General features: G+C 42.6%; 2 protein-coding genes across 4 annotated transcripts; one reads left to right on the forward strand and one right to left on the reverse strand.

Annotated features, from left to right (window-relative positions):
• Positions 1 to 6,471: 6,471 nt before the first annotated feature.
• Positions 6,472 to 8,946, reverse strand: TPRKB (TP53RK binding protein). 2 transcript variants are annotated; one of them, XM_086473880.1, is made up of 4 exons: positions 8,848 to 8,946; positions 7,881 to 8,003; positions 7,438 to 7,614; positions 6,472 to 6,609 (listed from the first exon to the last, which is right to left on the reverse strand). In XM_086473880.1, exons 1-4 carry the CDS (start codon positions 8,887 to 8,889, stop codon positions 6,523 to 6,525), a joined length of 429 nt encoding a protein of 142 aa, XP_086330006.1. In that variant the 5' UTR covers positions 8,890 to 8,946; the 3' UTR covers positions 6,472 to 6,522. The 2 variants fall into 2 exon arrangements, with proteins under 2 accessions (XP_086330006.1, XP_009950231.1); XM_009951929.2 differs by having other exon boundaries at positions 8,749 to 8,946.
• Positions 8,947 to 9,313: 367 nt separating this feature from the next.
• Positions 9,314 to 13,742, forward strand: ALG10 (ALG10 alpha-1,2-glucosyltransferase). 2 transcript variants are annotated; one of them, XM_086473888.1, is made up of 3 exons: positions 9,314 to 9,498; positions 9,812 to 10,010; positions 12,667 to 13,742. In XM_086473888.1, exons 1-3 carry the CDS (start codon positions 9,314 to 9,316, stop codon positions 13,720 to 13,722), a joined length of 1,440 nt encoding a protein of 479 aa, XP_086330014.1. In that variant the 3' UTR covers positions 13,723 to 13,742. The 2 variants fall into 2 exon arrangements, with proteins under 2 accessions (XP_086330014.1, XP_009956696.2); XM_009958394.2 differs by having other exon boundaries at positions 9,314 to 9,478; positions 9,813 to 10,010.
• Positions 13,743 to 71,622: the final 57,880 nt, after the last annotated feature.

Raw genomic sequence — 71,622 nt, forward strand, 5'->3', positions numbered from 1 at the left:
AGAGAGGGATCTAGACATTCTGACAGTGGTAAAAAAAACCCTAGGTGACTGGGGTTGTGTGACAGGCAATGGCCTCAGAATGCTGGAAGCATACTGTCACCAAGGCTTTTGCAGGAGAGAGGGAGTTTTGACAGTGGGTCAAAGAGTGGTACTAAATAATCATTTATTTTGAAAATCATGAAGCAAGATTCCCCTAACTGAAGCAGGCACAGGAGGCCCGAAGCTGCTGCTTTGAAAACACCACAAGGCAAGAGGGTAAGCTTAGGCTGTAGGAGACTGATGTGAACTGTGAAGGACATTGGAAGTAAAAGCAGACAGATAAAAGCTTCTCAGGATGACAGCAGAGAGGAAGTCAGTGAACAGAGCTGGGGAGGGGGGCACACTTAATGGGGAGGGGAATTCACTCCTGGAACCAGTCACTGACAGCTGAAGTGGATTCTTCCTTTGCTTAAGATTTTGTAAATCAGATTGGCTTTTTGTTCTAACATACATAACTTTTAGAAACATGCATTTTACTCATACCAAACACACAGTTCAGAGATACACAGGCTGCAGCTCATAAATTGAGCTGCCAAATCAATGAATCAGCATGGCTTCTGCTGCCATGTTCATCACAGTGGCCTGCAGATGTGGCCACAGAGCACTCAGGAGAAGTCATCTTGATGTGAGGCTGCGTACCCTCTGCTTCTCTCTTTCTTTGCAGAACCTCTGACTGTCACTTTCACATCACTGTGAGATTTGCCATGTGCCAAAATACACACTCCCCCAGCGATGAGACAGGCACACATCTGATCCTCCACACATGCATCAGCCCGCAGGTGAAGGCTGCTGGCAAATCCTGGTGTGCTACTGGACATGAAACCTGGTGGGATGAATCCCATGACTCGAGTGCAGCTATTGATGGCTACAGGCTGCTCAGAAGGGATGGGTGAGGAAAGAGGGGCAGAGGCGTTGCCCTCTACATCAAGAAATGGATAGAGCATGAAGACCTGTCTCTGAAGAATAGCCATGAGCAGATTGAAAGGTTATGGGTAAGGATCAGAGACCGAGGCAACAAAGGGAACCTCATGGTTGGTATCTACTACAGGTGGCCTGATCAAGGGAAGCCTATGGATGAACCCTTCCTACTCCAGCTACAAGAGGCTTCGCCCTCGCAGGCGCTTGTCCTGCTGGCGGTCTTTAACCACCCCAACATCTGCTGGAAAAGTAGCACGGCGAGCTGTAGGCAATCCAGGAGACTCCTGGAGTGCATGGAGGATAACTTCTTAAACCAGGTGACAGACAGCCCTACAAGAGCGGGTGCCATACTGGACCTGATGGTCACCAATGCAAGTGAGTTGATCGGTGACATCAATATTGGAGGCACCCTGGTCTGCAGTGATCATGCACTGGTGGAGTTCACAGTTCTGAGGGATATGGTTCAGGCAAAGAGTAAAGTCAGGACCCTGAATTCTAGGAAAGCAAACTTCCCGCTCTTCAAGGAGTTAGTCAATAGGACCCCCTGAGAAACTGCCCTTGGGGACAAGGGCGCAGAACAGAGCTGGTAGACCTCTAAGGACGCTTTCCATAGAGCACCAGAGCTCTTGATGCCCAGGTGTAAGAAATCGGGAAAGCAAGGCAAGGGACCAGTATGGCTGAGTCAAGACCTGCTGGTCAAACTAAAAGGCAAGAAGGAAATGCACAGGCAGTGGAAGCAGGCACAGGTATCCTAGGAGGTGTATAGGGATGCTGTCTGGTTGTATAGGGATGGAGTCAGGAAGGCCAAGGTGTGGCTGGAGCTGAACTTGTCAAGGGATGCAAAGAATAATGAGAAGAGCTTCTCCAGGTATGTCAGCCAGAAAAGGGAGGTTAAAGAAAGTGTACCACACTGATGAGCAGGTCTAGCAAGCTGTCAACAATGGACAAGGTGAAGGCTGAGGTATTCAACAATTTTTGCCTCGATCTTCACTGGTAACCTTTCTTCCCACACCTCTCATGAGGGTGGGCTGCAAAATGAGGACTAGGGGAGCAAAGTCCCTCCTACCATAAGAGAAGATCGAGTTCTGATGAGGAACTTTAACATACATAAGTCTGTGGGACCTGACAAGATGCATCCCAGAGACCTGAGGGAATGAGCTGATGTAGTTGCCAAGCCACTCTCCATGATACTTGAAAAGTCCTGGCAGTCAGGGGAAGTCCCTGGTGACTGGAAAAACGGAAACATTACACCCATTTTTAAAAAGGGTAGAAAGGAGGACCCTGGGAACTACCAAGCTGTCAGCCTCACCTGTGCCTGGGAAGATCATGGAACAGATTCTCCTAGAAGCTGTGCTAAGGCACATGGAGGACAGGGAGGTGATTCGAGACAGCCAGCATGGCTTCACCAAGGGCAAGTCCTGCCTGAACAACCTAGTGGCCTTCTATGATGAAGTGACTACATCAATGGGAAGACTACGGATATCATCTATCTGGACTTAGAAGGCCTTTGACACAGTCTCCAACAACATCCTTCTCTCTAAATTGGAGAGATATGGATTTGATGGGTGGGCTGTTTGGTGGGTGAGGAATTGGTTGGATGGTCGTGTCCAGAGGGTAGTGGTCAATGGCTTGATGTCCATCAGGGGACCAGTGCTATTTAATATCTTCATCAATAACATAGACAGTGGGATCGAGTGCACCCTCAGCAAATTTGCAGGTAACACCAAGCTGAGTGGTGCGGTTGACACTCCTGAGGGATAGGATGCCATCCAGAGGGACCTGGACAAGCTTTAAAAGTAGGCTGGTTTGAACCTCATGAGGTTCAACAAGGCCAAGGCCAAGGCCCTGCACCTGGGTCAGGGCAAACCCGTTTCAATACAGGCTGGGAGATGAAGGGATTGAGAGCAGCCCTGAAGAGAAGGACTTGGGGGTACTGGTGGACGAAAAGCTGGACATGACCTGGCAATGTGTGCTTACAGCCCAGAAAGCCAATTGTATCCTGGGCTGCACCAAAAGAAGTGTGGCCAGCAGGTCGAGGGAGGGGATTCTGTCCCTCTGCTCTGCTCTCGTGAGACCCCACCTGCAGTGCTGTGTCCAGCTCTGGGGCCCTCAGCCCAAGAAAGACGTGGAGCTGTTGGAGCAGGTCCAGAGGAAGGCCACAAAAATGATCGAGGGGCTGGAGCACCTCCCCTGTGAGGACAGGCTGGGAGAGTTGGGGTTGTTCAGCCTGGAGAAGAGAAGGCTCCGGGGAGACCTTCTAGAGGCCTTTCAGTACTTAAAGGGGGCCTGTAAGAAAGATGGAGGCAATCTTTTTAGCAGGGCCTGTTGCGACAGGACAAGGAGTAATGGTTTTAAACTAAAAGAGGGCATATTTAGACTAGATATAAGAAGTAAATTCCTTGCAATAAGGGTAGTGCAACACTGGCACAGGCTGCCCAGAGAGGTGGTAGAAGCTCCATCCCTGGAAACATTCAAGGTCAGGTTGGACGGGGCTCTTAGCAACCTGATCTAAAGATGTCCCTGCTCACTGCAGGGGGGTTGGACGAGATGACCTTTAAAGCCTGCTGCATGCCCAGAGGTACACCTGTTATGTGATGGACAGGCCAGCAGTTCGACATCGATCAGACTTACCTAGGCTGAAAGCTTGGGAACCATCTTCAACTCAAACAGCAACAGCCTGCTGGCTTTACCTCATATTACAGTCATTGTAAAAGATAGCTTTGTACAGTCTGTTTCTTGCTTGCCCTATCTCCTCTTTTTTTTTGTTGGTTTTTTTTTTTTTTTTTTTGCTTTCTCCCTAGGAAACTCATGTATTGCAAATCATTCAAGCAGGAAAGTGAGTTCTGTGGTGGATGAGGTTTTAGTCATCACCTTTCAGAAGCACAGGCTGCTGGTTTCACTCAATTTTTGTCATATACACAATGTCAAAAAGGCAGCACAGGCAAAAAAGAATCCCAAAACAACAACCACCCCACCTAAAAAAAAAAAAAAAGGGAAAACTAGTACAACTCATAATTTTTGATTTAGCTGTTCATTTTATAAATCCTACAGGTATAATCCTAACTCTGAAGCACTGGAGATCCAAAAAAGGTGTTGAAAATGCTTCAGCATCTTTTTCGCCTTGTGATAGAGGATATGAAGTGTGAAAGTTCAGAGGAGAACAGCAGCAGAACATTGAACATTTTGACAAACCTGTCTTTTTTCCTTAAAATTTTGCTTTGCTGGAAAACAGCCATGGTTGATTTAATAGTAACATTATAGATACAAATTTACTAATTTTTAGTGTGTTCAGAAAAACAAGCATAACTTGCAGGGTCAACAAAATCTACAGTTATTACCAGCTTTTTAAACTAATTTAACTTAGATAATGCAACTAGGACTAGGGGAAAACTGTGGCCTTGCAGGGCAATGGCATAGTCTTCACTGCCAACAGACCCAAATCATCTGCCTGACTGAAAGATACTACGGAGGCTTCAGCTCACAAAAGCATTTCCAGTAAATCCACCCATGAAAATAGCTCAATCAGGTCTTCACAGTAAACCACAATTTCATAATTTAACTCATGTCAACAGTAACAAACTATTTACTGTTTCTACACCAATGAAACAGACTGACAAGAATTAGAAACTGGGAACCCAGGTTTGGAACTTGTGTATCAATTGTTATCTAGTGATCTTTTTATTAATATTTCTCCTATGTTAAACAGACCAGACTGATGTTTTATACATGTTCAAAAAAGGCTGTGGTTTAAGCATACCTGTCTGCTGTTAGTTTAAGCTACGAAAAACAATGTCAGCAGTTCAGCCAGCAAATCTGATGATATATTCCATGTACCAACTGGACTGTCAGGAAAGGAAAACAAGTCTTTTGTTTTCCATGGTCATTCTCACATACTGCTTTTACGCACATTTTATTTCAAAATAATCAAGCCCTTCCAAGCTCCATTTTTGACTACTGCCTCACATTTCCCTTTAGAGAGGATGACACATTCTGTAAAACCAACTTTAAATCAAGAAATCAGCACAGATATTTCTTCTGAATAATTTTTGGATAAACCTTGTAATTCCCTTGGTAAATATTTTGCCACTGATTTGGTTGGTAAGAAAAGGACAGTGTTGTACTACTGTGTTGAGGGAAAAATCTACCAAAATCAAAATGCAAACCAGAAGCTAGGGATTTCCTTCTTAAATACAGAAACACAGACAATACTAAGTCTGTATGTCAGTTTGTTGGTCTGTTTACTGTAGTGGGTAACATTTCAACTCAACACAGCATTGCCTCTCCCCCAAAATATATTTTGTTTTCCCAAACACTATGTGTAAGAATCTGGGGCATACTCTTCCAAACATCTTGTAAGTACACAAATCATAATACCTCAGAGAACATTAGGGAAAAAAAAACTAACCAAAACTGCATACAGCTATACAGTTTTATGCACATCCCAGACAAACCATACAGCGTAACAATAACAAACAGTATGGATTTCTACCTAATTAGGACAGTAATTTTTCTTAAATAGGATGCCTGCATGTGATTAAATGATACTGACAGGGCTGTTGGACCTGATGACTATTGGAAATCAATATTGGTTTTGGTTCCCTTTGATAGCCTTTCCTAACACTGGTTCTACAAAACGAGTTCAATGGTCCTTTCAGAATGCTGCTTTGTAAGTTGTATCGACAATTTAAGTGAATAAATCTATGGTGCAAATTTCTCTGTGAAGTCTGCACCTGGAACGAGGCCCGAGGAAGTCAGCATCATTGTGCATAAAATTCAGCGTTATAAAGTAAAAGCACCTCTCACTATCCTTTAACACTAACACTCACGTACCACAGCAACAGACCACGACCTCAGCAGTATGCTGCAGCTGGTGACATCAGACTGCCAGGTGCTACCACCACCATAGCATCATCTGCACTCTTTCTACACATCCCTGATGCCCCTGCTCCACAGTGCCCCCACCACTGGCCACCATTCTGCCCCTCCCACACCCTCCCGTTCCCAAAGGGTGGGCAGTGCCTCTACCCCATCAGCAGGAGGGAGGCGCTGCTGACAGTTTATGGGAACTCCTTTCTCTAGTCCATCGGCAATACTTTGTGCCATAGAGATGCCTTTTCCGACAGTAGTATCATTAAAAGGGTATCACCCCTCAGGGGTGCCAAAACAAATCAGGGGAGGGTTAATAAAAACTATTTACAATGTTTGAATCCTATCTGGGACTAGCAAAACATTGAATGAAAGAGAAAACTAAGTACAGATTTCCAAGCCTTCTGTTCATGATCAATGCAAGGTACTGGCAAAAGTGGGGTTTTTTCTTGTTAAGAAAATGGACAGAAATGTCAATGGCAAATTCCGCTTTGCACGGCAGAATTGCTCCCTGTGCTTAGAACACAGCTCAGGTTACCCCCATTATCCAAGCTTGCTCACTAATGGTTCAGCCTCAGATGTCATCAAACTACTCGGTAGTACGCCACTTTCTCTGGAACGTAGGATGAATTGCAATGAAGTGTTTTTACATCTTAAAAAGCCCTCTTTTAACTTCTAAAAAAATTTATTTCCACATTTTCATAAAACATCTTTTGTTGACATTCTGCAAACAATACTATCCAATAAGGAGCCGACTTTTTCTTCCTGTGGAGTAACTTTGTACATCTGCAGAAAAAAAAAAGAACAAGAAAAACATAAAAGCTCTATGAAGAAAAAAATTGATCATGTATCTTCTAAACACATGTACACAAGACAAGATTTCCCCCCTCTCCCCCACCTTTTAAACTGGAAATTCCTATCTTGTCGTGACTGCAAGAGAAACTTGGGACTGAGGAACCAAGCAAATTCTGAAACTGCAAGACAAAGAAACTGAAGGAGAGCAGCACTTTTAGCTCCACGTTATGTGCTATGATTTGTCCAATTCTATTTATACGTCTCCCATCATTACTTTGATGGACATGATCAAGACGATTTAAGTGACTTGATTTTCATCCACTGAAACACATATGCTTCAAGATACCTATCTAGCATATGGTACTCTGTTAAGAGCACACATGCCCTAACACAGCTCCTAGCAGCTAATCAACACATTTTTATTTTAGCCGCCCATGCTGCGACTATTTATGTGCTTAAGATTATGAAACTGTTCAGGACTGAAAATGTATTTTTAATTAAATGGGTATTTGCCTGAGAAAACAGGAAGCAAAAGTGCCTGAATGGTGGGCAGCAGTCTGGAATTTATTTTTATGTTCCAACTTCCTGACAATGTTAAGAATCTGAAGACTTAAAATCTGTGATGTCAGGATGTGACAACTAGAATTTTTTCAAGTAAAAAAATTGTAAGAAAGAAATAATGAAGATTCACTTAAAACAAGTTTCCAGTTGTGCTAAAGAAACAGAGACCCTAAGTTCATTATGTGCATTGAAATTTAATCAGACAACTAAATAAACTATCCCTTTTCTCTATGCCACTCATCTCTTTCAGCTACTTACCTTTTTAACTTTGGCAGCGTCTGTTAGTTGGGGGAGTTCATCTAGAGAAACCTGTTGGCCTTCCACCTGAGATGCTATAGCTTCCAGATTTACAGTTTTTTCTGTATCCACAACCAGAACAATGAGTACTGCCGTGTCACTGTCTGAAATGCCAAACTTTTTAAACGCATCTGAAATCTAAGAAAAAAAAATCAAATTATGAGTAATTTTCTCACTACATACAAGCAACCCTTTCAGTTACTGTTTCAAATAAACCAGGAGTATGAATTGACATGTTTTACATTAATGGAATTCTGAGAAGCTACAAGAGATAACAACTTACTAGTGTTGTTAAAAATAACAGTAACTACTATTAGTAGCCAGGTAAACAGTTAAGTGAATATGTAGCTGCATGGATTGTAGCAAAGTTCTCTGGCAAAATGCATTTGTTCAGTAAATCTTACATTGTTGTTTGGTGAAAGGCTGAAAATAATTTCTGCATAGAGAGTTCTGGTCTTCATTTTACCTATCTTGTGTAGATGAACTGCTTTGTTGGCCGCCACAAGAATCTGAAAAGGATCTACAATCTGTAAAACACAACAGACGAAGTTAAACAGAAATTTAACATCCTATTTTGAACTCTGACAAAATCCTGACCACTGAATTTTGATAGCCTAAGTCTGCAATCACAGAAATGAGCAAAACAGTATTCTGCTAGTTATTTTAGCAATCCTCACTGCTCCAAAGTCAACGTGCTTATTTCCTGCACGGGGTGATACTTTACATAAAAATTAAAATTACTTTCTCTCAATCAGGTTACTGAAATCTTCTGTGACAAAAAAAAAAAAAAAATCACATTAATAAATCTTCTGTCAGTCAACTGCCAGATTAAATTTTTATTCCCTCCCTTAACTCCTGCTTTGCTAATTCTAAAAAAAAAATAATTACTAGATTCATAAACTAGTTATGGGTTTAAATGAGAACAAGGGCTCCAAATAGTAGATTTGTGACGGCATTAAGCAGTCAGTACTACATTTTCCAGATGGAGGCAGATTTAAATAGCTCCACCAAGCAGGACGTGAAGTGAACCAAGACGACAACCGTTTTGGCCAACCCTGCCAACGCTCTGCCGTTTACACAGACCAGCCCTGGCACCGTGCGGCGCTGTACGGAAATCGGAGGAGGGGCGGGCATCTGCGCAGGGAAAGCCAAGGGCGAGTACAGCGGCAGCTCGCCTGACAGCGGTTACGAGCGCAGGTCGCTCGGCGGAGCTCCCACGGAGGAGGGCTGCCGCGCTGCCTTCAGAGCAGGGCGACACACGCACGCACTCACCATTGCAGGGTTTATTAATGCTCCTTCAATGGACCCCTCCATGGCTTTTTTTCTCAGAGCAGCGGCGTTTCTCACGTGGTTGAAGAGGAGGAGGGTCACGCTGCAGCCGGGGAACAGCTCCAGCGGACGCGTTACCTCCATCTCGCACCCACGGCGCGGAGCGGCCCCGCCACCGCCCGCCGGAGTTACACAGGCACGCACCGGCGCTCGCCTCCTGTAAAACACACCTTGAACAACACGCAACCATCCGCAGACGGTCTGCGACGCTTCCTAGAGGGAAACCCGGCGCGGGGGCGCTCCACGGCCGGCGGCAGGCCGCCCCGCCCGCCCCGCCGCTCTCCTCACCCTTTCCCGCCCGGCAGCGGCCGCGCCGCCCGGAGCCGCCGCCCGCGCCTGTCCCTGCCGGCCGCCCTCCCGGCCCGGCCCGGCCGCCGCCGTACCTTCCCGGCCCTCACCGCCCAGCGGCTCCGCCGCGGCCCCGCGCCGCCGGGCCCCTCCTCCCCGCGCCCGGCCCTCCCCGGAAGGGCGGCCCCTTCCCGGCCAGCGCGGCGGCGGCGGCGGCGGCATGGAGCGGGCCGAGGCCTACGGCTTCTCCGCCGCCATGAGCGGCGCCTTCCTGCTGTCGTGCCTGCTCTTCGCGGCGATCGGCCGCCGCCAGCGCGGGCCCTACATGGACGAGGCCTTCCACGTCCCCCAGGCGCAGGCCTACTGCCACGGCCGCTTCCTCCAGGTGCTGCGCAGCAGCCGCCCCGGCTCGTGTTTTCCATTCAGGAGGGATGGTTTCTATGAACGTACCGCAGGCGCGTTGAAAAGGGAGTCATCTGTGGTCATTGTTATCCAAAACGCTGGTTTCTGCTTTCTGTTGCTTGGTGGTGCCGTAGCATGCTGGGCAGGATAAAAAGTGTTCAAAAATTTGAGTCTAATAATGCCAGAAATTTGCTAAATGTCCAAGCTAACAAAACGGGGCGTGGGTGGGGATGGTATATCGTAACCGGTCACGCACCTGTGGTCCCTTTTTGGTTTGGCGGCAGCTCCATAACCCTGTTTCTCTCTCCGCTTTCCAGTGGGACCCCATGATCACCACACTGCCAGGCTTGTACCTGTTCTCAGTGGGAGTAGTGAAGCCCGCAGCATGGCTCTTCGGGTGGACAGGAAGCGTGGTGTGCTCTGTGGGAATGCTCAGGTTTATTAACCTCCTTTTCAGTGCTGGGAACTTCTACTTGCTGTATTTACTTCTGTTCAAGATCCATCAAAAGAATAAGGTACAGTCAAAGTAGGATCATTTTATGCGCTTGTACAAGCAGTATTGATGTCTCAGTGTATGTTTGCTTCATTACATGTGTGACCTGTTCTCAAGTGTTACAGAACTGCAAGTACTACTACCGGTTTGGCCAAGGAGGTGCATTCCTTTTCTCAACATTTTTGTAATATCTTTTTCTGTCAGGGTGCAATCTGCTAAAAATTTGCTCTTGTGCACAACTGTAAGTAGTCCCAGTGAAATAAGAGTTAAAGTCAGAACACATACAGACTTACTGTCCAAAGACCTGAATGCTCATCTAGTTGGAGTTGCTGAAGACTCTCTACAAAACTTCAGCCTGTGAATCCTGAGTGAAACCTTGTGAGCTGCATTTAAACTAAAATGTGTTCTTTAGAAAGATACCAGGTTTGGTGACAATATTTGGAACTGAAGAATAATTCAAGTTGGAAAGAATTGGAGAATGATTCAGGTTGGAAGAGACCTTAGGTGGTCCACCCTCCAGCTCAGAGCAGGCTAGCCCTGAGATCAGAGCATGTTGCTCAGGTCGAGGCCTGGAAAACTCTCAAAGGATGCAGAGTGAGTGCACAACCTCTCTGGGCAACCTGCTCCATGCTGGACTGGTCTTACAGTGAAGAAGGGGTTTTATTATATCCAGTCTGAACCTCTCATTTCAGTTTATGACTGTTGTCTCTTGCCCTCCCACCATGTACCACTTTGAGGAGCCTGGCTCCCTTTACCTGTTGACATCCTCACAGGTGTTGGTAGGCTGCTGTTCAGTCCCCGAATGGCCGTCTGTTTTCGAGGCTGAACAGGGCCAGCTCCCTCAGCCCATCCTGTCAGGGCAAGTATTTCAGACCCCAGCTGTCGTGGTGGCCCTCTGCCATTGCTCCAGTTTACTAGCACCTTTTTTGTATCACAGGGCACAAAATCGGACGTGGTATTCTAGGTGTAGCCTAACAAGTAAAGAGGGATAATCATTTTCCTTGATCTGCTGCTGTGCTCTTGTTACTGCAGCCCAGGAGGCTGTTGCTGTTCCTTAGTGCCAGGGCATGCTGCTGGCTCATGTTCACCTTGCTGTCTACCACAACCCCCAGGTCCCTTTCCACAAAGCAGTGGCTCCTTAACTGCTCTGTGCCCAGCCTGTGTCAGTGTGGGGACTTCTTCCTTTCCAGGTGCAAGCATTTGCATTTGTCCTTGTTGAATTTCGTAGTCTCTCTGTTGCCCTGTTCTTCCAGCCTGCCTAGGTCGCTCTGGATGACAGCTCTGCTCTTTAGCGTATTCCCTGGTCCCCCCGGTTTAGTGTCATCTGCAGATTTGGTGAAGAGTGTACTCTAGCTGCCTTCAGGTCATCGATAAAGATGTTGAACAAGTCAGGTCCCAGTACAGATCCCTGTGATACTCTGGTTGTTACGCTCACCTTTGGGTGGAGTGTGACCAGTTAACCAGCCAGCCAGTTTCTACCTCTGTAGCTGTCCACCCATCCAGACTGTAACAGTTTAACTTGGATACAAGAATATTGTATGTTTAAAGTGGTGGAGCGTCCACCACTGGAGTAGGTAAATTGTTCCAGTGGTTAATGGTCTATTCAAAATCTTTCGCCTTAGTGAAGTTCTTTAGTTTCATTTTTAACCACAAGAACCTTTTTTCCTGTTCCCTGATAACCAAAGGATTCCTTTACTATAAATAAAACGTCTTCTGATGTATTTTCTTGCAGGAGACTCTTCCTGCTTAAGCACGTGATGATAAGACTGTACAGAATTTGGTCAAATTCAATAAATTGTTTCCACTTTCGGAGCACTTTTAATTTTATGCTTGGAGGTGGAGATAGAAATGTAAGAACACAAAAGGTTTCATGGCAGTAGTCTAAGCATTAGAAAATGTTGTATTGTTGGCACTTCTTTGAACTCAGCATTTTCTCTGTTCCTTTTTTCTGTAAGGCGGTGACTGGCTGTTACACCGCACGCTACATCATTCAGAAACATCATGCAACATTTTTTAATGTTGTGAATTGCATTGCATCGTATTGTGAGTGGGATAATTGGGAGGAGTTTTTAACTGCATGGTCTCCTACCTGCTTTAAAGTTGCTATTCTAATTCATGAATTATGATGAAGATAAACAATAAAAGCTGCACTAAAGATTAGAAACGTGGAACTGGCCACTCTGCAGACTGGCTTCAAAAGATATGATAGGATAAGTATAGACTGAGCTGTTCTGCTCAATCACAAATAAACAGAATGTGGTGATGAGATTGCAGGGGGATAAAACATGGACTTTTTTTTTTTTTTTCCTTTTGCCCGTTAGTACGTCTCTTTTATCCTAGGTCTGGGAGCTATTATACTCCCACAATGATTTTAATGCCACAAATGTGTGAACACGTGACATGTGAAAGAAGTTAGTGTATTTTCATTGCCGTATTTTTAACTCACGTGCAATAATGTTCCGTAATTTTATTTGTCTTTTAACATTGTATAGTCCAACACTGTGTTAGCATAGCAGGAGGTAACAAAAGTATAGCATGCGTGCTTGTGCAGTGAGGGAACTGACAAGCATAAGAGATGGTATGTTGTGTTAATGGAATTCTCAAGAATGATACTCTTTGTTTTATGTATTTTATTTTCATTGGACATTGCTAACCACATATTTCTGCTTCTTTTCTAGGATGTGTCCCGTTTCCAGAGAGTCTTGTCTACGTTAACTCTTGCAATATTTCCTACCCTTTATTTTTTTACGTTCCTTTATTACACGGACCCAGGATCAGTATTTTTTACTCTCTTTGCCTATTTAATGTGCCTTTATGGTAACCATAAAACTTCAGCTTTCTTTGGATTTTGTGGCTTCATGTTTCGTCAGACAAATATTGTGTGGACAGTTTTTTGTGCTGGAAATGTTGTTGCGGAGAAGCTAAATGAAGCCTGGAAGACAGAGTTACAGAAAAAGAAAGATGAAAAGGTTTCTTCCAGGAAAGGATCGTTTTCAGATTTGATCAGAATATTGCAGTTTCTCGTTCAATATCTCTTATCTCCTAAAAACTTAGTTACACTTATCGCTTTAACTTGGCCATATGTCATATTAGTAATTGCGTTCTTTGGTTTTGTCTTCATCAATGGTGGAATAGTTGTTGGTGACAGAAGTAGCCATGAAGCCTGTTTGCACTTCCCTCAGCTGTTCTATTTTTTGTCCTTTACTACCTTTTTTTCATTCCCTCATTTATTGACCCCTACTAAAATCAAGAAATTCCTTCTGTCATTACAAAAGCACCCTGTGCAGTACAGCTTAATCACTGTCATCTGTTTATTCCTGATCTGGAAGTTTACCTATGTTCATAAGTATTTACTAGCAGATAACAGACATTATACATTTTATGTCTGGAGAAAAGTCTTCCAAAGACATGAGCTGGTAAAATATGTATTAGTTCCAGTCTATATATTTGCTGGCTGGAGTTTTGCTGATACACTCAAATCAAAATCAATATTCTGGATCTTAATGTATTTTCTGTGCTTACTAGCAGTCACGGTTCCTCAAAAATTGCTAGAATTTCGTTACTTTATTTTGCCATTCTTAATATATAGGCTCAATATTCCATTCCCATCTCTATATAGACAACTTTTGGAGTTGGCTTTTTATATTGTTGTGAATGCTGTAACTTTTTATCTTTTTCTAAACAGAACATTCCAATGGCCAAATAGTGATGAAATCCAGAGGTTTATGTGGTGACTTTTTTTTTTTTTTTTTTTTTTTTTGGTATTTTCATACTCCAAGGAAAACCCAGTTCTGTTTCAGGACTGTGGACTCTGGAATGAAGCAGTGTGTTGTGCATTATGTAAGGACGTTTTTCCCCAGTTGGAACTGGGGGAGTAAGCTGTTTGCTTATTTCTTGGAACTGAATGTGAGATCTGATCTGTTGTGATGTGAAGATATTCCATATATTGAATGTATGAGCTCCTGGAATTAACAAATTCAGTATGAGGGGGAATTTGAGAACACTTTTCTGTAATTAATGTGAAATAAGGGAAATGTTTACCATCCTTTTTCATTATAATAAAATATTATATAATATGCCCTTGAATGTCTGACAGTTTATGTTTCAGAAGTTTCTCTTTAAAACAAAGTATTTGTTTAACCTTTTTGTTACCTCTGGGTGCATATTAACTCCTTGGATCAGGCCACTTCCATCTAGGTTTGCTAGTAGTCAAGGTGTGAACCACTGCTGAAGTAGAATGTTTTCAGAACCTCCTACGTCCCACTGAATTTTCATCATTTTTTTTGTCAATAAATGCTTACATTAGTTTTGCAAACAGAATATAGGCTCTTAAATCATTAGAGCATGTTGAAAATTTTATTTCAAACTGATATTTATAAAATACCGGGGAGGCTATGTGCATGTACCTTCTTTTAGGGGAATAAATGTTATTGTATAACAAAAGATAAACTACAGTTGATAATGTGACCTATTAGAAGGGCAGTAATTTATGCATGTCAGACTGAAACGTGTCATTGCACAGTGGAATGCAGTCTAATGAATACCCTTTTAAATAATCAGGCTTTTATGTCCTGAGGTGCTGTGCTCACAGGTTTGTATTGAAGTAGCATATGAGTGCATTCCCAGGTTGAACTGAGTGTTTCTAAGGTCTTTGACATGTAATCTTAAAGAAACGCTAATGGCATTACTGAATTGTTCTTTTAAATGTTTTTCTCATATATGCAAGTGTAATGGAACTAAGGAGTATGAATTTTGTTTTACAAAGGTAAAATACAATGTGTGTGTATGTATATGTATTTTTAAAAGCATCTAGTGCATTATCATCAGAATGAAAGAAGGTGGTAATGGTTCCTGTCAGTAAATGACGTGAATTAGACTCAAAAATACTTGATTGCTTAAAGTTAACTGTTAAGCAGTTTTATAAATATAACTAAATTATGTGGCAGGGGGGATCTGAAACTTCACATACTGTGTAGCATCTTTAAGTTTTTTCTTATTCTGTAGTGAAAATACTGTAGCAAAATCTGTGCAAACGTATCATATTATTGCCACTCCAGTCACTCTGAAATGAAATTGTTTCTCTAAAGGTCAGTTCTGTGGAGTTATTACTCACATTGGTACTGTTTGGTTTTTTTTCTTTTACAGTATGCAGATCAGTGTCCTGGCTCTGATCCCTTCCCTGTCCTAGCACTATGAAGACTGCGGTTAACTTAGATTCTCCTGTCCAATGTTTTTTCAACCCTGTTTCTTCTAAGGAAACCTTAAAGCTGCTCTTCCATGAGTAGGTTTATTTGTATTGGATTTAAGACGTTTGCCAGGTCACTGTTTGCATCTTGGTCTGTTGCCAGTATGGTGATTTGTTAATAGTGTGTGTACAACAGGGAAAGCCATTTTTGATCACGCCCTGTTTGCTTTTTTTATATATATATATATGTATATATATATATATATGTATGTGTATATATATATATATGTTGAAGGGGGAAGAGGAACCTGAAATGGGTTGCTTTTCAAGAATCAAGCGTGGTTCTTGCAGAGTGCAGGATGTTGCCTTGTGTTGTGATTTTAGTATGGCAGATTTTGGGGGGGGATGGGGGACAGGGAGTGGGGAAGTCTTGCAGGTCTTACTTCCAATTTTGTTTCTGTATACCATGCCAGTAAAAATGTAAACGAGGTAAAGAGCAAGTGCGTGTTTTAGTACAACTTCATTTGTGTCCTCAAATTTTGGTACTGAATGAGTTGAAGTGGTCACATGGGAAGAGATGGGGCTGTGGTGAGAATTCTGAATTGCCTTCTAGATCTGTGTTTTTTTTTTTTTTTCTGGCTTTATGTAGGGGAGCAGGTGTTCCTTTGCTTGTTGAGATAAAAAAATTCTGTGCTTACTTAGTCCCCAGGTGTTTTGTTTTGTCCAGCATGTCTATTGATACTGGCATGTGAATGCCTTCGATTATCAACACGGTTAAGAAGCAGTGTTTATGCTTCCTGTTCTTAACAGAGGTAGCAGCTATGTTTCAAGTGAAAAGAACTGAGTTTAAATATATACAATTTGAATGCGTTTCTTTTGTAAAGAAAAGCGAATGCAAAAAGTCCCCCCCAAATTTAGAGCACAATACCTTCTAGTGATCTCCACATCACAAAACATTAGAAGAATTACATGTAGAGAGATGTCTGTGAACTGTTGGGGGGTTTTTAACCAATATTATAAGATAGTGTAATATTTTATCACGGGATTTATCAGTATACACATGTATTTTAATTTAAGAGTACAATTATTCTCAGTGTATTTTGCTAATTTAAAAGCAGGCTGAGTTGATACAAGTTTAAATTAAAGAGGAAAGTCCATGAACTACTGAAACATGAAAGAATTTATTTTTAGAGTAAAGCTATGTTTTCACTTTTGTTGATGAACCACAGGGAGTTTGCAGGTAATATTCAGTGTTAGCTTGACTCAGTGTCAGAAATCAGGATGGTTGTAATTATATCATAATTAGTCATAAAGAAAAGTCTCCAAATTCCATCAACATCTCTTACAAATTTGACAAATATCAGTAGCAGTAGCATTGTTTAAATCTAGATACAAGAATCAGTTAAACATACTTTATAATCTTGGAGCAAGTGTCTTTTGGAAAACCAATTTTAGTATTTTCTCCTGAAATATTTCCATTGTAGTTGTTCATAATTTATTAGCTATTCATCTTAAAGACATGCAGAAAGGACTGTGTTTATCCTGGTTTATGTTGCCGAGGTCTTCTAGTTTCAGTAGAACCACAATTGCTTTCTTTAGGTTAATTCCTCAGCAGGTGTCATTTAGCAATGAAATTACTTAGGACAGCATTAAAATGATGATTTAGTGTTAATTTTGTTCATCAGGTATCCATTTAGAAAAAATCACACTAATTTGTTGTAGTGTCCAAGATGAAAGCAAAAGTAGCATAGCTAACATTTTTGTAATTGCTGTTTAAAAATAAAGGCTGAGGTTCAGTTTTTCTCAGACAGAAAAAAGGTGATGATTTTTCATAACTGTCAGAATAATAAAAATAGAGAGCTGAGCAGCCACAGCATGGTTGAATTGTTCTGAGGTGGAAAAAAAATAATTGAACACATTGTTTTTTTTCTTTTAGTTAAAAATAGATGGTTATTTGGGAAGGTAGGAAGTTTGTTTGATAGTGCTATATGCTGTGAACTGTATTTTCTGTTATTTGTGAGCATTCTGTATTTCATTCCTTTTAAGTTCTTTGAGAACACGTGTTCGTGTTCAAAATTAGCATGAATTTTACACTGTAAGCAATATGTGCATGCTGAAATGTGTTTTTTTTTTTTTTTTATCTGTTGCTTTTATTGAGAGTAGGTAAATCAGATGGATTGCTTCTGTTAAAATGACTGTAGGAAAAGTATTCCTTAGTCTCTGGGGACAGAGTTGATTTTTGTCCTGTTAATGCAGGTGTGATTTTTTATTTTTTTTCACAAGGTGGCAGTCTTGTGCCATCTCGTTGAGGTGACCGACTGCTTCATGCGATGCAGCTTGAAGGCATAACGTTAGGGTTTTCAGCAAGAGTATTTCTGAGAATTAGAAAACTTCAAGTTCTGTGATGGCCGATTGCTTGCTTTAGTAACTGGTTTAGCTAAAAGATCCGTGTATGTGATTTTAAATATATATTGTATGTTAGGTTTTAGAAGAAGAGCAAGCTTTGCTTGTCTTTAAAATGTCTTATTTTGATATTTTTGATGTTTGTGGAATTTTCATGTCTGGTCTGAGAATGAAATGAAGCTTGAAAGCTTACTGTTGAAATGATGTCGTTTTAAACAGTGTAGTTGCTTATAAAGTTAGTTGATTTCCTTCTAGCTGTTTTATTATTAAATTTCATATCAGTCTTATTTTCTTCACATACTCTATTCATTGCTGTCTAAAAAGAAAAAAATGGCGGACAAATTGAGGAAAGCAAAGTAATTGTACTTTTGAGACTGACACATGGTGATTTTCTGAAATACTCTTTAAAATTGGATGATGCACATATGAACTATAAATGCTCAAATGTCTTTTAGCCCTGTAGTAGTTGAAATACTGCGTTTTAAATGCATCATGTAGTTTTTGTGTAACAAAAAAGCGTGAAGCCAGTGAGCCAGAGTCTGTGAAGATAACTGCTTCCAATTATCTCAGATTCTTTGTCTATATTCACCGTCCTGATTTTTTTTTTTTTTTTTTTCCCTGAAGAGCTTTGCTTTCCTTGTTTATCTCTTGTTAGGTAGGATATACTCTTTGTTTTCCATTCGTTTGTATGTCAGCTGAGGCATCTTTTATAGAAAAACATCCTTCTTAAAAGTGTGCTTTAGATGGATGTAGATAATTTGTTTTACTAATAAACATCATTTTGCAAACAAAAAGAATCTCTCCATGAGACACGAATGCTCACCTATCTAGCATTGTGTAGCTAAAATGCCCTTAATTTGTGAAGTTTTGTGCTTAATCTCGGAATATGCTCAGGGCCTCATGCTGTTCCTTCAGCTTCGGGGACAGTTGAGATGAGAGGTGGGAAGCAAGAGGAAGAAGATTTGTACAGATAGTTGCCACCGCAGTGCTGCTGTAGCTAGGAGTATGGAATGCTACCAGGAGCAGAAATGAGTGGGGTGCTTTGGAGGTTTTGGGGCACCGCTGTGTTTAGCAGTGCACTGTGGCTTGCTGAAGGATGTGGTGGTACGGGAGCGCTGTTTGCCATGCATGGGTGGAAATGTCTTCTCCGGCTGGAAGGAGAAGCTGCTCGTTGCTAGAGGTGGCCTGGCCACTGCGAGAATGATCTTGCCAAAGCTTGGGAGCTCATTGGTTTATTGAAAGATGTTTTGGTACTTAGTTGTGGATCTGTAAATAAAAACTGTTCTTACCGTGTTCAAGTAACGTTGTGAGCTTACTTGAAGTGCAACTGTATTGGTAGTAGGGAAGGGATTGCTTTCATTTTCAGATTGTTAGTTGCCCAGATTCTCTAGTGGTTTTATAAAGCAAAAAATATCTTAAAAAACCCCCCCACTTTTAAAACAATTTCTTCCCGTGTGCTTTGTATCCTGGTTTTATGTCCTGGTTAAGTAGATGTAAATCTTATGCATTCGATTCAAGTTGGTATGAACTCATATTAACAGTAGCAGCGTATGCCTTTTCAAAGATGTCCTTAGCTACCTTCAGATCTTCTCTCATGAGATTAATTTCCACGTTTTCGTATCAAGCCTCCTAAAAGTACTGACATAGAAATAATCTTGTGAATATACAGTGCAAAAGGAATGGTTATGGTGATTATACCTAGTCTGTAGACTATACCTATATATATATGTGTGTGTGTGTCTATATATAGTCTCTAATTTTATGGCACTACTTCAGATCTGCAAGTTTAACAGACATAAATCATGCTGAATTTTCCTGTGTTTCCATCAAATCTCAGACAAAACATTACAAAGCATTGTCTGGCTGAATTGGAATTTAAATTACAAGCTTCAAAAGAACAAAGGAGGTACAGTAAGGAGTATCGTCGATTTCAGAGGTAGCACTTCACCCTCTGGGTCAGTGCTGAGCAAATGCCACAACATTGTTAGTGGGTGGGAGTAAGCACATCATAACTACAGTCTTGGCGAAGAGCAGCGTGGGTGTTTTGTACCTAACGTTTTCTGTGTTGGGATTCCTTAGTCACCGCTCTGCGCGCTCCTGTGCTGCTTGCTATAGCGCTATGTACTTCTCATTACCAAGAGGGTTATCTTCTGTTAGTAGGCCATTGAGATAGTTGTGTGCCAGACATCTTGTCAAAACTACCTTCTAGTGTGATCTACTTTCTAGAGCCCAACCTGTTTGGGCAGGGCACTCGCGTGAGCCAGGGGAGCCTCACATCTGAGATTTAGGCCAGAATGACCCGTGTTTGAGCTGATTTTCCTGGCAGCTGCTCTGCTACCTAAATTTGGAAAGTTTCAGCCCAATACAACGTGTTAACTTGCTTAACTTGCTTCAAGGTCTCAAGAAGCCTTATGGAAACCTTCCCTGTTGAGATCCAGTCCCCCAGGAAAAGAACCAGGAACGTGTCAAAGGAAAACGAATTTATTTGCTGGCGATAGTAAAGAGTTACATGTATCCTTGCAAAAAATGTATGAATGCACATTTGCCTCAGTAATGGAGTTTTGCTCAATTAATTATTCCTAAGATGGAATTTTCTGCCTTCTTTTCTGAAACAGGGAAGAATGATAGTTTGCTTAAAACCAAAAAGCCTTACTTTTGTTAAGAATTAAGGAGAAAATATCATCTGTCTGAGAGGAGCTTTAAGTTTGCTTTCAAGATAAATTCAAGTAATTTCCCTCCACCCTCCTTTACTGCTTATAAAATATACGCTGCTCACATTTTGGAGGGGGTGGAGGAGGGTGTAGTGTTACAATTGCCTGATCTGGCTATTTGCCTGATAGGAGGCCACAAAACTTTGGGAACTTCCAACGAGGAGGGAATTAGTTTCCACATTATGTAAGTGGATCCTGTAGAGTTTAATATTTTGTTGCCAAAATGGAGCACATCTTCTGAAAATACACTCTATTTGAAGCTATCAAGTAGTGATGAATTTGCCATATCCTTTGACAAACTTTTTCAGAGATTAATTACTTTTACTCTTAGGAATCTTTTTTTCTCTTGTTATGAGCTTTATGCTACACCTATGCAAAGACAATTATCCTCATTTTTCTCCATGTGCACAGGTACACACCATTTATAATGGTATATGCAGATCACAGTGCAACAGCCTCTTAACCTACTGACCTATGCAGACTTGAGGACTCTTGCGCTCCATATCGTTTTTCTCTGGCTTTTTTCTCATCGTGTAAGGAAGTAGGGTCACCAGTATTGAAGACGGCACAACAATTTTGAGCTCTTATTTTTTTACAGGGAAGAAATATCACCTGCCTAGACCTGCATACGTTGCTCTGTTTAGCCAAAACAAGCTCTGTGGCACCTTGTACAGATGCCCTTAGTTTGAAGAGCATGGTGGCTACCTTGTAGGTGAAGCATCGCTTTTTGACTTCTAGAGTCGTGCTAGTGGAAAAATCAGTCCACAATAAATATATTAACAGTTCCCATAGCAACTGCTTTCATCTTTGTCAGTGAGAAGTGGCTGGAGATACACATGCCAGTTGATAGGAGTAACCAGGGAGAAGCAAGCAGAGTTAGGGCATGTGAAGTTTCAGTTTGGCTGAGCAGCTTATGATTTGGCTATTTCCGCTAGAACTCCTTGAAGTTAAATGCTTATGGAGGTAAATGTAGTTGATGATTTGCTACTGTCTTAGTCTGTAAATACAGGGCTAATTTATGCAGCTTGCTGTTGTATTGAGAGGTTGGCTATGTTTGCCTTGAGACGTGATTTCTTGGTGGAGTTTCATAGAATCATAGAGCAGTTTCAGTTGGAAGAGACCTTCAAGATCATCGAGTCCAACCTTTGTCCCAGCTCTACCAACACCTCTAAACTATGTCCCTAAGGACAACATCTACCCATCTCTTTAACACCTCCAGGGGTGGTGGCTCCATCACCTCCCTGGGCAGGCTGTTCCAATGCCTGACAACCCTTTCAGTAAAGAAATTCTTCCTAATATCCAGCCTGAACCTCCCCTGGTGCAGCTTAGGGCCATTCCCCCTTGTTCTATCGCTTGTCACTAGGGAGAACAGACTGACCTGCCTCGCTACAACCTCCTTTCAGGTAGCTGTAGAGAGCGGTGAGGTCTCCCCTCAGCCTTCTCCAGACTAAACATCCCTGGTTCCCTCAGCCATTCCTCATACGAGGCATGCTCCAAATCCTTTACTAGCTTGGTAGCCCGCCTCTGTACCCTCTCCAGCACCTCAGTGTCCTCCTTGTAGAGAGGAGCCCAAAACTGGACACAGTATTCAAGGTATGGCCTCACCAAAGCCAAGTACAGGGGAATGATCACCTCCCTGTTCCTGCTGACAACACTATTGCTGATACTACCCCTGTTTGAGCACAAGAATTTTCCTTTTCTATCCTGTTTGAAACAGAAGTATTCAGACTATGAGAATGGGGTGGTTCTGGAAGAAGGCCCTCTTTCCTTTTCCTCAGGTTGACTAAACCAAATTGCAATTGCCTTGATGGGGCTCTAAGTACACTCTAATCCATGGAGTCAGTTCACTTGAGTGTAGAGGGCTTTAGGCTTTGTTTTAGGAAGCTGTCAGATCAGCCAATTTTGCAGGAAACCTTTGATCTCTAAAAACAATTGAACACCACCACCACCAAAGTTGGTAGCACATTCCTCTTGCACTTTTAAATCCTAGCTTTATAATTAAAACTTCTTTGTGAATAAAGAGTCTTTCTGGAAAACAAATGTCAATCCTACTAGCAATTAAAGCTTCTGTAAGTCTTAGCGTACAATTACAGCAAAGATCACTTAATGTATGCTGTTTGTGACTGAATCTGAGTCAAAGATGTTAGAGACCTGCAAAGAGTCTACCTTGCTATTTAAATCACACATAATAAGAGTACATAATGCTCTTGAATTTTCTTGCCCATCATTTTGTCAGAGAATAAGCAAACAAACAAGAAAAGCCTTTAAAGTAAGTTGTAATGTCTTGATAGTCTGCAGTTACTTGGCAAAAAAAACAGTATGTCAAAATCTGCTTGTAGTCAAAACCTTTCTTTTAGTAAAGAGCTTTAAAAGATTTCTGGTAATTTTTGCTGTGATGGATCTCATGATAAATGTTTTTCAGCCCTTTTTGTGTTTTTTTTCACAATGTAAGATCGTCTTTCCTGGACTTGGCTTTATTGGCTAGTAGATGAAAAATTGATTTCTGGGTCTTCTTTAATAAGTTAAAGAAGTGTATACATTTACATGAGTAGTGAGTAGTACTTGGACCAAATGGACCTACACTCTGCAGTCAAAATGCAGAAACGGTACGTGTTGACAGAACACATTCAATACTTTATTTTCTCATTAAATCTAGCATTAAGTAAGCAGGATAATTTGGTGTCAAATTTAACCTTTCATGTTGCCCTGCAAGTGTATAGATATTGACAATTTCTTTGGTGCTTTGAACATACGCTTCCAAGGCGGAGTTGAAGAAGGTAATTACAATGTAACTCTCTTTTCCATTACCCGCACACAAAGTTAATTGAAATTGTAGTAAGCACAACTTCATGAGATGGATCTCTTTTCATTTCAATACTGCATTCTCCAAGGAGACTATCTGGAGGATCTAAATCAACAGGAACTACACAGTAAAGAAATAATAATGCTCTCTTGAAACACTTCAGCTGCATGCTTTCAGTCTTACAACCTGAACAAACAGGAACAAAGATCTTAAAGATTTTTGGATTTGGTATATACATTAGAATGCATAATGATGAAAAAATGAAGTAAAACTTACAACAGTGACTACTTTTTTTGAAACCTACCATTTGATACTTACAACAAGACAATACGGGGAAATACTAAGTTAAAAAAGATTTTTTTTTTGTAACAGATTTTCTGTTGCCAGCTTGTATAAAGTAGAAAGCAGCTGTGCACCAAAACTGAAAAGATAGGACCTAGTTGTGCAGGTGCTCATCTGCTCATCTGCATTTTTATCATCCTAAATACCTTTATAAATCTGATCTTTTTTTCCCTGAACCTTCGTTAAGACTCCTGTATTTTGATAACAAATGAGAGAACAAGGTGAGGGGTGTGCCTGGTGGGTCCCGTGGAGGAGAAGAAAGATGAAAGTAATGCTGTGTGTGTTTGCCAGGAGCTTGATCTGGGAATAAATTCTGTGGTAATGGCAACCTTGCTTCACCCTGGCTCCTCAGTCTCCAGTTTCATCCCTCTCTAGGGTGGCTGAACCCATCCCTTCCACCACAGACTGTTCCTTTTCTTGCTTGGCTATTTTTCCTTTGGTGCCGCTCTGTTCTTCACATACGCACATGCCACATCTGCAGCCACAGCTGCCTTCATCCTGGCGACCCTGGCAAGCTGAGACTGTTCCTTTGCTTCTTTCTTGCTGCTGAAAAACAAAACTCAGTGCTCATTCAGGGAAGGATTTAAAGAAATCTTGATGTAGGCTGTACTTATCATCAGCTTGGTGGGATGGCACCAAAAAGACTTGCCTGGGAAAAGAAAGAGTGCGTGATAATCCTACCCTGGTTGTCTTGATTTTCATAGCCGAGTAGGGCCTCTCCAGATGATTGATCCTTTTTAGCTAGGATGAGCTAACAGCCTTTTTCCCTTGTCCTGAGATAAGTGTTACAAAGTGACTGAGCTCAGCAGACTGTATTGCTCCACCCTCAAGAAGTGTTAAGGTCAGCCCTAAAGTGACTCGTCAGTTGTTAGCCCAGCCTGGCTTCCTGGTCTGAGATGTTGTGGTATCAGCGCCTGCTCAACCTGGAAATGCGTGGCTCTTTAGCAACCTGACAGCCCAGGGTGTCTTTTTGATGTTTTCAGAACTTACGAACTATTTGACTTTTATTGGAGCTAATATAAATTGTGTCACTAAATCACCTGTGGAAGGTGTTTTCAAAGGCACAAATGCAGACCTGCCGATTACTAGGACTTAAGTATTATGATTCTGGCTCCAGGAGTCCTGAGATTTAAAATCAAAGGAGGGACGATTTCTGTCGTGCTTTCTTAATTTCTCGCACTCAGAGGTACACTAAATGTAGCATAATTTTGTTAGAAGTGAAATAGGTATGGAAAACCCAAGTATCCCAGTTGACCGCGTAATGCTCTTGCTCTGTTCCATTCTTTTTCTCGTGTAGTTTCCCACTGAAGTTAGTGGAGATGGGATTAGATAATGCACAAAAGTATATTTCTTTACTAGACATGTGGCTACAGAATAAAATTCACTTTCACTGCTTTCCATGTACATGTATCCCTGTAGAAGATTAGAGAAAAACTCACACTGGTTTCTTCTGGTGAGACAGGTTCTCTGGTGGCCCATTATCGCTTGATGTCTTTCAAAACGTGTGAGTGCAGCTGGCATTAGTGGTCAAGTGGACTTGTGAATGACTTTTTTCTTTCATTTCCAGTTGCTTTCTTCTTCTTGTATTTAATCTTCGATATGTGTTTCACTAGTCTCATTGTCTTTCCACTTACTGGATAAGGATATTTTTCCAGTTTTGTGTGTGTTACCTTTGTTTTTTTCCCTGCATGTTATGGCCAAAAAGCTTTTGTGTAAAGAGAAGGGTTAATTACACAGAACCAGCCACCTTCTCTCATTTTTTACATTATTTGATTTACAAGATGTAAAAATTACTTCATGTAAATATCTTACCAATACACATAACCCAACAAAGAATTATAACCAGTGTTTTTTGAAGGAAATGTATTGAGTAGTCTCCTTCCTTTGTAGATTAAAAAAAAAAAAATCCAGGTCCTCACAGAAGCAAAAGCATTAAGCTGAAGATTAATATTTTATCATTAATGACAAAAGAGACTTTGCTTTGAAATAGAGTTGTAAAAATTAACCTTTACATTTTGGCTCCACTCACAAAGCACAGATTGGTATTATTCCCCTCTTGGACAGCAAAAGTCAATATCCTCTAATTCCGGCTGCTCCTATTAAACTTTCCCTTTATTGTTCAGTTTAAAGAAATCATTTACAAATAAAACATAAACAAAAATAACTTCTCTAGACAATAAAAACCCAAAGTGGGTAAATGAAGAGGGGAAGCCAAGGTACTAAGTATTTATAAACAACAATCTTGAAATGAAAGTCCTTGCAACTGGAGACAATGCATATGTATAATAAGGAAAAACATGGGTAAAAAAGGGTGTCATAGTTAGTAAAATTCTTCTTTGCACCTGTGATGTTGTTGCTAAAGAATGTCGGAGCACCACAGAAGTGGGTGAGACCTTCGTCATCCTACAGTCAAGGTTGGAGCAGAAGACCCAGGCTTCACACTGCACCAGCCTGCTGCAGAGTGAGGGGACTACGTAGCAGCAGTTAAAAAGACCAGAGGGAATAAGTTGGTAACTAGAAATCACCAGACTCTGAATATTCACAGGAAAAAGAGACCTACCTAGAAACAGACTGATGATTGCTAATATCTATATGTATATATAAAGGGAGAAGAAAAGGGAGCCTGGCAGTGCTGTGATTTGAACCAGATGTTCTTAGAGCTGCTGGTGGCAGCCTGAGAGGAGAAACACATCCTGCTCCCTCCCACACTCCTCCTCTGCTCTCATATTTGTTACCCAACCTTTCCCTGTTAAAAACTCATCATGATTATAAGCTCTAGCACAGTTTTCTCACAATGATCACCTAAAAATGCTGCAATAGCTCCTGAACTGTTGCTCTCAGAGCACACTGGCTACCTACTGATAAAAGCACATAGCTACTCTGGGGGGGTACAGGAGCTACCACTGTAGCTGCTATATGGGTAGCTGCATCTACCTGTTACCACCACTCACCTCATGAGTCAAGTTGTAGATGACAAATTCAAATGTTTTTGGAAGGGACTGATCTTCATGCAAGATGAAAAAGAAGACAGAGCACATGTCTAAATTTTCCTAGGAACATCATCTTTCCCCAGTTGAAAGTCTTGTTTACATAGATTAGAGGATTTGGAAAAATTAGGTAGGATTTCCAGGTGCTTTACAGCCCACTTGGAAAAACAGTTGTGAAACAGCTGGAAACCTCCATACGCTGCACAGATCAACCCCACAGTGCATGGGCAGTCAGTCAGGAGCACCCTTGGCACATCGCGTTCAGAGCTCTGCACAGCGAGGTGCAAACGCACGTGTTTGTGCTTGGAAAGGCAGCATGGAGATGTGGCAATCGCTGGGACAGGGTGATGGGGAAAGGTAGAGATGGCTCTGCTTGTGCTTATGGGGGCTGTGGCCAAGGACAAGGGACAGCAGGTGGTCATGGGGTAAGAATGAGAATTTCAGCTCAGGGCAGTAACAGGGGCAATGGGGCAACCCTCGGTGAGAAACTTAATGTCTAACTGAAATTTTATTTAGCCCAGTATACAACTATCAGTGAAAAAGAGGAGTCTCATCCAATTGTTATTTTAATGGCTGTACAGGGATAATGTAAATCTGATGTCCAGTCAAACTGAGTACAAGAAACTCACAAAATGATACAATGCAGTGTTAGCAAATGTAAAGTTTTCCTTTTCAATTATTATCTGGGTCAATTTTCCTTCACGGAAACTTAAAATAATTGCTGACAATTTAAAACCTGAGAGCAGGTGGGTGACCTACTGATGAAAGCTATAGCTCTGAGAGCTCCTGATTCAAACAATGACATTTTTCATTCTTCACCTCACCTATTACTGTACAACACGGATAATAAGGAAAAAGCTGAGACCTTAGCACTGACTCTGTCATTTCAGCTTTTCAGTTCATTGCAAACAGGGCTGTGTTTCTCTTAAATACTCGGCATTTCTATAATACATTGCTATTAGAATCTTACTGCATTTTATTATAGCATTTCTCTAACAAAAAGCAATCATGCCTCAAAAAGTGATTATTTTCTGTCTGAATGAAAATAGAATGCTAGTATGCTTGGAATTAGGTATTGCCCAAACAGAACATCTTGAAAGATGTTCCTTTATAAAGCTGTTGCTTATTTCTTCTTCTTTTTTGCCTCTCCTGGAGAATATGAGATTTTCATTACAAGTGGCACATGTTGTAATAAGTCATATCTGCTCTACAAGTGTCTATGCTAACCATAAACATGACCCAAGGCGCATTAGTCAGCCAGAAAGGGCTTGTCAAATAAAGCCTGTCTGCAGAAGGACTGAAGATGCTTATTGGAATTCAGTGAGTGTCAGGGGTGGTCCCTGCTGCCGCTGCCACTGCTCCTCCGAAGGCATGTTAATTAAACAAGATGCAAAGAAAATAAGTCTGTCATGTTCTTGTGGTCAGAATCCAGGGACAAATAACAGCTGATGACTTAACTGGTTTCCAAAAGCTTTTGTTTTGTTGAAATAAATTGTCTAATAGATATCAAGTTCCTTGAAATTAATCTTAAAGGATAATTTAACTTTCTCCTTTCTCCTTGTGTTTGGTTCCCCCTTTGATATGTTAGACATATCAATGGATCAGAAGCTCCTCTGAGTATATCTGTCTCTCTCAAATAATTGTGACTATACAGCTCAGGGAGAAAGAGCTTTCTGATCCCACGGAATCTAAAACAAAAGAGTATAGTCTTATTCAAACAGTGCAGCTTTGATTAGTATTTCTGTAGCCGTTAGTTGAAGGCATACACATTTTTCATAGCTAATATCACTCAGATTTTGATCCACCTGTCCAGAGACAAACTACTGTAACTCAGGTTGATGATGGCACACTTAGTGGTCAACAAAGTCCTAGTTTCACTGTTAATGTTATGAGCATCCTTCAGGATCAATTTGCTGAAGGCTTGCCTGTAAGGATTCACAGGTAATTGCTGTATCTGGCTCAAACCATATCTAATTCTGATTTATCTATTTTATCGCAAGTTCTTATGTGACCCTGAAATCTAGTACCAATCATAGTGCAAAGAGAAACTCTATGTTCTGTAATTAAAAAATAATTGTATTTTTATTTCTTTTTCAAAACGCTAACTTCTCTTTACTGTAGTATATGCCAAAACTTTTCCAAAGTATTCTTTTTCTACAGAGCACACCTTCCCCAAAATAATAAAGAATTTGCCTATAGCATCAGGATCCCAAAGGAAGACTTGGATAACTCTAAAAATTGTATTCCTAATAAAAAATAACAAAGACTTGCAAGAAATACTAATTCATGTATGAATGCTGCCTAGTAACTGGGAGCCTATGTATACACACTAAATAAGCCTAACTGGGTTAGGAGACTGCAAAATTATCAATGACTCTGGTACATCTACAAATTGATTCACTGTTTTAGTAACAAAGCCTGTAATTTACTTTGGGGGAAGAGAGATAAATAGTCTTTGTGTGGGAGATTATAGTAAGTAGCACTTTGGATCTTCTATTTTAAACATCCACAAAACAGTGAAAGAAGTGCCCTGTATTATATTGTGTCACCATCACTACCACACTTAAAAGCCACATTCCCAGTGCTATTTTTGAAAGCATGAAGTGGAAGAAAATAGAATTGAGTTTGAGGAGAATGCGTGAGTAAGGTGGGGAGCTGTATCAGGGAGGCATGATTTTGTATCTCCATCTTTGTGATAAGGGTGGAGAGAGATGTTCGCTTTTCATTTTAGTATTCTTGCTAATGAACATTTACTTGCTGAGCATCCCAGTTCCCCCTCAAGGTGCAGAAGGTGTGACCCATAGCCCTTGTACTGGGCTCCTTCCTGCGAGGGCCTGACTGGGATGGGAGAAGGCACCATCCTCTCCCCGGGCCACAGGGAGGACGTGCAAAAAGGCTGTGCCAGGACTGAAAGTCCCTCCTGGACTTCATCCTGGTGCCCTGAGGACCACATTGGCTTTGCGCCATGGGGACAGGGGAGCAATGTAGGGACTTTCCTGGAGGAGGAGTGCTGGGTGAAAGAGGGAGAGCAGAGAAGGCATGTTTTTAAATTACCTCCCCTAGCCAGCGTGCCTGTTGTCTGTAGGTCTTGCCAAAGCGAGCTTTAAATAGCGTCAGACAGCTTATACAGACTAATGAAATAAGTCTGTGTTGATGTTGGCACTTGAGCTGCTTCATTTCTAAAGGCTGCTTTGTGTTCTCTGCTGGCTGAGCTGGGAATAACACAGCCATGACCCCGGGCACTGGCTTGAAAATATGATGATAGACAGTAAACTGACAGGAGAAATAGGTCAGGAAGAGCATCTACTTGCATAGATATCCTTCATTTTGGGAAATGAGTCAATACCTTGTGTGAGTCTACTGTGAAGTTAGGGGAGTTTCATGCTCTTTAGGGTCCCAAACCAGGGAAGGAGATGGAAAGCTGGTCTTGGTGGGCTCAGGTATGGTCACCAGGCACTGGCCAATCCCCCCTCACGGGTGTTCAGGACACTCAGGTCAGTAAGTGTGTTTCCGGATTGTTATAAAGTTTGGAAGTGGCATTTTACTGTAAGAGTTGGATGGAAAAGAGGAGAGCGATATCCTGAAAGGCAGCCTGCACTTGGGAATGATGATCTCTCCCTCAAACCTAAGAAATCAGATCAGCTTTGGCCAGGGACCTAGTCACCTTTGTTTACGTGAACTTCAGCAAATTCTGGATTTTTGAAAGTGTGTTCAAATATAGCTATGCTATTTTGAAGACTGTCTGTCTGGCTCACCATGAACTTCTGGCTGCATTCATTCTAGTGGTGATACACGTCACCTGATTTTGATGCTCAGCTGAATGCTCTGCATGAGATACCTACTACAAGGCCGGCTAAAAGCCACTCCTGCTATTGGTTTGCTCTAGTTGAGCCTGTGGTTGCAAATCTAAAATAAGCACTCTGAAACTGGCTTTTCTTTGATCTGTAGTGAAGTGCATCTCTTCCAGTTAAAGTCAAAGGCTACATGTCATCTTGTAAAACATAAACACATTGAAGGGTGGCTAAGATTTCTAAGTAACGTGGGGGAAAGAAGGAAAACTGAATATACCAACAGGCCATTTGTTATTATTTTAGTGAAGTTCTTCTGTGAAGAGAAACAAACTTATTCCTGCTAATGTTGGTACTTGGTGTTGTTCATGTGCATGCAGCCGCAGCAGGATTGAAAAGCCATCTGTTTACAAAGCACAATTTTTAACATGGGTTTAATCACTCAAGACTGCTGTAACAAACTATTTACACCTTTGTGTTTGACAGAAACATGTGGTCCTTGCAGTCCCCCTAGTAGGGGGGGACTTGTTCTGTTACAATTGCTTTAAAGCGATCACTTGGTGTTTGACTTGGTGACTTGGAGCTGAGTGCTTTGTCCTAAAAGGATGTCATTTGCCACTGACAGCTCACAAGTTTACCAGATCCTTCTAAAATTCAGTTTCTGAGCTGACTCCAGTATTCTGGCATTGCAGATCTTGCAGAGCACACAAAGATGCCACCCCCCTCCCCTTTCCCATACAGTGCTGATGTTTCACCCTGCCCACTTAACACTTTCAAAACCTGTGTGTGCTACATTTTGCATGAACCTGGGCTTCCCTGCATAGCTGCACATGGTCAATATTTGTACAAATATTTGTCTGTCTCGGTGTACAGGAAAAGAGGAGGGTCGTCCCGGTTACTGTGTTCTGATCCCTGGGATGAATTTTCTCCCAAAGGGCCACAGGTGCTCGAGCCATTGGGGCTCCCAGTGACAATCTGAGTAGCTACTGGCTTCCAAAGTTTTCATATCCTGTGCTTGACTAGTTCCATGATTTTCTGAATTTTGTTTTTACCAGTACTTTTCAGACAAGCTAAGGCAGCTAGCACTACAGGCATGTTTCTGTGGAAGAAAAGATCTCCTTTAACCATGTTTGTACAGATGGCAAAGATTTCATAGACTTTATTGTAAGCACCTTGTGCTAAAACAAATTCACAAAACTGTCTATGGGATCTGGCCAAGAAATCTTAAAATTATCTTTGGCTTTAGTTGTGGGACATGGAACAAGGTGGAATAATTCAACTTGATTTGACCCACCGGCCTGAAAGATTGTAATGGGTGTGCCTGAGATGCAGCCCTCACCGTGCTGTGCAGTGGTAGGTAGATAACACACCAGTGTTTTGACTACTGCTGAGCGGGGCTCACACAGCACCAAGGCTGTTTCCCCAACATTTCCCCAGTAGGCTGGGGGTAGGTAAAAGCTTGGGAGGGGATATAGCCAGGACAGCTGACCCAGACTGTCCAAAGGGATATTCCATACCACATGACGTCTGCTCAGCAATATAAGCTGGGGAAAACAGGAAGAAGGGAGGGACATTCATTTCGCGTTTATTGTCTGGAGAAACCGCTACGCGTACCGGAGCCCCGCTTCCCAGAAAGTGGCTGGACATTGCCTGCTGATGGGAAGTAGAGAATAAGACCTTTTGTCTTGCTTTTGCTTCTGCACGCGGCTTTTGCTTCATTAAACTGTCTTTATCTGACCCACGTGCGTGTTGTTATATTTTCTCTGCCTTGTCCAGCTGAGGGAGTGAGAGTGATAGAGTGGCTTTGGTGGGTACCTGACATCTGGCCAGGGCCAAACCACCACAAAGATCAACAGTTGGACTCATATTGACACACTTGTATGGACTGAGAATCAGCATTCCAATAGTCAGTCCCTTCCTTGTATTGCCTTTCCTCTTCTTTTATTGCCTTTAATTTCCTTCTCTTCTACTTAAAATCTGAAAGCAATCTTTTGTTAAAATAGATAATGACCAGATGACCAGGAAGATGTGTCTTAGCACTCAGATGAAGTCATCTAGTCCAAGGGCACTCTAGTCTGGCTGCCTCTAAAATGTGATTTAAATCTCTTGGTATTAGTAGTACTAGAGCTTAGTTACACCTATAACTTGTGACACAACCATTTAAATTATTTTATCTTAACAGTACTATTATACAACTCTTTTTACTGGAGCTATCACAGCTTGTGATATGTGGAACTTCTCTGCAATTTAGTGAAAAACAAGTTCGAAGTTTCAACAATCATCGTCTGAGAAAATGAAATATTTTCTCAAAAACCTTATCCATCAGCTTAGCCTGTGACATCATGCTTTAAAGTTCCCTTTCATGTTTCTCTTGACGTTAACTGTTCGTGGGAACAGTGTGATTTGTGCAAACACTTTTGGTGTGATGGCACTGATTCACCACAGACAATCTGGCTGGTTGGGTGAGCAGTGGCATTGGCTCAGATGGAAAACATGCCTGTGCTTTCACAGCCACAAGCCAAAATGACATTCAGTCAAACAACTCATTAAAAAAAATGAAAGCAAAGAAAAATTGCAGGTGGAATGAAGCATAATGCAAAAAGACATCTGTATTTCTGGGCTCACCCAGTCTAGCAAGTATTATTCATTTGTGACAGAATCCATGTAGAAGCCAAGGAGGTGAAAAAACAGAAAATATGTGCTGTATGTGTCTATGTTTGCACTACAGCAGACATAGTAATAGCTTTATATTTATGTCCTCCATAGCCCTGCTCCCAGCAAAATAAATGCCATCCTCTAAGTAATCAGAGTGTTTAGACTGTAAGTCCTTGGTGAGGATAGAACAGGAATTTACTGGGCATTTGAGATTTTGAATGCAGAATTTCTTTAAATATTTTTAAGTAAAAATAATTGTTTTCTTATGTCTCAGACCATTAGTTAGTCTTTTTAAAAAATCCTCTCTTCTAGATTAATTTTTTATGCATTGGACAAAATATGGGATATGTCAACAAGAAAAATACCTATTAATGAAACCAGTGATTTCATTACATCAAGAATCCCCTTCTTTCTCTGGTGTTTATTAATGCTTTACTTTTCTAAGCTTTGGCTTCTCCCAGAGTCATTGTCAATGTCTTGACAAACTGTCTTGTAGCAGAAGGACCCACCTGCTTGGGCTCTCTGGTCTTCCCCCAAAGGCCACAGGAGCAACTTGTGGCTTTCAAGTCTTGTTTTTTGAGGTAGGAAATGGGTTAGGATTAGTAATGGTTATGCAGATCTGGAAAAGGAACAGATGAAAAATTCTTCTTATATAGACTAACAAGTAAACAAAAAAAAAACCCAAAACCAACTTACAGGGATGGATAAAGCCTGGCAAAGACTTTTCTCTGTGAGCAGGCGTGCTTTCAACTTGGATGCTACAAAGGACCCTCTAGTTTGAACTGTCAGAGTAATGGATCAAACAGTCCATCCAGAAGGAAGAAAGGAAACAGTGGGACACATGGAAGAGCAGATTTAGGCAGGAACAGAATTGTGAAGATGCATCAGTGAAATGTAGTAACTTAAAAAGGCATTGCCTAGTGAAGGAAAATAGAAGTAGCCAGGTAGCATCACTGCAAAATCCTCCATAATCCTCTGTGCTTCCTCGTGTCCTGGAAGTGAGGGTGGGCACTGCTTATTTTATGGTAATGACAGAAGATCATATTTTCTATCCTGTTTTTATAACCTTGGGGTGACAAGCAGGGACTTTGAGTATGTGTCGCACTATGAGCGCTCATGTCCCTGCCTGCCCCACTGTGGCCTCCTCACACCCTGCCTGTGATCCAGATCCAATTTCAGCCCAGCCTGGGGCTGCCAGCCCCTGCCCCAGCAATGCTGTAGGGTGCTGGTCTCCAGCCCTGCCACAGCCCTGCCTGAACAAGAAAACAAGAGCTTTACCTGGTTCACTGAATGAATTGCACAGTTCCCTTAGGCTTCAAGGGGGCCAGGACATGATCCATGGCGTAGTTCCAGTCAGGTACTGTATGGTGTAGCTCAAAACTAACGAGTTTTTTGAGCATCTTGTTTCCATAATGCATCCTCATTTTTAAAAAGATGTTCTCTTGAAACAGACTCAGCCTCTAGCATTTATTAAATATGTTTTTCCTGTTAATCTCCAGTCTATAACATTACCAATACTCTCAAAGATGATCCAATATATATTAGTTGTCTTCTTGGTACAACACGGTAGAGGAGTTTTGTAATCTCTCCTGTAATATACCCGAAAGGGCTATGTTTTTCACTGCCGATTGAAATGCTCCCTGAATGCCAGAAATGCATCAGCATTTCAAGTGATGTATTTATGTGAAGTAGCTTCCTTCTGATAATTTCATTTGATGAATAGAAAATGCAGCTTTCAAATTGCTGTAAATCGAGACAAGAATTTTTGGAGAACATTTATAAAAGCAAGATTGGGTCAGATATACTAGCTTTGGTTGCTAGTGGATGTTTGATTTTCTTGTGATGTTGCCACCTTACAGCAGCCCATTCAAATCCAACATCAACTTATTACAGCTCACTACTCAGCAAAAGATACAGCTGTGTTGCTTGTGTGGAGAATATGGCCAAATAATTCAGCTGGCTTCAGCACACAGGGACCTACATTGAGATTACAGGAAGGTACAACTCTCTCAAAGCTTTTATCGCTAAATTGTTAGCAAGAGGGTTCTGTTTTGTGGGGTCTTTTTGCCACTGGGAGCCAATTATTTGAACGAAGCTCAGTCTCTCTCCCTCCCCATGCTCTCAATGTTTTGCTTTCTCTTCCCCCACATTGCTTCTGCTCTGCTACATCTCAAAAACCAGCTTCCAGCATTCTCCACAGAATTTATTATCCTAAAAGGAGGGAAAATAAACATTTTATCTTATATATTTGGTATGTGCAGATAAATCTGTGAACTTATTTGAAGTTTCCAGCAAAAAGAAAATGCTTAGGATGGATAATGAGTAATTGAAGACAGTATTCTTATAATATTAAGCTAGAAATCTGAATTTACAGCCTAGCTTTCTGTAAACACAATTACTGAGATATGCAGGTTGATTTCATTAACTTCCAAAAACCCCAAGGCAGATCAAAACAAAAAGTAAGTATCATAAATTATTCTAGAAATTTTTTAATTTAAAATTACATAAAAACCCAAGGAGGACCCAGCAAGTACTGATAAACTAAACCGTACTTACAAAATTTTACAATGCTCTTTTGCTAGTTGCTCTGTCAAAATACATTTCAAGTTGCCAGGAAAGACAGCCATTACCTGTCTCATGTACTCTGCTGTGTCTTCTACCTGCTCTAGTGGAGGGTGTCCCTGCCCATGGCAGAGCGGGTGGAACTAGATGATCTTTAAGGTCCCTTACAACCCAAACCATTCTATGATTCTATGATTCTATAATTCTATGATTCACTTACTCAAAACCAAAGGAAAAGGTTTCCTAATTTTCCTAGAATAGAAATAGCTTCAATAGCAGCACTGTAGAGAAATCAGAGGAGCCCACTGAGATGATGCTTTTCGTTACGAATTCTTCTCTCTCCAGCCTAGCCCTGTGCTAAAATTCCTCCATTTTTTTTCACCACCAACTCAACCACGGACAGGATGCCATATACACTGTCTGTCTGCGCTGAGGCATGTTTGTGCTGTGCTTTCATGTGCAGCATTTCAACGCTGCCTTACCACAGACTGATAGATGCAGCTGTGATGGTGTCTCAAGGCATCTCTGCCTCTGCCCACTCTCTGCCTCTGCCAGTTCTCCTGGGGCTCTCCCACAGCAAATTAGAGAAGGGAGACCGTTGTCTGCACCCCTTCATGGTCAGTGGCTGGTTGGACCTCAGAGCAGGTTGGATTCTTGGTGGTATCTCCCATCCCGTCAGCCTTTCCAGCCCACCTCCACGTACATGCAACACAGCATCATCTAAATGGGCCTTTTGCACATCAGGATACAATTCTTTCCAAAAATGCAACCATTTCCTTCTGGAGAGCCAGGCAAGGGCTGGGCAATCCCATTGGTGCCATTGGTGCCTCTAGTTAGTGCAGGATGCCAATGCTGTGGATCTGCCACCACGAGCTGCCCAGGCACATTGCCAGCTCCTATCCGACCTCTGCTCGTGGACCAGAGCAGCGCTGGTGACTGCATCAAATTAGGCATGCCAGAAAGGCATATTTAGTTAGAGAAGCATCTGGTAATTCACTAGAAATATTCATGCAGGCTAAAAAGCATTGTTTACTGCTGCAAACCCTTCTGTAGGTCTGCGTTCTTGCTATGCCCTGGCAGTTCCTTCATGAGCCTGGAAATAATTTGTGGGTTATTTTTGGTAATGTCCCATTGCCTTATTATGCCAAGATTAAACGGGATAACAGACACAGTAATTAAAAATGAAGAAGTGACAGTTATTTTTGGCTCAAATAGTTACTCTTAACTGACATGGTAGATGGGTTTTTTAAGCCAAAAATGTATGTGCAATAGCAGTCAGAATAGTTGTTACTTCTCTGCTGTTTATGAAACACTTATGAATCATGACCTACACCCAGCCAATTGTATACCTTTATTTCAGATGTTATTTAAATTGCATTTAATTTAAATGAAGAGAAATGAACTAAGGAAATATGTGAGTTTTTTTCAGGCTTTGTCTGACATAAAAAATCAGATAACTGTGTATCTTGATTTCCAGAAGAACATGTAAGACTAATTAATAAACTAAAATAGATGGGAGATGTACCCCATGCTGACCTGTAAAAAGTCCATGTTGAACGATTCTGCATGTTTAAACTCAAATTAAATCTGTACAGATATGCTATTTCCTTATTTTGTTTCTAAAGCCCGCATTCATTTTGGAGTCCTAGTTACTCTTCAAAAAATTGCGTCAGAGAAACAAACTGTGAAGATCAGGTGAATACTAACCAAGAAACACAGAAAACAAGAAATAATAATGCCTAGCACACCTCATATTAAAAAAAAATCACATTCAGGGTGGTGTCTTAATACTGCTTAGCCCTGTGACTCCTTTCCCATTTAATGTATTGGAATCTGCAGCCCTTCATTGGTAAGATTCTTGGGGATTTTCAGAGATGAGCACGCTGTCAGTTCTCAACATATAGTAAGTAACAAAATCTGTTGTTTCTTTCAGTGCACAGAGCTGTTTTGTCTTCGTCTTTATCTATGATCTAACAGAACCTGGAAGACATTCAGACATTTTGGTAGATCGCGTGCTCGCCAACTGAGTATCTTACAATCTGCTTTGTAGGTGCTTACTCAGATACTTACCTACCCACAATAACATCAGTGCTTATGTGTGCATATAAATATATGAAATATTTGTAATCATCTACCTATATATATATGCACACGTATATAGTTATTTTACAACTTTAAAAGGAATTGCAAACTTAAAAGTTGATAAAAGACTTAACACTTTAAACTTAATAATTTAAATATGTTAGACTCGAAACACAATTATTTAAAATTCATATTATATATAACTGTAGGACTGGATCTATGCTGTTTGGGTGCTTAAACTTTTATGGAAAATGTCTTCCTTTGGAGGATATCAAAGACTCACTTCATAAGGACTGATTCCCCTGAGAGTGCATCGCGCTAGCAAGTGAAATGTTCTCAGAATCATCCCCTGCCTTTGATGCCAACTGGTATGGTTAGGCTCATTGTATTAAATCACTTTTGCCTCCCCCCAAAAATGGGAGTGCCTACATGCAGAGTGTCTGTTTGGAGAGGCTGCTGGCCCAGCTGTCTCTGGAGCCAGTGTGTGTGCTGAGTCTGTGCCAGGCACCAAGCTAGCACCTAGCCCTGGGAGCAACCATGCTTCTACACCTGGGGATGTTCCCTGGAATCATTTGGTTCAATAAAGATGTGACTTGAAGTTATGTCTGCACTGCTAAATAAAAGAGGGCCAGGAAAAGAGACAAGCACTGGATCCCTGTCTGCTATGTTCCTTAACCTGCTGGCTTGCTCCCTGGCTCTGCTTTGGGCCACCCTGCCAGCTCTTTCCTGAACAACCTGGACATGGTTGGTGGATAATTCCCTGCAGGAACAGCTTTCTGGAGACAGAGTGAACAAGACTGCAGCAGGTCTGACTCCTGCTACCCTTCTCTCTTCTCCAGTGCCATCTGAGTGGAACTTGAAACCTCAAATGCCTTGCGTGTCTCATGGCACCCCATAGCATGCAATATGTATTGATGGTTCTGGGTTATAGCAATGTGAGCGTGGCAGGCAGCAGCACAGCCCTCGTTATTTCAGAGCCTTTTAATGGAAAAAAGAATAAACACAAAAGAATAGTGATGTTTTAAGGTCCACAGGTATATCACAGTGGGTCCAGGAGAGACTCACGGCTTGGGGTGATATGGAACTGATGTGGCCCCAGAAGGACCTGGCCCCAAGCAAATGAACTGAGACAATCTGCGTCACCTGGTTTCAGAGCCAGGAATCAAAGCCACTTTAGTGATACAGACACACCCTCGCAGCTTCTGAAGTTTGAACAGGGTGGGATGAATCCCATCTCATGTCTCTAAATGTTACTGACAACCCTCTCTCTTCCCAGGCCCTGACCTTTACCAGCCAGGCTGAACCCACCCAGAAGAATCTGTATGCTGAGACTGACTTGGCACTCACATAATTTTAACTTACCTAAAGTCAAGTTAAATTCATCAGGATCAGCCCCAGTACTGATACGTTCCAAACGTGTCTGCTAGATGGTAAAACAGGTAGGCAATGACCAATAACTTTAACTTTCACCTTAATACTCCCTTGGAAGAAAGGATAACCTCTACTATATGGTGCTTTTCCTGCACCCAGACAAATATCATGAGTCTTTAACCATCTTGGAGGATATAATGCCCCTTAAATTTCTCTCTGTTTCCTTAAATTATCTTAAAATGTTGTGAAAATGTGTGGTGAAAACCACTTCAGAATTTATAGCTGCAATGTCAGAAGTAATTTGTATTCCCATAAGATCAGTACTGAGAATGTACTTGTTTTGCTTGTTAATATTATGTGGGAGAAACCTGTCTGTTATACACCCATCATTTCCAGAGCCTTGTACTAACATATATCAACAGTAACTGCAACAAATTCATTCTCACTTAAAATGAGAGCAAGAGAATTCAGTTCTGCTTCTTACATACTCCTAAATATAGCCCTAGAAAGAAAAATAATAAAACCCCCCAACTGTTAAGGCATATCCTATGACTCGACTTCAGGGACTATTCCTTAGCTATAAGGATTTGGCCAAGGACTGGACATCTCTGAGCTCATTTGCACTGACTGTGCATAAAGGAATCCTTACGTCAAGCCCTGGATAACTTATTAGTTTAAAAAAAAGGTAATCCTGATATTAATTTATCCGCTTTGTCTATAATGCCAGGTAACGTATTTTGGCAAGCATCACTTATAGCTAGAATTATTCTCCCCTGGGCAGCTGCAAATGACTCCTCTTCATCCAAATATGCCTTGCCTGTATGCACAGAGAAGCACAGGCTATCTTCCAACTTTAATCAATATTACGATCAACACCGAATCAAATTAAAGCATATTTGCTTGGCATTTCAGATGATGAAGTAATGCTCTTCCCCAACTCCAGCAAGACACCAGGGAGCTGCAGCAGGTAGTTGGGAAGATCGGATCGGACTGTGCAGTCCCTCCCTGGAGCTGTTGGGGGTCACTTCATCACGTACTCGAGTGTAGTGGATGATGCCCACTTTGGCTGGCAGAGGACCAGGTGATGCGCATGAAAGCCTTCCTGGCACTGACATGCAGAAAGCTGCAGTGCTACAAATTTCTCCTTGGGGAGAGATGCAGGCAGGGGACACAAATTTATTGCAGTGCCTTTACAGCCTCTGCTGGGGAAGGTCTGCTGCAGATGAAGCCCTTGACTCCCCTGGTTGCCCTCTGTTATTGTGGCTCTGCTGTGGAAGAGATGCTGCTTCTGCTCCTGTGGCAGCTGCTTCTCCTGCCCGCGCTTTGGCAGAGCCACTTGACTTCATTTTAAATAATTATTGGACGTTTGGTCTAATGCCCATTACTTGGGAAGTGTCTTACATGATAGGTGTAAAAGCAAAGGCCAAGTTTTTTGCAAGAGGCTGGCCTACAAAAAAGCAATTTCTGATTGTTCATTTCTGGGAACACACATCTCTGGCTGTACTTCAGGCGTTCTCCTCAGAGTGACATTTCTGTGATGCTTTTCTTTGCTTTAAGTGAGGTTTATTCTTCAGAACCTGCAGAGCAGCTCTGCTAATTAGCCTTGAAAAGTAGACAGTAAATTAGAATTTATTCCCGATAAACATTTGAAAATTTTATATCTGGACCGAATACTTGTGACACAAGAACAAATATTTGATATCTCTTTCAGGACTAATTGGAGAAGCCCAGTTAGAAAGTTTGCATAGAAATCAATCACTTCCAATTCTACATGAATGCTCACATAAATTCTGTGCTCTACAAAATCAGGGGAGTGAGCACATTTGTTACCATTAGTCACACGCGTGGTGCTCCACAATATTATCAACAGAACTTGCAATGATTCTTTGTGCCAGAGCAATAGCTTCCAGCTCAAAATGCAGATCACGCACCACAGACTTTATTTATGGCCTTTGTCCTCGCTTCCTCGCAAACAGCAGGGCTGGATGGACAAAATGTTAAGAAGAAGTACCAGAAATCTGTTGAAGGCTTAGGAGAGCAGCTAGTGTCTTTTATCTGGAAATCCTCTCGTGCCTGTGTTTCAGCATTTGAATGTTATCTTTTTTAAATATGTCTTAAGTCCAATTTTCAGGTCAAAATGGCTGACGTAGGTTACTATACAGCTATACTAATAGCACGCACTAAAGAAGTACCAAAGTGTGTGCAGCAAAATAGAGAAGCATTTCAGTGTCATATGGTGAAGGACTGTCTGGCACCTGACGTTTTTATCTCAGATATCTGTCCCATGCTCTGTGGCTCACCTTCAACACCCACCTTACAGAGGGAAAAAATGTGACCCTGAGAATTTAAACAAAACAGTCAAAGCTTGATTTTCTACTGTTTTGTATGCCTTGTGATGATTTATGGCTCTCTAGAAGGAGGGCAAAGTTGCTCTGAAATGTGACCTGCCTTGCGAAGAAGCAGTTTTCACTGATTTTGTTTCCCCAGTGCAGAACGTAAATCACCACGTGATCTGCAAGGCAAGGTCTCTGAGCAGACTGTTCTGTTTTAAGCCCATTTCACAGATTAATTTCCAGCCAGTGCCACTGGGAAGAGCAGAAGGGGATGAGGCTTGTAGTCACTTCTCCCCACTCTGCTGGCTCCGGGCCGAGTAGCAGCTCTGAGTTAAATCAGGGGCAGGACCAGTGGAAAAGGTGTGCGTCACGAGGAGCTGAACAACAATCATGTGCCCTGGGCTGTCCCCAGCTCCTGATGGGCACAGGGTGCTTTGCCTAGCACTCAAAGGTACACGTTTCAGCTGCTGGTGCCTCCTGAGGGCACAAATTATAATGATGTTTTTCGAAGATGTCTGTGTCTCTAGACATTGCCTACATAGCTTTTCCTATAATTATAGATTTGTAATTATGTGCTTAATGTTGACACCCCCTCTGTCTGATTATAAATATATTTTTACATAATAGCACTTAAGCATTACATATTTACTAATCAAAAAGAGATTGGCACTGCAAGTGAAGAATTATAAATTAATTATAACATACCTTTAATTATACCATAAATAATCCGAATCATTTCTCAAGAAAGCATATTAGAACTCTGCTAAGGCACTTAACCTGGCTGTGTGCAATGGCCCGCATCTGATGCTTACCATGCCAGTGTAAGAAATCCAAAATGTTAAGTTTTCACTGCTACTGGCTCTGAAGTAACGGCAGTGCACTTAAAATAGATGTACAATTCGTGAAAATGAATCATTAAAAGGGATTGAGTTGAATTGTGCCTGGCAGATGTTGTCACAAACATTGCTAAAATACTTAAACGCTTCTTCCAGCAAGCGACAATAGGGTGCTTGGCAGCATAATTATCCCATAGCCAGAGAAGTAATGCTTCTTGTGCTAATGCAAGAAGGGCTTCATAAGCAACCTTGTGGAGCTCTGCTGCGCAGTTATGATGATGCTCCTTCCTCATCTGTTGGACAAGCTGTTGGACAAGGCTACAGCATCCTACCCATAGTCATCCCACACTTCAGCCCTGGAAACATCAGAAGTTGCAGGCAGAAGGACACAGAGGTCCTCCCTGGAGGCTGTGTTGAGGGCAGCAGATGTTGGTCTTGGCTGGGCTGTGCTCCTTCCCTGGGGCTCTGTGTGCAGCCCTCCCTGCTCACCCAGCTGAGCTTGTGCACGGGGCTTATCTGCACCTCTGATCTGAATTTTTAGCCACACAAACCTGAGTGGGGCAGAGAAAGAGGAAATCCTGGACAGCAGTCAAGCACTGTGTTGGTTTAAGCTGGCCAATGCCTTGAAAAGTAAGTTTTGAAACATGTAGTATCTTTCTGTGTTTCTGCTGAAGAGGTGGGTCAACCCCAAAATGCTTTGGTAAGGATTGTATTTGCATGATCTGCAATGGTTGGTTTGCACTGTCTCTTTGGGTGCAGAAATTTTTGTTAAGAGGATTTGATCATAGGCAAGTCTACAAGGTCTCCAAGACATTGCTGCAAGTTTGATTGAAGCCTATCTTATGTGAGTTCATTTTGATGTTTAAATATGGCAGGTCCACACCAGACTCTTCTTCATGTCACACATGGCAGATGCCCAGCCACCTTCCTGTGATCCAGGGAAAGCAGACTGATGGGTAATTCCACTCACATGATACAAAAGGCTTTTTTTACTTGTCTGTTAGTGTTTCCCCAAATAAGACTAGTGTATGTAGATGTGAATCTTTACTGGCAGGAAAACATCTTGGCTTGAGGCTTATTTTAACTCCTGGAGGAAAAGGGCCTTATCAGTTCCTTCAGCAATTGAACAAAGTATGCAGTGTCCCAGCTTATCGAGGAATTGAATAAGATCCACACTAACTGCTGATGACTTTAAAGCACACGGCACCTAAACATTCTTTGACAGATGAATTTTTTTTTCTGTGTGTAACTGACTACACCCTGGCAAAGGAGTTTATCAGTTGTTGTAGCCCAGCTAATGAGCTTACTCTTCTTTCTGTACTGCTGAAATTACACGAAAGTGTCTGCCTGAAGGAGGCATATTGATCAAATCTTGCTTCAGCTCTGAGCACTGAGGAGCTAACTCACTCCGATCCCGTACATGGAGGTTTCCTCACCTGCTGTGGGGTCTGCCCAGTGGCCAGGCTTTTGCTGCTCTTGGTTCAGCTGTCAGCAGCTGGTGATCTATGGCAGGCTGGTCAGTTAGCTAGGGACACAGCAAGTGATTGGGTTACTTGAAACATTTTTCTTTGTATCATCCATGCATGTTGGGGAGCAGGCCTCCAAACCGAGCATCTGCCTTATGACAGGTATCCTTCATGGCAGAATCTCACTGTGTTCAGGTAACTCCAAAGATGTGACTGTTCTTGTTATGAGATCAATCATTCCTTCTGCCTCTGGGTTAGTAAGCTTTCTGATGACTAGGAACCACTCCATTTGGCATTTTCTATTTCAGCATATTCAGACTCTGGACAGTATTTTACACTCTTAATTTTGTCCTCTTCATTTCTTGTGCACAAATGGTAACAACTGGAGCGACAAGGAGATTCTGGAGCCATAGCCTTTCTATAGCACATCATCTCTAAGCAGTGCTATCAGTGCTTCACAAATACTTTGCACTTTGTTTTTCCTTCTGATGAAAGGTCTGTTCTATTTCCTGGGTTATGAATCCCTGCAGAGCCTGGCCTAGTAACTCCCTAAATCTTTCTTCCTACTCAGAGTTATTGCTGCCATGCTCTTTTTACATAACACCACCCCAAAGCAATTTTTTTTTTCTGCATGAGCACATAGTGATGTTTCTAGCTCCTCTGAATTTGTGGCCCATCACCCTTCTCCATGGTTTCACCAACATCTACCAGCGTGGCATTGCTTTTGGAAAGGTCTGTGGCACCTGGCCTGGCAGCTTGTGCCCAAATGAGATGGGGCACTGGGCTCTTTGCATCTGAATATGGCTTATTGCCATGGCTGGTGATGGGGTACGTCTCTGGGTAAACTCAAGCCCCCTGGGTAAACCCACATCTAATGAGACAGCCAAGACCTGCCACCAGTAAAGCAGCATTTGGTTTCTCTCTTCTTAGGTATGGCACATCTTGCCTGAAGGCTCTTCTGAAGGTGAGAAGGAGAAACTGGCAGCCTGAGAGCATTTTTAGAAGAATAATGGGAGACTGTGAAATGGCTTTTTCATTCTACTGCCGAGCACACATTAACCTCATTTAAAAATGCAAGTGCTGCATGTGTCGTGTATGCTAATATGGTTTTGCCTTTTAACTGAGCCCTTCTTTCTTGTAAAGCTAGCAGTAGGGATGTCTGTTGAAGGATTAGTTGCTGTTTTCAGCCTAAGAAACCCATCTATTTATATTAAAAGATTGAAAAGTTCCTCTCATTATCAGAGCTCTGTAACTGAATTCCCCAGAGAAAAAAATAATCAGAGAGCACTTGTATTTTCCTGAGCATAACAAATAACGAAGCTTTTGGGAGATAGCATTTTTTCAGGAAAGGAGCCATGTTTTTAATAATTTTAGGCAAAAAAACCCCATGAAAGTGTTTAGATTTCAAAGTCACTCCTTAAGGAACAACTAGTTCTTCAAAGGGCTGGAACACAAGGCACCACCCTGGGGAATATCCTAGTTTCAGAAAAACTGGTGTTGGTTGCTGTTACCAGCGTAACAGAGCCCTGAAACATTGTTCCTGTGCCCTATGTAAAGGCATATCAAGTTTTGCTCTCCTATTCAGAGTCCTCGCTGATCACTACAAATTAATAATACCACAATTTCCTTTCCACGTGAGGGTGAATGTAAGATTCTTTACAATTTTATAAGAAAACTGACATCCCTGTTTTACAATTGCCTTGCAATTTGCTTCTGATGGTATTTGCCAGCATGCGAAAGCCTCAGCTCCAAATCCCTGCTCTCTCTTATCAAATAGTTGCTGAAGAAATGACTTCTCCCTAGCGAGAGCCACAGCACACGTGGCTCGGTTGGTGTTCGGTCGCTAGTGCCGAATGGAGCAAACCACACCATAGGAAGATGAAGGAGACCTACTGGCCGACCTGGTGAAGACCATGTATTAGCCAAGTCTGTAAAAACAGTTCAGAGCAGGAGCTGTTGTTTCATGACTCAGATTAAGCCTAGAATATAATTAATTCTTAACAAATAGTGCTAATGATAACAATTGTACTCCTGCACTAACAACTTTATGTTTCTCTTTACATTGAGTTGCACCACAGACCTTACCCTGATTTTAAACCATGAATCCCAACCATTAGAACACACAGAGAGGAATTATATCCTCCTACATAGTCTATGCTGCAAACAGAGTGCTTGCCCGAGGTGCTCAGTAACAGCATTGTGCAACACACAAACGCCTTTAATCACCCCTTCGCTGCTCCCACAGTGTCTTGTTCAGATTACTTAAAATAACTTCCCCAAATTATGAATCTTTGCACAAGAAATGACGTGTCTTTCGAAACACAATGAGGCACTTTCTGCACAAACATTCGTTGAGAAGCAGGGGTGGGATGCAGGCGCAAACCTCCACACAAAAGGCAATTCAGTGGAGAACTCGCATTGTCTTTAAACACTGCACTTAAACTAAAACATTGTCGTTGCCAACAAAAAAGATTTGCTGGGTGGCCACTGCCATGGGAAGCTTTCGATGAAATATTTAGGAGAGCGCTTTCTGAATGTGGCTAATTTTCAGAAGGCATATTAAAATTTTATGGGGGCACTAATTTAATCACGGATGATGAATGATTTTATTTTTATGTTGGGCTTTAACAAGGCTGGATGAATGCGGGATGGCTCTGCAAGTCTGTGCATGCTGAGGGCCGCCTGAGTCACCTTTCGGATAGCTGTTTCCCTCCAGCTGAGCACATCGTGTCCCCCTTAATGGGGCTCTGAGCCCCCATACCCGCTTCACAGATGAAACCGAGCACAGGGAAACCGGCCAGTTATGAAAGGACTTCACAGCCCATGGCACAGCCTTTGGTTAAACCCTCATTAACCACCTCTGCCCTGTCCCTGGCCCAGTCTCTCCAGACACAGACAAATCATGTAGAGGGAAAAAAAAAAAGAGAAGCAAGGAGTGTGTTTCTGCAGGGCACTGGTTGTCCCTTTTACATTGCCAGGTTGTCCTCACACCCACTGAACCACCTCAGCTGTGGTGGAAACTGTGGCGGTGGCAGTTCGCAGGGACAGTGTGAGGTGCAGGAGCAGCACAGAACGCTTCCATCACTGTGTTGCAAAAGATCTGCGTCTCCAGCCTCATCTAAAAGTTCAGAAAACTAGAAAAAATTGTGTTTTTAAATTGCAAGAAAGACAGAGTGCTGTGGGGTGATGTGCATGATGAGCCATTTACAAGATGGTACAGTGGATCCATTTTCTTCTGACCAAATGAAACCTACGTGGAAAATTCAAGCATGTCATATTTCTCTATCTAATGAACAATGACAACTTCATCGTGATCCGAAGTGAGTGGCTGGACCTCAACATGAGCCCGTCTCTCAAACCTGAGCAGCAGAGATGCCTGTGCTGCACAGCCACATGGCGGTGTGGGCACAGAGAGAGTAAAACCCTGACCTTCCCTTTCCTCTGATACCCTTTACCAGGTGGAGCACTTTTTTGGCAGCAGAAGTGTTAATCTGAAGATTAGGCATCAGCATTGCTCCGGGCATGCTGAAGGTGGCCTCCCTCTCACCTTGCCTTGCTCAGGGTCAGCCACCATGGTGTGTGGTGCAAAGCGGGGTCGCTCCCTGAGGGCTATGCAGGGGAGGATCCTACAAGCATGTGGGACATCGTGCTCAGACCACTGATGCTGACCACTGGGCCTGGTTACACTGGGAAAGGGCACAAAATACCAGTATGGTGTGGGAAAGGGAAGGGGCAAATACACTGCACCAGCTCTGGAGTCATGGTTTGGCTGAGCAGATGAGTGGTGGCCCTTTTGCATGCAGTGAGCTTTCAGCGCTGCCTCAGCTGTGCTGGAAACACAAATATTTTGCTGTTGTCCCAGCATCTGATCAGTTACAACATACAGCAGCTGGGCTGTTGTATTTTGACCAAAGAGAAACCACTTGATGTCTCATTATCAACCCATTTGCCCAAACTCATATTTAGGATCTTCAGAAATTATTAGCATGACATTAAGATACATGTTTAAAGCTTTGCAATTAATTAATATGCACAGATTAATATACAACCCAGACTTGGTCTTAGGTACTGGGAAAGTCTCTGATGTAATAAAGCTAAAAGCATAGTGATAGGGACATATTACCCTCCAGATGGCATAGTTTGTTAAAATAAACCAACGCATTTCTAAAAGAGCGTCCTAATCTCCACTTGTAACAAATTGTAATTTAAAATGGAGGGACATTTGCATAAAAAGGGTTCAGAGAACAAATATTTCTGAAGTTCACTGTTAGACAAGGGCAGTTCTGGTTTAAGGCAGTAGACGGTGGGAAAACATAAGCTAATTAAAATCATTCTCAATGCCAGAATTTCAAGTGTAACATTGTTGGTGTGAGGGAATCAGATCATTATGGAAAGCTTTTCTCTGGCAGGTGATATCCAGGACAGTCTGCGTTCAAAAGTCATCAGCAAAACTCCGGTACAGAGTCGTATAAATAACAGTTAATCTGGTGGGAAACCAAACTTTTCATTCTGGAGGACTGAATCCTTTAAGTGTTTTTTTGAAACCTTAGGTCACCCTTGGAATGGAAATGCCATTCTGTAATGAAATTCAGAATATGCTGGAACAAAAAAATGGAAAAGAAGCAAAACTGGTTTTAAAAATGTTTTACTCTATTTAGGCCAATTTGTGTCTGGAAAAGAATTAGCATGTCTTGATGAATTCGCTGTTCAACATAAAAAAGCTTTCTGGGTTTCTGAATGTTGTGGAAGTAGGTGACAAATTCAAAGGTGGACACAGGTGGTTTGATTCACACCTGTGGTGTTAAATCCAGTTCCTTGGGTATTTTTCTTTCTTTTACTGATCTAAGGCCAGATTAAAGCAATGCAGATGCCTAAATCTTTGTTGCTTTAAGACATAGGGAGGACGTCCAGGCCCTGGGATCAGGCTCCAAGGCTCTCCGTACTGCTGCTGGGAGGCACAGCTGCCTGCACTGCCTGCACAGGGCTCCTTGGCACTAGTAGTGCCTGTTCAGCTGGGTGCTGAACCCCCATTCCTGCAGCATCTCCCACAGCCTTTCCAGGTGATTCTCCAACAGAGAAATGGGGAAGTTGACAGGGACATCTTTTCTTCCAAAAAGGGAGCAGAAGTTGTTTGTGATCCTGTTGGTCAACAATGTGATAGACATTGGAGAAGGTCTGGTTTCCAGCCTGCCTGGTGCTTGATGGTGTGTTACTTCAGTTCAACTCCAACCTTTTGGCTTACAATGTGTGCAAAGCTTGCCTCTAGCCTGTCCTCCCTCTATTCTCATACAAAAGGTGAGAAACTCTCGCTTGCCCCATCTTTTTTTATTTTTTTCTGCTGGTTCCCCTGTCTGTTCTCCCTTGCTCTGCCCTTCTGCTGCCCAGCTCTTCAGGCAAGAGCTGTCTTTTGACTGTTTCTACTATCACTAGTGCAGAGCGTCTCTGATTTTCATTGGAAACATTTAGTATCTTCATATTACAGAAAAGAAAGAAGAGTAAGTGTGTTCTACCTTGCTGCTGAGAGGAAAACTGCGAGACACCTAGTTAAAAAGCATTTTAATGCAGAGGCCTTTTCCACTGCATACGAATTGCAGTATTTTTGTGCTCTTCACGAAGCCTGTGTGCGAAATGATGCACAGCAGGGTAATTCAGAGAGCTGAATTACCTTATGCCTTCCTTATGGAAAGACACAGCTCCAAAGGGAAAACTAGCGACTGGGATGATTCAGAAGAGCTTGACCAATCTATACATTCAGCAATAGGACGTGCAATGGGAAAAGATTAGGGGTAAAACTTTAACCTCATTGCCAGGGGTCTCACTGGGACACAGCAGACCTGAGCTTTCCTCTTGATTGCTCATTAGATACTGACATTTTTTAAAATGTGAAATGTAAAATACATGAACAGTCTTGATGGCCGAGGCCAGAAACAATCAGAACTTCAGAGATAAATGGTATTTTGCAGACAAGCAAGATGTTGCCACTTATTGAATAATACAAGTAGATTTTTACTGCAGCTCACCTCTAGGACCTCCTCTGTCCCCAGCACCTCAGCATCTTGGCTACACAGTACCCACCTTTCTCTTTATTTTTTTGATATTTCCTACCTATTTTTTCTTAAATATTTAATACAGGATTTGGAATCAGCACATCCATATGCTGACCACACATTTCTTCCTTGAGAAGTTATGGTCAGGGAGTGTTATTTTTTGGCCTCGACAACAGGCAGATATCCCAAATACCTGAAGTTCCTGGGCCTCATAAAACTCATGTATTTTGAAAGACAGTGAAAGAAAAAGCAAAGCCTAAATCAAAGCAAGTACCAAATGGTGAGTGCAAAGGTAGCTAATCAGTTATGATCTCAACCCCCCTCTTAGTCTGCTCACATCAGCAGTACAAGCTGTACCTCTTTAAAACATGGGCAAGTATTCACAGTCCATGTACCCAATAAATTTACTTTCCCATCTTCTCAATAGCTCTTAGGAACATCACAAGGAAAAAAACCCCCACCAATTAAGTGCTCTTTAAAATTAGCTCGAGTTTTAAAGACACTTCCTTCCCTCTCTCTTCTTCGACATTCTCTACAGACAAAAAAATCAAGACACAAAAAACCCCAGAAAATAGATGACCAAAAATGTAAGGTAAGGTAATAAGTGTATTCAGGAGCTCAGAATTATTTCAGAGAGCTGCTTTTCACTCCTATCAAATGCATTATGTATAAGTTTTAACTCAATACTTTTTGCCAACACTGTGTTAAGCTAGAAAGCTGTCTGCTATCCCTTTTAGCTGGATGCCAGGTAAATAAATAACTCACTAGCTTAAGCAAATTAAGTAAATAGTGTCTGTGGGCAGGTGTTTTTGTTCAGCATGTGGTATGTAAATGTTTATTAATGCTCTTAACTTTGAAAAATGTTGAAGTAAAGGAAGAGATTTTAGCAAATGTACAGATTAAAACAGAAACATTTGTCAAAAACAAATGTGCAGAAAAGCAAATAGTAAACAACTGGATGAATTCACTGAAGCCAAATGCTTCCATTTAATAAATTAAATGCTTCATTAATCCTTCCTGACAGAAGTAGCGCTTGGAATGGAGAACAGATCCGAGAGACAACACTTAGCTAAGTCATGTCCCATGGGTCTTCTCTGACAGCCTGGGGAGGAACCGCAGCAGCCTCCTGCTGCGGCTGGGAAAGGAGAGTGTTAGGAGGCAGCCCCCCACTACTTCACTCCTGCAGCCTCCACCAGCTGTCAAAATGTTTGGGGCTGATGACAGAGCAGCTGGAGGATCTATCAGTTGTGTGAGTTGCCTTGATCTTCTTAGAGATGCTCCTGATCCCTGTGTGCTCTGCACCAGGCGTGGTCCAGCTGCCAAAAATGTGGCGTGACAGAATTGTCCACATGCTGTGTCCTCCGCTGACAGTAAGACACACAGTTACCACTGCATCACTTTTGCTTTGAGGGCTACCCAGAATCAAAGCACATGGTGGTGGCAAATCCCCTTACTTCAGGTGAGCCATCCAGCATTGGGTGCATTTCTGAAGGAGCACTCAGAGCTCTATGATCAGCTACATACCTCAGCTTTACCTTAATTTTTTTTTTTTTTTTTTCCTTAAGATTGGGAAGAAAAGCTTGGAATTCGGTCTTGAGTCTCCCAAGTGAGTTGCTTAGGTCTTGAGACATGGGTTGCCAACATAATTGGATTAATCTTCTCTGAGATCTAAGCAGGATGGAGGTGACAGGTATAGGGCAGTATTTTGAAAGAAATACGTCCACATGCAGTGCTTTTGTCTGAAGGTGCATCTTATGGCACGAGCCTCAGCTGTAGTACTTCTCTCGAGATTGCTGTCCATGTCTAGCTCTGTAGCAGTGCTTAGCAGCAGCACTCTCCTCTTTCATTAGCAAACAACTTTACATGGCAATGACCTGGCCTCAGTAACTCAGGCCCCTTGGCTTGCCTATAGCAATGCAACATCCCTGGTGTGAAGCCTAAAGCAATCCATGCACACCACCTGGCACAGAAGGCTGTGGCATGGTGTGCCACCACCATCCCTGAAATGCCTTCCCATGGAACTGCTCATCAGCTTCCTAATCTCTTCGCTTCAGGCTGCTCCATGAGGGGGACCATGTACCCATCAGAGGGCCAAGAGGTAGAGGACCAAGATGAAGACCACAGACTGTGACCTTGCCCAACTGAGACAGTCCATGGCAGCAACGAAAGAACTCATTTGTGTGGCAAACTGTAGACAGGGTTTGCCTAGGAGTAAGTGGCATCACAGACCTCAATAACATGAGCTATGAAGTCTTCTTCACCAACAGTTGGAGTCCTGGAGCCACCATCTGAACAGCGATGAAATCCTGCTGCAGATTCTCCCTGAGATGAGAGACAAGAAACACTCAGCTTTCTCTCTTCTGCATGGCCCTCATATAGCACCTTGTCTTCAAGACCATTGTCCCTCTGTCAAGTTAGATTGAAAGTGAGCAGATGGTCTAGTAGTGCCTGGGGTGGGGAAATGACATGCATAAGCCCTGTGTTAGGAAAATTGAGCTTAAAATAAACAGGCTTAAAGCCAGGATACTCCTTTGCACGCACTTCTTCCCCAGGGTAGAGGAGGAAATTGCAAAGATCTGACAGGTGCCAGTCATTTTGCTTTGTGTATTTCTGGAAGATTAGATACTGCAATGAGTAGAACAAAGTAAGAACTTGAACTAAATACTTATGTCCTCTGCTTTCCTGGGAGATGGGCTGAGGGAGCACTGCAGGGAGAGATCTGGGATGAGAAAAGGGCAAACACTTTCCCTTTTCTCAGTATGGAAAGCAGGGGGTGTTTCTATACTGAGGATGCAAGATCAGCAATGAATTGCTCTCCTGAACAAGGGAAGCTGTAGTAGGAAAAATGGCTAAAAATCTAGGGGTGAAGAAGTACTGGGCTATTGGCTGAAAAACGGATCAGAGTAAGTTGTTCCAAGGAACCAGCCGAGCTGAGGAGCCCAGGAAAATTAAAAAAAAAAAAAAAAGTAAAGAAAGAAAGAGGCTTTGAAAGACAGCTGTAATCCAGGTAGCATATCCTGGGGAGAAGCCGGGGTGAGGGAGATAAGATCTGTGGCCATCCTGGGGACGTGGGAAACCGAACCACCATCCCATCCTACCAAGGAGCCCATCGAGCTCCTGCCCACACTATGGTATGTGCTATGCTATGGTGTCCCGAAACAAATAGGGAAATATCAGTAAAATGCTTTTTTTTCATCTGAAGGGAGCTTGGAGAGATTGACTGACTTCTTACACATTTCTGTACAGGGAAGTGAAGAGTAATACAGGCCCTACCGCAAACCTTCATGCCAAAAGTTGATCTTGCAGCACCTGAGAGCTAAAGCCGAAAGGCAGCTGGGGTGTTAATATGAGCTTGCAGTTTTTTGGTGCATGGTGAAGTGAACCATGGTCAGTGCTGCAGCAACAGAGTTGCACTACCAGAAGTCCCTCTGAGCTTGGCAGCCACATTTTTTGGTTTACTTTCTACTGCAACATGCAAAGAGAATTTCCTTTGCCCTCTGATGTTTATTTTAATTTTGCATGCGTTCACAGCTCATAGGAGAAAATGACAAATTGATAAAATATTTGTTTTCACAAAAGCCAAGAGACTATTACAGTAGACAGCCAGACAAACAAAATGTAAGAGCCAAAGCCTCAACTTTTCTACACTCTGTGCCATGTACATGTTCAGTTCTACCTGCCTAAAGGGTAATAGGAAGTTCAGTCAATATGCTACCTTAATCACTGCAGTTTCTCTGCATGAGGACTACCTGTTGCATCCCGTTAGAGGGTTTTGGAACACCACCCAAAGGGGAGGCTGAAATAATCAACCACATTTCATTTAGCCCTGCCAACTGAATCTAAACAAATTGAAAAACGACCTGCCCACTACACTTTGAGGTGTACAGCAGAAAATAAATCTGAAATAGCTGCTTATGTTCACTGAAGAAAGATTTATTTCTGATCTCAGAGCTTGAGTTGCAGAGGTAAATAGAACCACCTGTACACCATTACCTGCCACACCCCACTGCCCAGGCATTGCCTGAAGTGGAGTCAGTCCAGTAAACGATCAGGAAAATGGAATGTCTTCTCTCGACAAGCAGCAAATGAAGAAGAGCTGCTGCATCTGAAATGCTGCTGCCTTGTTTAGCTGGAAGGTCCCAGCTTTTGATGAAAGGCCCATGATTAGAATTTGCTTTCTCTCCACCTGTGGTGCAGCATGAGTCACTTTGCCCTTCACTTCATACTGCAAGAGGGGTTTTGGTGGGGAGACGAGCTGACCTATTATACAATTTATTTGAAAGGGCTCTGCAGTGATGAATTACCAGAAGGGAGAAGGAGTCTGTATGTTACCACAGCTAATTGTCTTTTTACTTAATTATCATCTATTTATTTAAGTATTTTTTTTCCTATTTAATAATTTAATTTGGTGCCATGAGATTATACATTTCACGGAAATCCCAGAAAAAGTGGACCTTAAAAATGTCTGCTTGTAATACCGAGTAACTTAGATCCATGGTTTTGTTACCCAAAACCCTCAGTGTGATCTCCATCCAAGAATAGTGCCAAGGTTCCCCAGTCCATGGCATCCTACCTCTCCTAGACAGCTACAGCATGGTGTATCTTGCCTGAAGGCGTTTATTTAGTTCAACTGTGACTTTAGCATGGTTTGCTAAGGAAAGAAAACCATCTGAGCATGTCCTTTTTCATTCCCTCTCCTCTTTTCTCATAAATTCTGAGCCTATTGACTAGTTTAACCCCTGTGAGACAGACAGCTAGAAGCTTCAAAGGTCAGTCTTCCCTATGGATTCTGTGAGAGCTGGTGGTGGTGGGGTCTTTACAGAGCCTTTTAGTGCTCCCACCAAGGAAAGAGCACAGAAAACTCTGGTATTGCGCATTGCTTGGCAGCTTCTAGCCAACCAAGCAGTAAGTGCGAGCCCACAGCACTCCGTTTCCGACTATCCACAGCATGTGTTGGTCCTACCAAGTGGGAATGCCATAGGGGACAAAGGGAGGAGTGGAGGTTGTGGAAAGAAGGGGGTGTTTAGAAGGAGGTGTTTAGGTGTTCCCTGTTAGTGGGAAAATATATTCTATTGCTTTGGCTGCTCACAAATCTGCTTTTTGGGATATTTTTTAATTTGCTCTCTCCTCCTTCTCTGAGTTCTTCAAGTAGAAGGTGGTCCTTGGAAGATGTGATTACAAGGAGAAAGCACTTCAGTACCTATAGAGAATGTAGAAGTGAAAAAACACCTCCCAGGGTCTCACTCTGAGCTGAAAGGAAATGTAAAAGTACTCTTTCTGCATCCATGCCGACTAGTGGAAAAAGAGCGATCCTGCCCTGGGACTCCATAAGCAGAAGGAAAAGAACAAACCCTGGGGGAGGAGGTCAGGAGCAACCAGCGCCTGGGAGATACATGGTTACCCACGGGGGAATGGTCTGCACAGTCAGCACTATCTGTCCTGTCCTTTCACAGAAAGCTGCTCCTGAGGGACTGCCAGGGTGCTGAGCATGAAAGATGAGGTGTTGTTGGTGTATCCTGGCACCTTGGTGCTGCCACCAGTAGCTCTCCATTGCTCAATAGCCCTTCTGCTCTCCCATGAGCCACTTGATTCCATTAGCAGCATGTCTGGCATTTGTTGCCACACACCTTTCTTTTTCTTCTGGCTTATATATAAACCCTGTTGACCTTGAGACTGGTGCTACACACAAACAAGTTACATAAAGACTCTCCAGGTGCATTTTCGGAGATCACAGGTCCCCTATAATTCATAGTCCAGTATTTGAAGAGAGTGGCTGGGTTTGGCATTGGGTCAGATCTCCTTTGACAGGATTAGATCTTATGATGCCATGGTACCTATGCCTCATTTTGATTTAGTCCGCTCTACTGTCTTCCTAAACAAGAATCCACATATCTTTTATTTGAATGTTTTGATTTTGTTATAAGGCTTAGAAAAAAGCAGGACCCAAGGTGGTCTTAGCACGTGGGAACCAAGCACATGCCTCTTCCATCCTGTTGTGCCACCTGATGATAACAGGGAAATTAACACATTGCAGTTATTCGATTCTGTTCACCACTGATTCCACTGTCATCTTTAAAAGCTGCTTCTTTGCTATGGTATACAGTGAAATACCCTGTGTACTATGTGAATTATTTAAAAAAACTCAAGAAGTTTTCCACAATAAACTTTCATGTAGGTGGCAAAGCAAAGCACAGTCTGAGTATGCTGAATACTAGGCTGACCCCGTCCCTCTTCAGTGCTGTTCAGACTATGTGACTAAGCACAGACAAAATCAAAATCAAAAAGTGTTTCACAGTGGGGTTAGGAAATGTTGATGCTTTTAGCAGCTCAGCTGGACCCTTAGCCTCACTAAATTGCCTCTGAGCTCCTGAGGCTACTGAACCATAGACCAAATGAACCATCGAAACAAGGCTTCTTATCAAGATGCATTCATTTACTCAGGTGTCTTTATGAAACATTAGAACAAAAAGAGTACACATAATTCCTTCCCAGGTGTGTTTCAGATGCATGGTCCTGTTGAAGCAATATGAGCAGCTCGCAGACTGAACCCCCCACATCCCTGTCGGCTCAAGCGGGAGCAGGTTTGATCCTTAGCAGTGGGAAGTCTGTATGTGAATTTTACAGATCCCAGAATCCCAGAGTGTTAGAGGCTGGAAGGGACCTGTAAAGATCACCTAGTCCAACCCCCTTGCTGAAGCAGGACCACCTAAAGTAGATCACACAGGAATGTGTCCAGGCAGGTTTTGAACATCTCCAGAGAAGGAGACTCCACAACCTCTCTGGGCAGCCTGTTCCAGTGCTCTGGCACCGTCACAGTGAAAAAGCTTTTCCTTATGTTAATGTGGAACCTATGCTCCAGCTTGCACCCGTTGCCCCTTGTCCTGTCATTGGCCATCACCAAGAAGAGCCCGGCTCCATCTTCCTGACACTCGTCCTTTATGTATTTACAAACATTAATGAGGTCACCCCCCAGTCTCCTCCAAGCTAAAGAGATCCATGAGAATAATTTGATCTCAGTCGTTTCTCACCAGTTTTTTCCCCAAACAAAAAGTGTTTTAATTATTCGAGTTTCAAGCAATCAAATGCTGTATCTCAGACACAGCTATTCCAGGAGATAATTAGAAGCAAAGAGGAGCAAACAATATGCCACAGAAACAATCATTGCAGCGCGATCCAAAGGATAACTTTAGAAACGTTAAGCGTTTCTTTGCTGATGACTCACAGAAGGAAGCAGGGGCTGGAGCTGCTGAAAAAGGAGCCTGCTCCATGGGAACATGAGTGAAGGTCAAGGATCAACTGTGTAAAACTGACTTTTTGTTTGACGTTAATAATCTTAAGGAAATGGATGGAGTGAGAGCAAATGTCAGCTCCAGTAATGACTATGTAACTCTGGGACGTATAGGAAAGCGATAGCCCAGTTCACACGCTGCTGGTGGAAATAATGGGAAGAGACGATCTGAGAATTCAAGCCTTGCTTTAATGTTTTCTTCTGAGTTTCTCTGTAAATTCTTGTTTATCAAAGGGACAGGTAGCTCCCTTTGATATTTAATTCTCTCTGTCTATGTATCTTGTATATACTATTTATGCGTTTTTTACTATTGTTTTTCATCTGTGCAACTTAAAAATCTTCCCAAAGCTGTACAAGAAATGCCATCTCAGTGACTGATACTGTCACTTATAATGTTTTTAGAAAGTATAAATATATAATAGTTTTTATGTTAAGGTCCAACTGGCAGGTTATAACATTTAATGCAAAACATAAACATGTTATAATAATACACATATTATACAAGAATATGTGTTAAATTGTTAAATTTTACACATATCACTCAGACCCACTTTACACATATTTTTTTCAGTGGTTATTTTCACACTATCTTCTTTCAATAACAGATTGTTTAAGCCTCGTTCCTTCTGTCTCTTGCCAAAATAGCAGCAAGTTTAATTTTATTTCTGCCCCAAATTGTGGCACAGCTGGCAATGTGTAAACACCCAACAGCCTGCTCTACATTTGTGACTGTGCTCCTTCCCTCCAGGGAAGGGTGCCAACTCAGAAGCCAGGTCACATTCTGGCCGAAAATCAGATTACTAGTGGAGAATAAGGTGCCATGTAATTCTATTGTCAGTTATGTTGAATTTGGCAGCATTTATTTCTAAATGGAGACTTGTTGGCTTTTCAAGACATGATTCAACTTTACCTTTCATCGATGATGAGAGTATCACTTCCCCAGACAGCCTGCTCTAGTGCTTTGTTGACCTTGTGTTGCAAAGATTTCCTGATACCAACCCAAAACACCCCTTCCTCAGGGCAGGTCTGTGACAGTGAACAGGGATGTCCCAGTTGGGAAGTCCCCAATCTGAAGATGACTGGGGGCTGGAGTGTTTGGGAAGAGTATTTTTCATATGCTTGCCCTGTTTCCTTAATTCCCCAGATGTCTACTTTGGTGCTGCCCGAGACGTGATCCTGGGGGGCAAGCTTTTGGTCTGATGCAGTACAGATATTTTTAGGACACAAAATCCAGTTTATTGCATTCTTCTTCACAACAGCCTCTTCTGTCCTCGAGGAGTGTTACTAATGCTCCTCTCCTCCAGGCCACACAATTCCAATTTTTTCAATTTTCCTTCACAGGACAAGACCTCAGACCTCTCATCTCCATCCTCTGAACGCCCCCTTGTCTGCACCACATCTTCTTGGGGGCATGTTACTCACAGCTGAACATAGAGCTGCAGCAGCGTCACTGGCAACACTAGGGACCATGGAGGGATTACTCCTTATGTCCTGCAGGCTAAGTTGTCTGTCTGCTGCCACAGGGTGTTTACCCTTCTGCAAAGTGGGTCAGCACAACTGACTCATGCTGATCCCTGATTCACCCTGGACCCTCCTCTGCAGAGCTGTTACCCAGACACTTGTTCTCCACCCCATACCTGTGCAGTTGGTTAATCCCAACTAAGTGAAGGGAAATGTGTTTGTATGAGGATATATATGGGTGCAACTGGTGCAAATCTACCTGAACTCTCCACAGCCTGATACAATTGAGGGAGACTCTGTCGGGCAGGAAGGGTAGATGGAGAGAGGATGTAGAAAGATAAAACAAGTGCATTCCTCAAATTAAAACTTGTTAGAGAGTCTCACAGCATGCAATACAGGCTTTCTTTATTGTCTTGGAATTTGTTCCTTCTTTTGTTTTTTACAGTTTATTATTTTGTGTTTTTAATTTGACCCCACCTTGCAAATCCTGCTTTTCCCACACCACTTGTGGACACTGCAAATCCCCTGAATGTTGGGGTCTGAATCAGTAGATCTCCTGAATTCAAATATTGAAGACATAATGCTGATTTCTAAGACTAGTACAAAAAAAAAAAGGGAAAATCAATTAGGCAATTAAGGTTAATGCCAAACTTAATCTTCATTTCAGCTGGAATACTTTTAAATGAAGAGTAGAAAAATGCATGGCCTTACTATTTCTATCAAAAAGTGTAGAACTGTGATCCTACTCTTTGTCAGTGCTTGAGGATAGAGGAACCAAGTGTGCTTGTGACTCTAGGGAGGTGACATTTTGGTACTAGTAGCAAGGCATGTAATAAAAATGACAGGTTTGGCAGCTGGGGTGGTAGGAAAAGCACAGATCTTGGGCACGAAGAACAGAAGGAGTCTGAAAATGCTGAAATGTCTGTGGTTGAGCCAACCTTGGAAAGACTGGAAAAGTAGTCCTATGTCCAGCTTGCGCTATTTGAATTGTGTTTTTTGAATTGCCCTCTTCTCAGTTTAGGCAGACCAATGTGAGTACATTTTTTGTGCTCTCTACCACACAATATCTTGTACCTCTGTAGCTTTATGACATAGCCTGCTTGACTCTCGCAAAAGAGATCAGTGGAGAGGCAGGACTGGATGAAACAAAATAGCTTAAATAGATTGTGAGATGCTGGATTAGAAGTGACTTTCCAAAGGACATCTTACAGCTGTGATGTTTCCATTGAATTTAATTGACTTTTGATTTTTTTTACCTGGTATAATTTTCCTTTAAAATCTGCCTGCTTGTCTTCTTGAGAGTTTTATAAATTTTGCAAAAACTATTGGACTAATACTAAGTGCAGAACTTCTTCCTTTGATTCCCTTATTCTAAGGTAAGTGGAACACTATAGATTTCAGGGATAAACACAGTTCTGTCTAAGACATTAGTGTCCCAGACTGAAAAAGCTGAACTCCTAGAGGATGAGACTAAGGAGATGACATGTTGTTGAGTTCCAGTCATGTGGGACAATGCCAGACTATGTTCCAGTCATTTGAGTTCTGGTCTATGAGACGAAAGACTTTGCCCTACTAGGAGGCAAAAGCCTAAAAACCAGTGCAAGGAGCAGAGGGGCGATACATGTCAATTTAACAGGTGAATGCAGTGAAGCACGGCCATCAGCTGGTTTATATCTGACTGGCAATGGGGTCAGAGCGATCAATTTCATCTATTGACCCTATAGAAAAGCTCTATATGATGTAATATATTATATACTTCCGTAATTATTTTTTTAACCATTTTAGACAGTTTCAAAGATGTTTACAAAGATGGTGTCTTTTTTTTCTACCATGTTCTGTAAGTTTTGAGGCAAACCTCTTCACATTCTTTTTCATTTTCTCTATAATTTCTAAATTGTATTACTTCCATTGTGACTCTTGAAGTAAACAAAATCTATATCTATTTAAGAGGAAGAAATGAAAATAAATTTGAATTTTAACACATATTCTTGTCCCTAAACTTCTGAGAGGTTCTAAGAAGATCTGAAAATAGTTTTAAATGTCCTTCAAAAAAGCAGAGCTTTTATTGTCTGTATCTACTGCTAGATAGCATGGGAAATCCTTAGAAATGTAATGAAACATAACACATAAAACCCACTGAGTCAGTGTAAGCCACCATCTGATTAAATGAGCAGATTCATAACGACAGGACACCATTAAAAACCCAGACACAAAACTTCTCAGCACTCTTGATCTGCATTTTTTTTTGATACTTTAGGTCTTCACTTAGGGAGTAATGGAAGCGAGCTGAATAATGAATACAGTTAATACAGTCTCAGGGAGCTTTCCTTCCAAGATTTCTTTCTGTTGAGCTGAACTGAAGGTCAAATAACCTCAGCATTGTAGAAAGCATCAAGATTATCCTTTTTAGACCCTTCTATTGAGTACAATTTAATGATGACAAGGACAATAATGGATAAGGAGAAGTGGGACATTTTAAAGCTTTATTTTGCTTATTTTTATTAAAACTTTTAAATATCCAACTTATTATTATTTATTTTGCTTACAGCAAAATAAGAGAATAATGCATTTCAGTCACCTGGGAAAATGATAATAAAGTAATCACTTTGTCCATTTTAGATGGTATGGTGAATGGCTCAAGTCAGAAGTACACACAACCATTTTTTTTGGATGGGTTTATTCCACTGATGAAACAAAGGATCCAGCTATTCCTCCATTAACTGGGTGGTCATGGCTTATTGCTGAATATAACCAATGTGAATATCTGAATATCTAGACCCTGGCATGGAGGCCTGCTGTAGGCTGGGCACCTTGTTTCCCTGTACTATACCTGGGGTATGAGTTTGCAGAGAATGTGTTTAAATCAGTAAGCACACTGCGCAAGGAGACCTGCAGTGTCTTGATGGCAATGTACAGCCAGACAAAAGAGGTGCACGTACATTTTAAAAAATATGTATCTACATAAAATCTATGTTATGTATGCATAGAACAGTTATAACTAATGACTATAGTAGCTAGAACTACAGGGCAAATGCTACAGAAGATTACTTTATTCCTCCTTCGTATTTTCTTCTGTGCCTTTCGCTGGGCAGGAAAGTACTTTTCTGTGAGTGTGAACAAGCGTGGGTTAAGGAAGGGTTTATAAACCGGGACACATGGCCTTGCTCTCACAAAGCTTGTGGGAGGAGGGAGCAGGAGGAGGCTCAGTGCTGGCACTGGAGCTGCTGAACCGCTGAGGCGGGACTTGTGAGGAATGGTCAGGAGACAACAAAGGCTTAATTTGCAAGCAGGATGAACGTTAATTTAATTCAAATCTGGTGGGAAATAATTCACATGACTGACTGTGATGCTGTCTCTGTACCTCCAAACCTTACTGCAATGCCACAAAGCCTTCAATATGACCAAGAACCAAGGGGATGCCACATGGCATCATCTGGGAATCACTGTTTCCAAAAAACAGTGTCTTCATGGTCAGTACAATTTTATGACGTTTTTCAGTTCCTTTTTACACATTGACCCAAACAAGTAACATGTTATGTTTCTCTCTCAAATTATCCTTCATGTTGCACCTGATTTGCCCTCATATCTATATGTTCACATTCCACCCTTATCGTACGAGCACTGTGCAAGCCTTGGAAAGCTTTTCTCCATTACTCACTTTTTCAGCAGATGTTCTTATTTACCACTCTGTTGACCTTGTTAGTGTATTTACCATTGTGTAAACAGTTCGTACTCTGCTCAGACTATGAAGTCTATTTTGGCCAATATTTTAGCAAAGACAGTGTGAGTATGTGCCTACTAATCAGTGCACCAGATAAATCTACATATTAAAAAAAGGATGAGAAATCATAAAGAAAATGTGATTAAATAGTGAGCTTTTCAGTGATCTCATATAGATGGCATATTGAGAGTATACAGAGCTAGATATTAGGTCACATGTCTAGGGAGCTGCATACAAGAATAGCACAAGCATATAAGGAGAAAATTACAAAGGCCATGCATAAAATGTCATACAGCTAGCAAGGGACATGAAAGGTAACAAGAAAATACTCTAAATTTAGATTAATAGTGAGAGGATTATAAAAGAAAGAGTTCGTCTTCTACTCAGAAGGAGGAAAAGCTATTTATAAATGATATTGAGAAAACTGAAGTGTTTTGTTTCTTTTTGCTTCAGCATTGCCTGGAAGACCAGTGAGAAAGTGTATGAATTCGAGTTAGAAGAGAAAATCAGCTGAGAGCACAAATTGGTAAGTTAATTTTTTCCACAAAAATTCTCTGGAGCTAATGAAATTCCACAGGGAATTTTGAAAACCAGATGAAGCAAATCTGAGAGTAATTAGAGGCTTACCACTGCAAACTGGGGAGGATGGGTAAAGTTACGAGCCTGCTTACAGTGAGGAACATGGTGAACTGGGGAATTGCTGACTTGTCAGTTAACCTCCTCCCAGAATGGGAAGAAATAATCCAACCATTGGTAAACATCTAGAAGATAATGAAGGGTAAGTAACAGCTAGCAGGGGTTTGTTGGGAACTTATGATCTTTAATAAAGGCCATTTCCATTTGTAGCAGCATGATGGGCCATGTGGACCACAGGAAGGAGGTAGGTGCTGTGTTTCAGAAAGTCTGTGACAGTGAGCACCCATTTCTTGCAGTCTCACGAGCTGGCTACAGGACCATGGTCCAAGCTCCATGGGCAGCCTGGGCACACCAGCTGTGGTTTCCATAGGCACTTCTCCTGGGTCTCGTGTGACTCAATATTTTTGCTGATGACTTGGAAGATATTCAATTTTCAAATAGCAGAAAGCTAGGAAGGGTCATGAGTGTATTGGGGGTTGGGGTGAGATCTGAGGATGGTCCCAACTGAGCAAATCATCCTGCCAAAATGAGATGCATTTTCTGTAATGCCTTATAGCTGACTGGGGTGCCCTCGCTGTGCCAAAAGCCCAAGCACTGAGCTTGCACTGAAGGGAAAGTTCTCCTTGCCAAACTCCTGTGTGGCCTCAGCACATGGCTCATGGACAAGGTAGGCTCAGCACCTTGCCTCCTCCACTCCTGCCCTGGGGTACCTACACTGCGAGCCTGGCTACACCAGGACCTCAGCTCCCTGATCAACCACATGGCACACATGTCACTTTGCTACTTAACCTCCACCTGCAATGATCTGACTAGTGCCCTTGGCGAGAAAACCTGGGTGTGCAGGAGAAGCGTTCTCTCCATCGACAACCTGAGCCCCCTCTCCAGCTGACCTGGGGGATGGAGATTTTCACCTTCTGCAGCACAGTCAGCATGGAATAAGGAATGAGCATGGCCAAGACCAAGAATGGTTTGCTGAGAGCTTGCTTTGCTGCCCAGAGGTCCTGTGGATGCGGCAAGTCCAGGTAGTGTCTGCTGTGGGACCTCCTTTGCCAGGAGGGGCTATCAGTCTTGCATGTACCCCAGCCAGCCCACTGCCATGGGGACAGCCCCAGCGTGGGACTCAGCAGAGCCTAAAAAGCATCTTAAAATGCATATTTAAATATTTGCGCTTGGAGTTGTGTGTGATCTTTATGTTTTACAGGAGCATTTATTGTTGTCTCCTCTGCTGAGCAGCAGCTTTTTGTGTGGACAAGCAGCTGCCCAGGTCCATGGCAGAGGAGTGCAGTCCCAGACCCAGTACACTGCTGTTGGGAGCTGGAGGAAGGAAAGCTGAGCTTTGCTCTGCCCTGCAAAACTGCTTCATCTGTCATGAATTCCTTAGAAAAATGAAACCAGCCAAAACTTTCCAAGCTTCCCTGGTATAAACTTTCTAAATGTAATGCAAACTTCAAAAGATTTTGATCTTGAGTTGTCTTGAAGTGATGTTTTTTTTTAATGTTAAATTTCCACTATTGACCTAAAAAATCAGTCATTTAGACAGCCCTGCTCTGTGCAGGAAGGCTAGAACTTATCACAGAACAAAACACAATTTTTCAGGGCTGCTGGAAAGTGGAAGAGACTGTGATGATCACACTGCTTGCTGTTATAAATTCAGAGCATGCTTCTTTGACCTGTCCTCCTCTTAGGATAAGCTTAGTGCATATGCAAATAGCAGTAATAAATACCATCAACAAGCAAATGGAAAATAAACAACTCGACCAACTGAACTAACAACTTAAACTGAAATATCTCTCTCTTCTGGGGAGAAGATAAAAGAACAGGTGATTGACAGTGTGTTGGTCACCTCACCTTGCTCTCTGAAGGGTACAGCACAGTTAAATCCTGGAGCATTAACAGCGTTTTTACTGTCCCCTCCCCCCCGTCATTAGTAGTGGTCCTTCCTGAAGTGGTACCTCACGGCCCTCCCCTGGTCGCAAAGCACAGTGGTGTCAGCGCAGCCATGTCCTCTTTGGGAACACGGGTGAGGAGAAGACCAGCTCGTCTCTGTCTGCTTTGCTGTGAACTCAGAGAGCCTGGCAGCATTTGGTGGGCCCACAAGTGCCAGGGCAGAGCTGCAGCCCTGTTGTATTTGAGTGCCCAGCACTGGATGTGGGCTCAGGGTGAACGTGGCCCATGTCCATAAGACATTATCCAGTTCTTCATCACTCTTTCTGTTCAGAATAAGATTTATTCCCTTTATCCTTCTATCTGCAAACTGCAGTTTTGTTAGAGGTAATTTTTGAGCACTTGGTTAAAAATCCATGCGTATACTTAGTCTGTATTAGGGGAAAAAAGTCATTCAAATGCCTGATAGTGACACCTGTCCTTACTGACAACACCGCACTGTAGTGTGCATTACTAGAGCTGTGTGCCTTGAGGACCTCTTGTACATCATCCTGTTCAAAACCAGATTTCCCTTTATGCAAAAATGCTAGCAAGAGGCTTCCTAAAACCTCCTATAATTATTTGTCATTTCCCCATATTTTTATCCCAACCCCCCAAGGTCCGAATTTAATACCAAAGGACTGATGCCTATTTCTGCAGAAGTATAAACCACTGTTCCCAAAAATAAATCTGTCTGCTAAATATATCCCACAGGCTGAAGGAAACGTGTCAAGATGCATTTGAAATGGAAGTTTGATACTGAACAACAAAGAAAGTGGCCTGCAGTATCTGACCTGCAATAAACACTGTACTAAACACAATCAAGATATGTTAAAACAGGAATGCACAGCTTGCCATCAGATTTTACTGAGTCAAGACACACTATTGCTATGGTGTTTTCTGCACAGGGGATTACAGTTTTCTCAGAAACTTGCCTCTCTCCCCATCTGAGCTCCTGAACAAATTTTTTTCTTCAAGTCATTTTATGATGTAATTACAAAAACGAAAATGCTAACAGATTTCAAACCACTTCAGGACATTGTGCCTATTAGAAACATGTTGACTTTTTAAATAAATGGCTTCCTTTCCCTGTAATTAATTTTAAAAGATTCATTTTTGCACTGACAGATGACAAGCAGCTATTCTGCAGCTGTCTCAGGATTATTGAGCTTGACCTTAATAAATAATACAATGTTTTCTTAATTTGAAGAGTAACATATGCTTTACTGTTCCCCACATTTATTTTTTCTGCAGCCAATGTGTTTGCTGAGGCAGCATATGCCTTTTGCACGGTGTGATTACCTTTATGTGGGCAAGTAGGCCACAGCATTAACAATTAAATATTTTCAGAATTTTACATTTCAACAAGATAAAAATTATTGCATATCCCCTTTCCCCTTATTTGTTTGGGGATGCAGACGACAACCAGTGTTTCTTAGAGTCCTCTTTGGCCATGGTGGTGCTGCTGTTAACATAGAATCACAGAATCACAGAATGGTAGGAGTTGGAAGGGACCTCTGGAGATCATCTAGTCCAACCCCCCTGCCAAAGCAGGTTCGCCTAGAGCAGGTCACACAGGATCGTGTCCAGGCAGGTTTTGAATATCTCCAGAGAAGGAAACTCCACAATCTCCCTGGGCAGCCTGTTCCAGTGCTCTGCCAACTTCAGAGTAAAGAAGTTCCTCCTCATGTTGAGGCTGAACTTCCTGTGTTCCAGCTTGTGCCAGTTGCCCCTTGTCCTGTTGCTGGGCACCACTGAAAAGAGCCTGGCCCCATCCTCTTGACACCCACCCTTTAGATATTTATAAGTGTTCATAAGGTCCCTTCTCAGTCTTCCCTTCTCCAGGTCTCTCAGCCTTTCCTCATAGGGGAGATGCCCCACTCCCCTCATCATCTTTGTAGCCCTCTGCTGGACTCTCTCCACTAGTTCCCTGTCTCTATCGAACTGGGGGGGCCCAGAACTGGACACAGGACTCCAGGTGTGGCCTTACCAGGGCAGAGTAGAGTGGGAGGAGAACTTCTCTCGACCTACTAGCCACACTCTTCCTAATGCAACCCAGGACACCGTTGGCCTTCTTGGCCACAAGGGCACATGGCTGGCTCATGGTCATCCTGTTTTCCACCAAAACTCCCAGGTCCCTCTCTGCAGAGCTACTCTCAAGCAGGTCGACCCCCAGCCTGTACTGGTGCACGGGGTTATTCCTCCCCAGGTGCAGGACCCTACACTTGCCCTTATTGAACCTTATTAGGTTCTTTTTCGCCCAACTCTTCAGCCTGTCCAGATCTTGCTGAATGGCAGCACAGCCTTCCGCTGTATCTGCCACTCCTCCCAGCTTCATACCAACAGCAAATTTGCTGAGGGTGCCCTCTGTCCCTTCATCTAGGTCATTGATGAATATATTGAACAAGACAGGCCCTAATACTGACCCCTGGGGAACACCGCCAGTTACAGGCCTCCAGCTGGACTGAGCACCCCTGATCACAACCCTCTGAGCTCTGTCCTTCAGGCAGTTCTCAACCCACCCCACTGTCCACTTATCTAGCCCACACTTCCTAAGCTTACCCATGAGGATGTGATGGGAGACAGTGTCAAAGGCCTTACTAAGGTCAAGGTAGACCACATCCACTGCTCTCCCCTCATCCGCCCAGCCAGTCATTTTATCATAGAATGCTATCAGATTGGTCAAGCACGATTTCCTCTTAGTGAATTGATGCTTACTACTCCTGATAATCTTCTTTTCCTCCATGTGCTTGGAGATAACAGCCAGAATGAGCTGTTCCATCACCTTCCCAGGAACGGAGGCGAGGCTGACTGGCCTGTAGTTTCCTGGTCCTCCTTCTTGCCCTTCTTGAAGATTGGAGATACATTGGCTATCCTCCAGTCCTTGGGCACCTCTCCTGTCCTCCACAACCTTTCGAAGATGATGGCACAGGGCTTTGCAATGCATCCCATCAGGGCCCATGGATTTGTGGGTGTCTAGTTTACCTAAAAGATCCCCAACCCAATCCTCCTTGACCAAGTGGTAATCTTCCTTTCTTCTGACTTCTCCCCTACTGTCAGGGTCAGGGATTCCTGAGGGCCAGCTTTAGTAGTAGACGAGGCAAAGAAGACATTCAATAACTCTGCCTTCTCCGTATCCTCCGCCACCAGGGTACCCACCTCATTCAGCAATGGGCCCACAGTTGCCCTGGTCTTTCTTTTACTACCAATGTATTTGAAGAAGCCCTTCTTGTTGTTTTTGACATCCTTGAAAAGCAGCTGATGGCTTTCACCGAGCACGCGCACATCCTTATGGGCAGTGGCAGGAGATGTGGTTGGGAGACCAACCCAGCCATGGGAGTGGAGGGTCACACAGAGGCACCACCAGCTTCTGGGCTGCTCTTGGTGGATCCCCCAAAAACCATTCTATGACTCTATGAGTCAAAGCCAAAGGGTGCAATGTGTTTTCGTTTACCTCTGCTGCCATCATTACTCAGAGGCGCACCTCCTCCTTGGCAAAACATCTGCCACTGAGCTGCCTGTAAGCCCTGCTTTACTTACGTGGCAGGCTCACTGGCCTGAAGAAGCAGTATCTCTTGTTGGAATATGTCGCAGCCTACAAGTGTTGGTAATCAGTGTGCACGTACAAGATCTCAAATCCCGTTGTGGAAAGGTGTTTTATAACATGGCAAAACAGTCCTTTCTTGAGAGGTTCCCACAGAGGGTCCCCCTCAGGGGCAACGAAAAGCAGCTTAGTGTTTGCCTCGGACACTGTGACTGATTTGGAGGTTTCCCAACTGGACACAGCTGCTGTCATAATTGGTAATTTAAGTCAGGTGGGTGTGAAATGTTTTGAAGAGCCCTTGGGGTTGAACTTTTTTAGGCTTCTGCTCCCAAGGGGTTTGCTTTGCTCTCTGGGGCATTGGATGACATCGTCACTGAGTCTTTTGAAGAAGTTTTAAAGTGCAGAATCCATAACAATATCAACACACAATATAGTCCTTCCCCCCTCTGTTAAGGTGACAAAGGTGCAGGACATGGGAGGAGCACAGTGACCTGCACCAACATGTAAGTACACAAAACTGCATTCAGCTGGCTCCTCCATTTCCTTTGCAGGGAAAAGGATTTGACACCAAAGGAAGACATGTTGATGGGTGAGAAACAACTGCAAGATCTGCTTGCATTGCTGGTTCCCAGTCCCATGGGCTGAAATCACTGGGCACGTTGTGCCCATCAGGGTGGTGGCCTGGACTGTACCATGCTGCCCAGTGCCATCACCAGGAAACACCTGCTTGAGGTAGGTGGTGAAACAGCTGTAATTTTGTGGAAATTTATGGTTTTTTTTTTTTTTTTTTTGCAAGAGAGGATCAGGCCCTCCAGATTTTCTTCTTCTGTCTGAGGAATTTGCTTGGAAAATATTGCTGGGGGAGGCTGGATTTATTGTAAGCAAAATAATAATCAGCAACAAATACAGAATAATTCATTTGCTGAACAAATCCTATATGTCTTTATGGACAATAAAATTGCTGGTAAAATGAAAAACACATAAAAATATACAAATGGCTTAATGGAAAAGAATGAGTGCTTTAATAAAGAAGAGGTTTTCTGCATTGAGGAAGTATTAAACATTAGTAAAGATGGGCTGTATTACTTTGCTTAATTATTCTTCAGTCAACTAAAAGATCACAATCTAGTGCTCTGGCCAACTAACCTGGAACATAAACCCAGTACTTTGCAGGGTGCAATTATGCTGTGCCTTTGGGTACCTCCTGGGGTTGGCAGCAGTGCAGCCCCTTTGGGAAGGCAGGGTAAGAGCAGGCAGCCGCTGCTGCTTGCACGTTTCTCCACTTTCTTGCAACTGAGCTTGTGCCAGCAATTAAGGACTAGCTAATGCAAATCAGTGAGTTACATTTTTTCCTACACTATTGTTACTCATTTTATCACTGACCTGCAATATAACATCCAGCAATCTTCTCTTGGCTCTGTCTGTGACTCCTCTCCATCCTCCTTAGGGCTTGGACCCACGGTCACAGGGTAAAGGCTGTTGTAGACAGGTAGTGCCTGGTCGAAGGTGTATCCCATAGCCTGCTGAATGCTCGTGGTGCCTGTGGAGGTCCAAAGCCACCCTGCGGGTTTGCAGGGGGGGAGGTAACGCTGGCCTTCACTCTGCCTTCCTACAGCATTAGAAAAAATATCCTCTTCTTTTTTTTTCTTTTCCCCCCTTTGCAGCTTTTACTGTGGTTAATTTCTACACTATGCAGAGGGATCTTGACTGCTGATAGTAATGGTGAGGATAACAACAATCAGTATATTAATAATGTCCTATGGAGTAATTGGAAGTAGATCCAGGACCAGAGCCAGAAAAGGACCCTAATCTCTTAACTGTTAGATCCTTTTCCCATGCACCCATGTTTTTAATATTACAAAGTCTATTAAAATAAACAGACCCATAACTGTTCTAGGCCTTCAAAAGTCTGGATATAAATCTTCAGCGTGCCTGCAATAACGCCAGACCCCAAGCAGTTGTACCACATAAAACAATTTGTAATGTATGAGAACAGCCACCAGCACATAAGCTGTGATTTCAGCGTTAGATAAACATTTTCTCATGCTCATTATGCCCATCAGGCTTGCAGTAAACTTAGCCATGAGGAAAAATAAGCTGACACTGTTGTTTCTACAAACTAGGAACAGGAGGGACTGAAGGCAGGAGAGCAAGGGCTGGGGAATCAGATCCAAACTATTTTTGCATGCTGAAACAGTCAGGTGTAGGTATTGCCCTAAGCACTGATGCTCAGCTGATAGGTCTCAGGTGGGTTCAGCCACTTCCAGGGTGCTATATTTCTTCTGTCCCTGCAGTTCCCTTGGGACAGTCTCACTGCTCCAGCCCAGCTGTGTGACTGTGAACAGGAGCCTGACCTCCCCATCTGCTCCTCTTGCATGTGTTTCCCCAAGGATGTACATATCCCAGAATCACAGAATGTTAGGGATTGGAAGGGACCTCAAAAGATCATGTAGTACAACCCCCCTGCCAGAGCAGGACCACCTAGAGTAGGTCACATAGGAATGTGTCCAGGCAGGTTTTGAATGTCTCCAGAGAAGGAGAATCCACAACCTCTCTGGGCAGCCTGTTCCAGTGCTCTGGCACCCTCACTGTGAAAAAGATTTTCATTATCTTAATGTGGAACCTCCTGTGCTCCAGCTTGCACCCTTGCCCCTTGTCCTATCATTGGACATCACTGAGAAGAGCCCAGCTCCATCCTCCTGACACTTGGCCTTTACATATTTATAAACATTAATGAGGTCACCCTTCAGCCTCCTCCAAGCTAAAGAGACCCAGCTCCCTCAGCCTTTCATCCTAAGGGAGATGTTCCACCCCCTTAAACATCCTTGTGGCTCTGAGCTGGACTCTTTCAAGGAGTTCCCTGTCCTTTGTGAACTGAGGGGTCCAGAACTGGACACAATATTCCAGATGTGGTCTCACCAGGGCAGAGGAGAGGGGGAGGAGATCTTCTCTCGACCTACTGACCACAGCCCTTCTAACACACCCCAGGATGCCATTGGCCTTCTTGGCCACGAGGGCACATGGCTGGCTCTTGATCATCCTGCTGTCCACCAGGACCCACAGGTCCCTTTCCCCTATGCTACTCTCCAACAGCTCACTCCCCAGCCTGTACTGGGACATGGGGTTGTTCTTTCCCAGATGCAAGACTCTACACTTGTCCTTGTTGTATTTCATTAAATTTCTCCCCACCCAACTCTCCAGATTGTCCAAGTCTCTCTGAATGGCAGCACAGCCTTCTGGTGTGTCAGCCACTCCTCCCAGTTTTGGGTCATCAGCAAACTTGCTGACAGTGCACTCTATTCCTTTGTCCAGGTCACTGACGAAAACATAGAATAGCACTGGTCCCAGTACCGACCCCTGAAGGACACTACTAGATACAGGCCTCCAACTGTCCCATTGACAACAACTCTCTGACTTCTTTCATTCAACCAACTCACAATCCACCTCACTACCTGATCATCCAGACCACACTTCCTCAGTTTAGCTGCGA

This window comes from Leptosomus discolor, chromosome 1, assembly GCF_034619465.1.
Source record: "Leptosomus discolor isolate bLepDis1 chromosome 1, bLepDis1.hap2, whole genome shotgun sequence".
In the NCBI taxonomy this organism is placed as follows: Eukaryota; Metazoa; Chordata; class Aves; order Leptosomiformes; family Leptosomidae; genus Leptosomus; species Leptosomus discolor.

Bases quoted from the DNA above. Each gene is read 5' to 3' on its own strand.
- TPRKB (XM_009951929.2), bottom strand. From the start codon at position 8,889: ATGGAGGTAACGCGTCCGCTGGAGCTGTTCCCCGGCTGCAGCGTGACC. The intron at 7,615-7,880 runs GTAAGATTTACT...TTTTTTTCTTAG, and splicing joins GCCTTTCACCAAACAACAAT to ATTTCAGATGCGTTTAAAAA. The intron at 6,610-7,437 runs GTAAGTAGCTGA...TTTTTTCTGCAG, and splicing joins ACGCTGCCAAAGTTAAAAAG to ATGTACAAAGTTACTCCACA.
- ALG10 (XM_086473888.1), top strand. From the start codon at position 9,314: ATGGAGCGGGCCGAGGCCTACGGCTTCTCCGCCGCCATGAGCGGCGCC. The intron at 9,499-9,811 runs CGGCTCGTGTTT...CTCCGCTTTCCA, and splicing joins GTGCTGCGCAGCAGCCGCCC to GTGGGACCCCATGATCACCA. The intron at 10,011-12,666 runs GTACAGTCAAAG...CTTCTTTTCTAG, and splicing joins AGATCCATCAAAAGAATAAG to GATGTGTCCCGTTTCCAGAG.